Genomic DNA, 71,914 nt, shown 5'->3' on the forward strand with positions numbered 1-71,914 from the left:
CCGCCGGCCAGTGTTTGCCCTGCCCAGTGGCGGCTGTTTTTTTCAGAAGGGGGGGGGGGGAGGGGGGGGGGGGAGGGGGGAACAAGACACATGTCTTGTCCCCCACTCTGAAAACTGGGGGTACAAGCGCCCCCCTGCATGGCACACGTTGGAGACCCCAGGCTAGCGGTTGTACTGCACTGGCTAAATTGATCATCTGCAGCGAGTGACTCGTCGCAACATTGAAATGGCTACCAACTACACGCTGTACAAATATCCTCATAACCCCAATTATTATAAAACGATGCAAAACTTCACGCTTGCATTGCTTAATGTCACAGACCAGACTGCGTTTTTTGGTCAAAACATATATGTTTCGGCATCGTCATTCGCCGAGCTGCCTCCGTACGTTGTGGTGGTCGGCTCTCCGAGTGTTTTGCAGAAAAATAAACGCGCAAGCTTTTTTTTTTGTGTGTGTGTGTTATAGTACAGGGTGTCACAAACAAAATTTGCAGGGTTGTTTTTTTACCGCAAAAATAAACTAGGCATCGCCGAACGCTTATTCTCCGCCCAAAGGTAGCGCTCGAGGTCACAACCAGATGCCAAAGTTTCAGCCCGATCCGATAACTTAATCAAAAGTTATAAGTGATTTTCTGAAAATTTCAGTGGGAAAATGGCGGCCGACGTAGTTTTCGAATACATGGAGCTCTATGGTACCAGAAACCGAAAACGGAAAAAAATGGGCTCCATTTTCCCATTGAAATTTTCAGAAAACCACTTATAACTTTTGAATAAGGTATCTGATCGGGCTGAAACTTTGGCATCTGGTTGTGACCTCGAGCGCTATCTTTGGACGGATAATGAGCGTTCGGCGATGCCTAGTTTATTTTTGCGGTAAAAAAAAAACAAAAAACACTGTATTTTTTTTTAGACACCTTGCATATAGGTGTCTCAAAAATTACATCTTTCCCGGTTGCCTCTGTTTCATATATGTTCTTTAACACTGCCTCAATAGTACTCACGGAAAGTTTTTTCCGGCTTCATTAATTCAACCGTACTAACAACAGCTAGATTAACGTAGGTGGAACCCACGAACGATGTTGAGCCATAGCCGGCAAAAAGGTCGACTCCTCGCAAAAAAAGACAGGATGTTATAAAATCGAAGATACGAAAACATCCCGTATTTAATTGAAAGGAAGTTTTTTTGTCGTTTTTTTCCGGTTTCGTCTGGAAACCGTCCTTCGGTGAAATCGTTAAATTTTAACCTACGCATTTGAGCGACATGGAAAAGTGCACTGACGGAAATTCTACTTCCTAGAAGCGGATGAGGCATTTTTGGGGGGCATCGACTTTCATGAAGTGAATATAAAGCACGCGCCTCGATCTCATATAAACCCCGTATTATTTAGAAAATCCTGGATTGAATATAAACGGTCGGGCGACGTCAGGCCACCAGGAAGGTAGTTCGAGATAAAGTCAGAGCCAGTCAAATCGAAATGTTCTCTTTCATTGCCGCCATACTGTTCAGCATCGCCACAACGGGCACGGGCAGCGCCTTGACGGAGACGCCAAATATTACCTCTTGTTCATGCAAGTATTGAGCCGAACAATCCCCTTTCCTCCTTTTCGTCACTGTATGCGGAACACAAGTTCGTCTGCTTCTTCCACAGGGGTTGTAATGATGTTAGAACGCCGAGCTCTTAATGGCCGTTTGAAAATATAGTGGCTAGACTTCAAGGCATCTAGCATTGAGGCCTACTCACTATCCTTCCACTTAAAGTGAATCAGAGCTCGGCGTCCTTCTGACGTCACGGCAACTCCTGCGCGATAAGCAGACGACTTGCTCTCCGCATAGAAGCGTGTAGAGCCCAAAGATTTTTGCGCGATACTATACACCGACGTAGTGTTTCCAGACAATAGCCCACTTTGTGCGCGTGCGCAGAAACCAGATTCGCGTGAGGTGAAGCGTATGCGCATGCGCAGTACCGACAGCAGCGCCACCGCAGTGGCCTGACTTCAGTTGGCTGAACCAATCACGGATACAGAATAAGGCGCAAGGATCGTGGGGCATTCGGTGTATGTGATTGGTTTAACCGGGATCATAAACACTCAAAGACGGCGATCACCGTGACATTGCACTTTTGTCGCTGCATGCTCGGTCGACCTCATCGTCGGCTGCGCAAGGTCTCGATGTGAAGCATAGCGCGATGATGCCTTGGTGACTTCTAAATGGTATTTAGAAGTCACCGAGGCATCATCGGACTCATTTCACCCCAAAGTCGTGCATGCCCGTACCTGTCACGAATGCACCCCATACTTTGAAAGCACTACTGTGCTTGAAACACACAGAGATAAGTGTGGGCGAGAAATCATTGAGGCGTTTAAGATCAAATACGCCACGAACAATATTTCTGAGCCTTCTCTGGTGTTATCGTCAAAAGAGTTGGAGTTCCTCGCGCCAGAGTTATCGAAAAGCAAGTTTTGATCATTTATTAACCTTTCTTTTCGTTTCTTCTTACCTTTCCTCGTTTTCAGGGGCTAATTTCCTTTCTTTTCTTCTTCCTTTCCCCATCCATTCAGGGGTCAATTTCCGTTTTGTTCTTCCTTTTCTCCTTTATTCAGGGGTTAATTTCCATTAATTTCCTATCGTTTTAATTTGGTATTTAAAAAAGAAAAAAATTTTCGAGCAATTTAGTTTTATTTTTTATTATTTTAAATTTCAGCATTTACGTTTAATTTTTGCTCTCTTTCTTTCAATTTTTTGATGGTCGTAGTATCATGGGCATTTCATAAATGTTCGTTGCTCATTGAAAGAACTGTGTGCGTCTGTGTTCGTCCTTCATGTGTTTTGTTCTTTCTGTATATTCCCAAGCGCCTTATACTTGGTTATGTTGCAGCTACACATGTTGTGGTCATCGATGACGTCACCATCACAAACGCCAAGGTCGGTACAACGATGACCTTCAGCTACAAGGGTCAACTAACGCAAAGCCTCAACGATTCCCCGTCACTTAAGATGACCATGACGGAGATAAACGGGGGTGGCCAAATCCCCTGCATTAACGACCTGGGATCATGGTGAGATACATCCAGCACATTAGGCAATCCATCGTTGCTGCCTTCCGAACAGTTATTCATTGATTCATTTCTTCGTTCATTTGTTTATTGTGTTTGCTCATGAAGATCTAATGCCTCGGCAATGATGCACAACAGACATTACAAATGCGCGAGCCTTGGTCGGTGTGAGACAGTAGCGTCCTTCGGTACCGACATTCCAGATTAAGAATTGCGCTTGTGTCCAAGCGGGCTCTGTTCTTGTTTAGGCTCAGCCGAACGGGTAATAGGATTTGTAAAGCCAGTTAGAAAGGATTAAACACGTATGGTAAAAGGCAGTCTGTTATAATGAGTAGAATCGCAAGAATCAGGACAAGGTGTACATCTGTGGCACAGTTCACGGTCCGGGTAGAACAACGCCCAAGAACGATTTAAAGAAACGTGAACATAATTAGCTCTGCGTTTCTGAAACTGTCGGTGACTACAGCTATCATGCAAATAATATCATGCAACTCGAGTTAATTAAACTCACAACAAACCGATCGCAATCATATGTCCACCCCGGAACCTGCGCCGAAAACTGCTGAGAGAGAGAGAGAGAGAAGGAAGTGACGTTTCGATCGCCGCTTTCGATCGGAATGTCTTATCCGTTTCCCAGCAGGCATTAAAAGTTCCGGTTTTGGTGGTTGTCCATGGTTTTCTTCTTTTTTCGCTTAACAGCTCTAATAAATATTAGGCGGAATCTTATACAAGCAAATTATTACAATTTTTGAGCGCTTCTCACTCTGGCAGAAAATGCTGAATCACTGGACTGTGGGCGCATGCGTGACGTCTGATATTTTGCAAAAATATAGTTAGTGCGCATGCTCAGAACGCTCTCCACGGCCCAGTGGCAGCGCTTAGAAGGTGAGTGTTGGAATAGTCTACAGCTCTTTGCTCTTTGAAAGGACCGCGTAAATGGGTTACTGAACGTATCAAGCAAACTTCTGCACAGAGGGGGCCGATGAACGTGCATCGAGGTTATAGACATTTCACTGAACAAACTTACCTACGTAAGATATTAAGAATTAGAAAAAGAAATAAAAGGCGTTTACAATTCCCTGTAATGCTGAATTAGAGTGGAGCTCTTGAGGGGGGAGCGGGAAATTTACCGAAAATTTATCGCTAAATGGCAGGGGAACAAGAGGGAAGGGTACGGAGAGAAGGTTATGCCCCTCCTCCTCCTTGGTACCCTCTCCTCCTTCCCTCCTCCTCCTCCTCCTCTCTTAAGGTATATCGATTTTGCGATATACCGTGCTAAACAATCTGAGAAAGATATATATAGCATATATATTGTGGTATTCTCGCTCACCGCTTTTCCGGAGAAAGGAAATATAGTTCTCCATCTGGAAGCTCCACTCTAAGTTCTGCCCGTGGAAGGAAACAGGACAGCAGGATGATGATGATGATGTAAACTTTTATTCAAAAATCGGAATATCCGAGTGGCACCGTTGTCCAGGGCTCCAGTGCTGGCCTCTGCTGCCTTGGCCCGCTCAACTAGACGCCGTTGGTCGTCCTGGTGTGAGCTGAGCAACGCACCTTCCCAAGTCTCCGGGGAAGGGATGGGGGGAAGAAGGACAGCAGGAACGAGGCGGGAGAACGAGACAGCGCCATAGTCAACACTTTGACGAAGCCCGTGATTCTCTCGATGTCATCCTACTTGCTCTCGGCACTGTCGAAGACTGCTCGGCGCTTTTGATATCCTCAGCATTTGTCTTGAGCGTGCTCCCTCGAGATCGCACAGCAGAACAGCGAGTGCACGTCCCTCGGGGCCAATGGGATGTTTTCTAGAGGACTGCTATAAAGTTCTTCTTTGTATTGCACGAAATATTCGGTGAGTGCTGTAGGCGAGAGATAAGGAGTTACCACGAGCAAGCCGTTGTCGACATTGGCGGCACACAATTTACCAACTTCGTCTGACTTACCACAGAGATTGATAGGTACAGCACAGACCCGTATACCCATGTAGATTGGCACTTGGCTAATGAGTACACCACGTTTGCATACGTGCCTCCCTGTGATTTATGAATGATGATAGCACTTGCCTCCACAACGGGTAGCTGGCATCTTTCCTTCTCCTCCTCCTGATCCCTCCCTCATCCTTCGCTCCTCTTACTCCCCTCCTCCTCCCTTCCTCCTCCTTATCACCTCCTTCCCGCACTCTTCTCTCTCCTTCTCATCATCAATCGTGGCGTCACTCGTGACCCTCGTGACGTCACAAGAGACGTCACGTGTGACGTCATTATGGGAACTTCCCATAATGCAACGCCCGGTTACGCCGATGGCGACGGCGACGGCGTCGCCGCTGAAGCTGGAAACTGGCGCCTAAGATCTGCGCTTTAAAACTTAAAAAACCCTACCTACGGCGGCCGTGCTAACAAACGGCGTCTAATTGACGAGAGAACCGTGATAAATGTCGGCATTGCTTCCGTAGAAAGGTGGAGGTCGGCGTAAAGGCATTGAGTACCTCATTTTTAGGCGTTGGCTTTGGTGACGACAGCACTGTTGTCGGTGGGTTGTTTTGTTGGTTTTCCTCCTCGTTGAGGCGCGCCTTGCCCAGCGTAGAATTGCAGGAAAGCCCGGAGGTCGCCGCCGAAACTCCGCCCGGCCTCTTTGGTCCTCTGGCATTTCCTGTACCAGAGGACAACCTCCACTCGCTCGTTGGGCGCTAAGCAAACCATGAGGATGACCTACAATCCAAAACAGCATGGGTGAAAGTTGCAAACAAGAAGAGAGAGGCGGTAACAATCAGAGAGAGCAAAGCAGACGACGACATTTTGACGGAAATAATTCTGGAAGAAAAGAAAAAAACGAGACAACATATTCGGGGCACTATTCTATGCGGCAAGATCTAGAGACCTGGCCATCGCCGCTAGATGCTATTGTCCAGCGGCACGGCGCTGACCCATCTCAGCAGGTGGCACTGTCCGGTCTCTTCGTCCCGCCATGTAGATTACAGAGCCTCTGTTTTTGCTGTTCTTGTTTTATATTAATTCATTTTGTGTTTTGTTGGTAGAATATAAAAACCATGCAGTGACAATTCGTGCAGTAAAAGCGCATCGCTTCTGGCTCAGAAACGTTGAGGGAAGCGTCCGTCGTGGTAGCCTGCGATAAAGTGCCTTCGTACAAACACGCGCTTTTGCTTGAGACATCTCAGCCATCTTGCGGCTCAATCGTATTTTCGATATCTATTGAAGTGCGCGCAATCTGGTGTGAATCAGCTCGAGCGCGTAACCGTGGATAATGCTTAGACGCCATTTTACCGCACAAGTTACCCAAGCAACACAGATTTGGCCATTCATTGGCCAATGGGTGGAAATGGTCCTTTGGCCAGTGGCCAGACAGTGGCCAGCCATTGGCTGATTATTAGCCTTCCTCTGGCCATTTGCCAATGGCCGCTGGCCATCAGCCACCGGCCAAGCATTGGCCGATGAATGGCCAGTGTCTGGTCACTGGCCAAATGATCGTTTCCAGCCATTGGCTAATGATTGGCTAAATCTGTGCTACTGAGTTCGCCACCTCGTCAAGCGATGGCCCACTCGGTGCAACAGATGACATCTTCACCTTGAGACACACATACATGTAGGCACCCTAGGATGGATGGATGGATGGATGGATGAATACGGCTGAGCCCTTTGGATCGGGCGGTAGCTTACGCCACCTAGCCATTTTGTTTTACCATTTAGGCTTAGAATATTTAAATGTGAAATCTATATTCACTCCGCAGTGCAAAGAAAGTGAGGCTATGAAACCCCCTTGCCATCAGTGAATAAGAAAATACCTAGTTTTCTTTCGATTTCTGCCACCATTCACTTAATCTTTGCTTGGTAATCTCTACAGTCTTGAAATCCACTCTCCCTTCGCTGTCTCTAAAACCCAATGACTTTATTAAATCTATGTTGTCTTCGGTAGGCATAGGGTGAAGCCCTTTACAGTAGAGTATCAAGTGCTCAGCCGTCTCGTCCTCCTCTCCACAAGCAGTGCACACTGTATCAATTTCCTGGTACTTCACTCTGTATGTTCTGGTTCGCAGAACACCCGTCCTCGCCTCAAACAGCATTGAGCTTCCCCTAGAATTGTCATAAGTGCTTTCTTTGGCAATAACTCTTTTGTTTAATCTATAGCTTTCCAGAGCCGTCTTTGTCTGCATTCCCTCTAGCCACCGATCTCTTTCTGTGGCCTTAACTTTCTTCTTAACTGAGACTTGCTCTTCCGTATCTTCGCTGTAGCCCAAAAACTTTCCTCTTAATTTCCTAGTGCGTTGTCTCCACTTTGTGTCTACAGTCCTCATGTATAAATAGCTGAAAACCTTTCGTGCCCATTGCTCCCCATCCATTTGCCTCAACCTATCCTCAAATTCTATCTTGCTCACCGCTTCCCTGCTCTCAAATGACGCCCATCCCATGTCTCCTTGTACTCCCTGGTTTGGCGTTTTGCCTGCGATTACGTGACGCCATCTGTCGGCTGCGGCGCCAATCAGGTGCCTTTCGTTAGCCAATGGCCGCCGTATTTAGGTTTTACCTCTACTGGCTCCCCCCTTTCTCTTCACCCCAATATGAGCAACAACCGTAGGTAGGGATTTCAAGTTCTTCACTTGTACTGAAATTTTACATGCTTAACGCACGTTCTTCGGCCACCTTGTACAAAATCTTAGCTCAGTACATTCATGAACCGATTTGTGCGGTACCTTCAAACAGCTATCGATCCCATTGCTTCGCGCTGTGCAAACCTATTTAGTGATCGGCGTCTGCAGGCTGCCATCTTTTGTTGACCGGGCTGTAGAACAGTTTCTGAGCATGCGCAGTAGCTCTTTCCCGCGAAATAGCGTACACTGCGCATGCGTCCGCAACCCAGTGAATCAGCATTTGTTCTGCCTGGTTGAGAAGCGTTGGAACGCGGAGCGCAAGTTCGTCTGCTTCTTTTGCAGGGGTTGTGGTGACGTCAGAACTACGCCGAGCTCTGACTGGCTCTGATTGAAGGAGAGTAGGTAGACCACAAGGCAGCTTGCTTTGAGATCTACCCACTGGTTGAGAAGCGTTGGAATCGCCTGTACACCAACACGCGGCTCCAACGTCAAGCCAGTGCGGACGCTTTACTTCACTCGAATGTGGTTTCTGTTGTGTTCAACATTTGCCCACACCATGAGTGGTCAAATGCCGGCTTGTTTGTAAACAGCTTGTTGGTCTATATAGACAGCCAGTATTTGTACCATTGCCTCGCTCGTCCAACTAAACTTGTTGGGCCGCCTTCATGCAGCGAGTACCAGCTCTGCGGCGGCACGTCTGATGTGGAAAAGGAGATAAGCAAACCCTGGAATGGCACGTGTCCAATCCCAGCAGGGAGCTACGACAGCAGCGCTTCCATCCACATACCTTACGGGGCTATTCTCATTATAGGGGTAAGTTCCTAATCGTGCGAAAAAGAAAAATACTTTGTATCCCGCGGTTGCACACAAGGAGGCTCGAAACACGCGAAAGTTGCGTTCAGTGCACTTGACTGCCTCGTAATTCTCAAATCTTCGCAATGTTGAAGGTTCACCCGTTGCAATACAAGTAGGTTTCCGTGTTGTTTTTTTTTTGTGCTTTCCGATCAACCCCGGAAACTCGCCCTCGAGTTGGCTTTATCGAACTCGGGGAAGCCGGAAAATCCTGAACTGGAGCCATCGTTAAATAAGCAAAGACCCGAGATTCCTGAAAATAAATATTTTTCTGTACTCCGTTTCACACCAAGTCCGTCCGCCGCCAGCGCAACGACTCACCGGCTAAATCTATCGTGTACAGCGAGGTCATCCTGCCTTATGGTCCCGTCCCCTGCATGCACCCTGGAGCTTAAAAAAGATCTTGTCTTCATCTACATAGCTCATTGTTTTGCCATACACCAACAATTGTCACCAAAAATACCAAATTTGTAGGAAAAGATAAGCCCCGAATTCGACGTAAATAATCCCAGAAAACACGGAATCCCCACTCCGAGATTACTTCCCTATTGAAAATTTCCTCAAGCTACGTAATTTGGGACACTGACTGCCAGTCAGCAGCCTTGGTGGAACGTGATGGACCATCAGACGTCACCTGATGGTCCATCAGATGACGTCTGACTGCCACTGCCAAGGGAATTTCATCAACAAGGGCAGCATTTATATAAGAGTAAAGCTATACGCACTCATAAATATCGCCAAATGCCTCGACAAAACAAAATGTTCGAGAAAAAAAAAAAAATGTAGCACCACCGTGGATCGAACCCGCGACCGCTTGCGTACAAATCGGACACCTTAACCGCTACAAAAACTCGATTTAACTATTCGTTTTATACGAGATGCTTCGGCTGCAAATGCAGTTAAGTCGTCAGCATGTTATGCAAAGCACTCGTACATCACTCGCCGTACTTCAGTTCCACTCACCTGCCATGTAGAGTACTTTCGCGTCGTAGAACGATCCTTTTGTTCGCGCGTCATCGGCCCAGTAGACCTGGTACACATTGTCGTCTTCAACTACACCGCTAAAGTCCCTTACATCGTCGGAACTCACAACAGGCTGGGTCTTGTCAAGTAGAAATTCTACTAAAACATAAGATATTGTAGAGCCCGGGCAGGATCGACAGGTTGGAGCAAGCGGGCAAACAAAACGAGTCGAGAGCGATCGTTCATGAAAGCTCGGCGAAGCCTCTATGGGGGAAGCGAAGTGCGAAGTGTCCTGTTCGGCGCTTCGGCGGGCTTCTGATCAAGGTTGTCGGTCGGTTGCGTGTCATATCTCTAATGTCAGCGGTTTTATGGGCTCACGTCCCGAGATCGTTTTCTCGTGCATAGATTACTTTTCGTATTCATAGATTTGACGAAATAGTGGTATCCGAACGAATTTTACGTCCTTTGACCGTACGTCTGTCTGCACGTCAAAGCTTTCTGACGTACAGTCAGAGACAATCAATGTACAGTCAGAATCACCACCAGGACATCCTGATGGCATTTCGCGGCGGCCGACTGCCACCAGGAAACCATCAGAAAGCCGACAAGCGGGGTCTGACCGGAGTTTGACTGTCGGTCAGAGTAACTTGTTGGCCAATCAGACATGCTTGACGTACTGTCAGGCACAGTCAGCGGTCCACTAGAAAACATTGACTGCCAAACAGCGTTACATTGATGGATTTTTCCTTCGGGTTCGTGCGTGAACCCCCTCCCCCTCACACCCCCCTCCCTTTTCCTCGCCCAATTCTTAAAGACAAAATGACGTCGCCACACAAACAATACGAACATTATGGGACGTCACAGACCTATCCACCAAGTTCCAACTCAATTCCCCGCTAAATTTAGCGAAGAAACTGGATTGGTGTGTAGGTCTGTGACGTCCCACAATATAGCGCTGCGCATTTAGTTTCCACGCTAAATTTAGCGGTAAAACTGACGTCACATGACCTCAACAGCAATTCGGTTTCCACAATAAATTTGGCGGGAATCGAGTTTCATTTCATTTCATTTATTGAACCTTAAGGGCCCGTGAGGGCATTACATAAGGGGGGGATCATTCATATTATACATTGGAAAAACAGACAAAAAATAATACATTCAGGAAAAGGTTGGTAAACAGTTAACAACATAAAAAGTGCGATTGAAGACTTGATTTAAAGGCGTTTGGTTCTACGATGGTGACGATGGAGGATGGGAGGCTGTTCCAGTCTTTGATAGCTTGTGGGAGAAAAGATCGGTTGAAAGCGTTTGTTGAGCCAGAGATCCTTTTGATGGTACAGTCATTGTTGAGGCGAGATGATGTTCGATCGGGAGGTGATAATAATGCTGTTTTAAGTTCAAGACAGTCATAATAAATTTTGTGCAGGAGGCAGAGCTGAGAGATGTTCCTACGAAGCTGCAAAGAAGAAAGGTTGAGTTGACTTTTTAGGGAAGAGACACTGATGGAGTTATCGTACGTGGAGAGGATGAAACGAGTAGCCCTGTTTTGAATTGCTTCCAGATGATTGATAAGGTAGCCTTGATGGGGGTTCCAGATGGAGGCAGCATATTCTAATTTAGGTCGGATAAGTGTGTCGTAGGCCAGTTTGCGGACAGTTGGTGGAGCAGGTCGAAGGTTACGTCGGAGTACTCCCAGGGTCCTGGAGGTGTCTGCGGAGATGACTTCAATGTGATTATTCCATGAAAGGTCTGATGTTAATTTTACACCAAGATATTTGTACGAAGGAACGGTCTCAATTAAATCGGAGCCCAAGTAATATTGGTAGGACAAAACAGTTTTTTTTTCTAGTGAAACAGATTAGTTTACATTTAGATTTGTTTAATGGCATCAGCCACTCTTCGCACCATTTATTAATTTTTACTAAATCATCTTGAAGTTGAATGTTGTCATGCAAACTTGTTACTTTGTTATATACGACACAGTCATCTGCAAACAGGCGAATATTAGATAAAATGGTGGCCGGAAGGTCATTTATGAATATTAAAAAAAAAAGTAGGGGACCCAGTACGGACCCTTGAGGAACACCAGATGAAACGTGTTGAGTTCACGTGGCCTCAGTTTTTCCGCTAAATCTAGCGCAGAAATTGAATTTGGTTGTAGGTGACGTGATACGAAGTCATGTGACGTCATTTCCCCGCTAAATTTAGCGGGGAAACTGAATTTGTGTAGAGGTCACATGGCCTCAATTTTTCAGTTAAATTTAGCGGGGAAACTGTGAGAGGAGGGGAGAGCATGAAGGAGGAGGAGGAGGGGAGGGTATGCAGAAGGAGGACGGTAGGGTACGGAAAAGGATGAGGTGGAGGAGAGAAAAAAGAGAGGAGAGGAGTAGGGGAGGAGGAAGAGGAGGTGAGAGAAAGGAGGCGAAGAGGAGCAGGGGATGAGGAGAGGAGGGGAGGAAGGAAGGAGGAGGAGAAGGGGAGGAGGAGAGGAGGAGGGAAGGGTACGGAGGAGAGGGAAGGACATACTCTTCCCTCCGCACCCTCCCCTCCTCCTTCTCAAGAGCTGCGCTCTTTCGTTCTAAAGAGATTTTTAAACGTTTTAGAGCGCAGCTCTTAGGGGCCCGTTTCCAGCCTGAGCGGCGTCGGCGTAACCGGGGGGGGGGTCACGTGACCCCCCCGAGATCACGTGCCCCCCCCCCCCCCCGAGATCACGTGACCCCCCCCCCCCCCCCCCCCCGAGGTCACGTGACTACCCGCAGGTGACGTGACCCCCCTCAGTACCCTTCCCTACTCCTCCTCAAGAGCTGCGCTCCAATTCGGCGTTACAGGGATTTGTAAGCGGCTTTCATTTTTCTTTTCGTTTTTTCTAAGGAGAAGTCTCCTTTGCGGTTCTTATGTTTAAGAGTAGCAAACTATGACTCCTTCATCTTAAGGATTCTTTCTACTCTAGATTTTGGCAGATGGTATCATAGCCACATCTTGTATTGGATTCCAACCCAATTCAAGACCTGAATATAAGATGATCTTACAGTCTACTTTTGGATATGATTACAATTCAATCCAATTCAAGACTTGACTATGAGTCTCGCAACGTTCTTAGAACTATCTTTTGGCAAGCTCCACACAAGAGCGGCGTTCGAAAACGATTATTTTTGGTTACCTGCACGCGAGCCGCTACGCGCGGACAGAGCCGTATATGCAGAAAGTTTGGTCAATGGGAGGCGCTGTCAGAGCCAGGGCGTACACCAGACGCAGAAAGAGGATTTGACACGCTCTCTCGGTCAACCAGAAGCCGAAAACAATCCCCTAGCGGTGGTAGCAAGAAACAGTTTTAATCGTTTTAATAAGCGCGTAACGGTTAAATGTAGTAACTCTTCATGGTTGAAAATAGGGTGCACGTGATGTTTCGATCATGATCATGCAAAAAGATGTAAGAAACGAATGTGGCTCTCAACTCTGTTTTGCTCGGACAGATTGTGACCGCTCGGGCGACAGATTAACGGCCCTCAGCGCCTGGCGTACGGATTATGTCGATCGTTCCGCTAGTCGCACTCTTCCACCGTGATTTTGGATGACCGTGATTGAAACATCACGTGCGCCATATTTTTCATTCACCGAGAGTTACTCCGACGCACTTAATTAGTCAGTTTCTCGCGACCACCGCCAGGGTAATATTTCTGGCCTCTGGTTGGCCACATTCGAATTTATAGAGACACCCTGGAACACGCTCAGCCCGCTCTCGGCCAATGGCGCCTCCTCATTTGTCTTCTATACTTCCCAATGAATGGGCAACCTCTCTACATATACGGCTCTGCGGACGGATAGTGTTCTTAGCGCCACTGGCGACAACGCCTTCCCCGGCAACGGAGTAAGAGAGTTTTCGAATGGCGATCTTATTGCGCAGGCTTTTGCGCAAACCCTATTATTAGTATAAAAACCACAATAGAAAGTTTTCGTAGATCGTTTCCGTTGTTCCGCAAAGCTCTCCGCAACCAGCTACGCTAGCCGGAACTCTACAGTCAAGGCCATCGGCGCGCCGGCGCTGTAGCGGCTGTTTCGTTGCGGAGGGCTGAGCGGTGGTGGAAACGCGGTCTACGAAAACTCCCCAATAAAATCACTTTTCACCGCAGACAATATGCGTCTACCGTTCCGCCGGTTCCGCCGTTTCTGTCCATAGGGCGGACGGGCGCACTGATAGCGTTAGGAAAACCACCGAACGGATGCCACACGAAAATGCGCCAGATATTCTAGGAAGCTTGTCGGCTGACTTTGATCTAGTAACGTTAAAGGTCCGTTTACACGCTTACCAACTTCTTAGGACCGGAGAGGCTAAAGGCCGGTTTTTAAGCCTTTCGTGACGGCTTATGGGCGGCTCTGCAGCAGCGCAGCCGGTCCTAAGCACTCACAAAAAGCTTTTGAAACCAGTCTTCTCTCAGTCGGTCGTAGTCAAACACAAGTGTGTGAACGGACCTGTGGTTACAAGGCTTGTGTCTCCCCTTCTTCATCCTCAAAAAAACGTTTTTCCTCAGGGTTCGCCAGAATAGGGAGTTTTCGTAGATCGTTTTCCCCACTCCGCTACGCTCTCCGCAACGAAAGCGCTGCCGGCGAGCCGGCGCGCCGCTGGCCTTGACTGCAGAGTTCCGGATATCGGAGCGGGTTGCGGAGAGCATGGCGGGACGGAAGAAACGATCTGCGAAAACTCCCTAATAGCCTTTGAAGCGCGGGTGCTTGGAAACGAGTGTATATACGCAGAAGGTACAGTCTAGTTTTTTTTCTCTTTTTCTCGTTTCTCTTCGTTTGTCTCTCTCTCCCTTCGTTCTATCTTTAGGGAGTTTTCGTAGATCGTTTCCGCTGTCCCGCAATGCTTTCCGCAACCAGCTATGCTAGCCGGAACTCTACAGTCAAGGCCATCGGCGCGCCGGCGCAGTAGCGGCTGCTTCGTTGAGGAGAGCTTAGCGGAGGGGGAAACGCGATCTGCGAAAACTCCCTTTTGTCTTCATTTACCCGTAGTTGAGACTCATAGTTTAGTTGGCAGTGGTCTTTAAGCTGTTTCTTTAGAACTCGTGACAGCTTCACGGCGCTGATCGATGTCATGTCGGAAACCACAAAGATTGAACTGTAAATAATAACCTAAATACCAAAAGTAATTCCTCGGCATTTATTTTTGGTTTCGAGTAATTGCAATAGGTATTTCTACTTTGATATTATCAAAATGACATCTGAACCGGGAAAGGGTTTTATTTTGTTGCGTTACCTCTGTTCCGCCAGCGAGGATAGCGGAAAACATAATCGGCTAAAGATTCATGAATAAGTGATTGGTTATTCAAGTTATATCATCAAAGCAATATGGAAATAAAGCAGATGTTCCGGGAGGAGTGCAGGCATCAGAAAATAACGCACGAAAGTGTTTGCCTAATTGTTTTTGTTCGTTTGTTTGTTTTTCTTTATATTTTTCTTGTTCTTGTTCATTTGTGTGTTTTCTATGGAAATACGCTTTTGTGTGAAATTTATATCTGACTGTTCTTTTTTTGTTTTCTTCAGGATGGCCTTCTCCACATCAAACTGGAGATAATCAATGGCGGGATTTCTGTAGAGTGCAATGAGTTTGACATCAAAGTGTATGAGGTGTGAACGCCACTTAAGACTGCTGGTCGGCGACAGTCCGATCTGTCGAAGTGTTCTCGCTACGACGTCTGGCGAATAAGAGACAAAATAAATAAATAAATGAACTTTCATGCACTTTTTTCACTCCATGAATAAAAAAAAAAGATCAATCAACAAATTCACAAATTAGTCAGATTTGTTATATCTTCTAAGAATCGACTTCAATACTCTTCTTGAGATGACACGGGGCGTTAAAACGCACAAAACAAAGAGGACAAACATTCTATGGCTCTAGTTCGTTTTTCTAACGAGAACCGATCATGAGTAGATTCGATACTCACACATCTTGTCCAAATGTTGTTTTTTGTTTTGTTTTTGCAGAAGAAGCGGACGCGCTAGTGAGTAATGCGTCTTTTCTTTCGCGTTCATACGATTATTCTTTCCTAAAGATGTACTAAAAAAATTCCTGCCCTCTACGTTTTAGGGTACCTGCAGCTAACCTGCGTGCTTCAGAAATTAAAAAGGACACAGATTATCACGTGTTTCCTGTTTCCTTATTACAAACGTTGACGAATTCGTATGCATTCATTTGTTTGTGACAATGTCGTGTTTTCCCCGTCGAGCTGAAAAGTGTTTCGACTATAGAAGGCCTGCCTTTAGTCATATCACTATAATGACATGACTGCTTCGGAAACCGAGGGGTTGGGTTATTTGCTTCGTACGCTTTGCGATTTGTTCTTTGGCCTTTTGACCGATTGATGCCGCAATTTTATTGGCTGAGGAACGATAAAAAGATGACTGGGAATCGCCACGCATTTCTTTTAAGCTGTGAATGACTGTAATAGGACGCGTGGTTCGACGAACGTCCTCAGCGTAAGCTCATGCTTAAAAACTCTGGCTTCTTGCCTCATCGCCAGATTCAGACTTACACAAAGTCTTACTTATGCGACGTGTACCTTAAATCCGAGTCCATTCAAACCTCTTAAAGTCCCTTTCGACGAGATAGCACACTGGCGCCATCTATCGAGTAGCCGTGGAACACTTAGAATTTCCGCATAATTTTTTGTGCGTCTTTTTTTTAAAAAAAGCTTTCGCAATTTTATGAACAACCATTTCGTATAGGCAGTACGTGCATTTCATCTCGCGAATATCACCAAACCTTTGCTCTAGTGAAATGCAGTTCCAAAGTCGCCTCATAGATGGAGCCAGCGTGCCAGTGTCTCCTCTCGTCTTGAGAAATCATAAGAACTTGGTCGTAAGCAGTCGCAGTCATGTTGGCCTCTTTCAAGTTTCTTCTGAACGCCTCCGTGGCATCGAGCTTCCGTCAATAGAGAAAAATAAAAGCCGAGGCTCGGTTTCAGCCTTCTTTGAAAAAATTACGGGTTCGAGATTAAGACGCTCCTTCTCAACATCGCCCCGGCCTTAGTTTAGGCTCGGCATGCGCAGTATTTTTGGAGCTTCAGTTGAAGCCGATTGAATTGAAAATGACTGAAACTGTCAATTCGATGTATGTCAATCGTATATGATTTCAACGAGAGTCTAGCCCAAAAGGAGCAAATTTGTTTTACAGTGCAAGAGGAAATAACAGGGACAAACAGCGTCTCTAACTCAGCTATTAATTTTATTTTACCAACCTCCTTATATACTGAACTACAACCACCCAAAGCGGTTTCCGGTCAACATGTCCAACGAGACGAAACGTCCATCAAAATGTCCAATAGACCACGTGACACCTGTGTCAAAACGTCCACCGAGACGAATTGCCCTGTTGAATCAAAATGTCCGGGTAACGGAACAAATGGTCCCGGAATAAATGGTTCCGGGACAAATGGTCCCAGAACTAATTGTCCCAAGTACAAACTAGGGAAAAAAATCCTCCCAAATAAATATTGCCAATATAGGTTCTGCCTTTACGGATAAATCCGATAAAATCCATAACATTCACCGGTAAAAATATTACGGATTCTAATTTTTACAAAAAACTCCGAATTTCGAGACTGCAGGTCGCAGGAACTCGTCCGGTTTTTAAAGTTTTCTGGAAAGCTCGGAAATGTTTTCCCCTGATATTCTTTTTAATTTCAACTTTTTTGCTGCAAGCGTCATAAAATAATATATTTTGAACCCATATAAAAGACAACGTTAGGTAGCCTCTCTACGACAATAATCGAACGGGGCTCGCTCATATAAATATGGTGCTCACAAAAAAAAAAAAAAAAATGTTACACTCTAAAAAAAGCCCGTGCGTCTGCTTTCCCACACAACACTCGGAGAGCCAATCAGCGCAACTTACGGAGGCAGCTCAGCTAATGACGATGCCGAAACATTTGTTTAGACCAGAAAACGTAGTCTGAGCTGTGACATTAAGCAATGCAAGCGTGACGTTTTGCATTGCTTAATGTCACAACTCAGACTACGTTTTCTGGTCTAAACAAATGTTTCGGCATCGTCATTAGCTGAGCTGCCTCCGTAGGTTGCGCTGATTGGCTCTCCGAGTGTTGTGCGGGAAAGTAGAGGCACGGGCTTTTTTTAGAGTGTATATAAAAATACTGATCAGAAACAACTGCGAGGCATGTAACCGGATAATCAGCAGCATAGTCGGGCATAGCCATCCAACAGTTTGGATGGCGATCGACGCTCTACGAGCGGAAGCTTCATCTGTTTCCGGAAAAATGGCACACGAGTCTGTCGGAGCACCTCTGAACAAGAACAGCTCTGGGGGGGGGGGGGGGGGGGGGGTCCAGATGCAGTACGAGTAGGGAGCAAAGACGATGGAAGAATTCCTTCGAGGTGTCAGTCGCGCACTGTTCGGTTTTGAACAGCAGGTGTAAGATGTAGCGCACGTCCAATATGTCTTATCAATAAATCGTATAATTTCTAAACATCTTGTCGTGAAATATATTTTAACCTAAGTAGTGCAGTTGCTGATCTGGTTAGAGAGACATGGAGGAAAACCAAATGTGCGTGGAATCCTAATGTACCTATGAAGGCATCGAGCTCCGCTCGTTATGTGTGCTACCACCATGCGTCATGACGAGATGGAAGTAATTCGAGTTTCATGACTTCAACAGTATGACTAGGGGTGTTGAAAAATAGAGGACGAGGAAGAGCGCGCGGACAATTGGGGAGCACGCGGGGCTTAGGCACCCGCAATGTTAATGTTCCATAAACGGCCATCCAAACAGGACACGTCTAGGGTCCCTTCCTCCACAAGGGGTACTCATTTTTCGTTTCAAAAGAGCCTACAGATATCATAAATATTCTAAAGCCCTTTCTATGAAAATAGTAATAACTGCTATAATATCGTATAAGGTCACTAAATTAGCAGTATTAACTGTTGGACAGTATTCATTTCAAAAATATTCTGACGATTTTGAATAAAGTTAAATTTAATACCCGAGCACTTTCTTCCAAGTAACCGGCCTCAAAATATAGACGAGATCCTTCATTCCACCATCAAATCACTGACTGCATAAGGGATGAAATATATTACATGTTAGATCTTAGTTTCCAAACAATCTTCTTACGGGACCATTTTTTTCTACCTTGGACTTGGGACCATTATTTCGGGGGCCATTTGTTCCGGAACCATTAGTGTGGGACCGTTAGTTTCGAGACCATTTGTTCCTACACCCAAGATGTCCATCGAGTCAAAACATCCATCGATATAAAATGCCCATCGAGTCAAAATGTCCATCAAGACAAAATGTCCAGTACGGTCAAAATGTCCAAAGAGACGAAATGTCCATCCACGTCAAAATGGCCATTTCATGGTGATTAATCCTGGTTTAATGACTGCCCACTCACGGCTGTGGTGCCTTCGGGGTTCGGTTTAACACAAAAGGCGCTAAATTCTTTCGTTTTCTCTTTCGTCGGCCAAGGTCAGTAGATGCAGCATTTTGCTCCAAGAATTTGGCCCTACTGTTGGGGGCAGTGGGTCCGATCGGCCGGTGACCCTCTTTAACACAAAAGGTGTTTTTCCGTACCAGAAGATTCAACCTGGTTTGCGCACGGCCTGCTTTATTCAAAACTGCTACATAAAAACGGCTTAGAACAAGTCTCTCGCTACCCCAAGGAACAAGTTGCAACAACCTGCTCAAGAACATCTGGGGCAATTCGGCAAACGAGGTATCAGGACATGTTGCAACAACCTGCTCAAGAACATCTGGGGCAATTCGACAAACGGGGTATCTTTGTGCAGCGTCGAGGGCTGCACAAAGACTGCACCAGGAAATGAACGCCTTCGCAACATTCATCCCACGTTTCTTGATGTTCGTTATTACATCAACAAAGGTGCCAGCAATGGTGCGCTCTCACTCTCACATTGAGCTGACTAACGGCGTTTGAAAAGGCGACACTATTTTTGCATGCGTGGAATAAACATACTTGTATGGAACCACGAGTCATTTTTAATCCGGTCCATGGTTTATACATGCAGTATGGTGTGATGCTTACGTTAAGAATACTTACTATGAAAGTTCTTGCAACCCTGTCTAATGTTGCTTATATCAAGTATGATCGAGTCGGATATGAATGGCAACCCGCGAAAAACTGCTATACTTCGTTTCAGCTTAGGTCCGAGCGCGGCCGATGTTATGAGCCGAAGGGCCAATCAAACAGCGTAAAAAGCGCAACGTCATGGCGTGCTCTCTGCGGTTGATAGGACCAGCCGGTACTTGCCGTCTCTCTGTGCGTGCTCCTCCGCCGGCTAGTCCTATCAAGCGTAGAGAGCACGCCATGACGTTGCGCTTTTTACGCTGTTTGATTGGCCCTTCGGCTCATAACATCGGCCGCGCTTGGACCTAAGCTGAAACGAAGTATAGAGGCACGGAATTCACCGACCTTTGACCCAGGCCTAGGCTAGCAGTGACTTTAACTCTGACAAGGGCAATGTCATCTGTCCCCTTTATTGAAGGAGGGAAGCTAGGATGAAAGCGAACAAAGTAGGCGATGCCGAATCTGAAGCATGATGGGTTTCTTCGTACACACTGCATGTACTTGCCCTGTTCGGGAAAAAGATTCGGGTGGACGACTAAAGCAAGGTGATGACGAATGCACGTGCAATGAGTAGAACACGGCCGTTTTTTGCTGTTGTTGTCGTTTTTCGTTCGTGTCTTTTTGCGCTTTTCATTTCTTAGTTTAGGTTATGAACCCACTAGCGCATCCAAATTTTTAATTAGCGCTATTTTATGTTTGTTTCCATCATCGTCCTAATCTTCATTCTAATTACAAAATGTATTATCGCGTTTACTGACGCTATTCGTAACTTTTAATTATGTTGCCTTGGGTGTCACCTAATTTGCAAGGACTTAAAGAAGGAAACCCTGTTTTAGGCATCGTAAAAATAAGCTTCATATCGTGGTGAGCCCCAACTCCGCCAGAATAAAACTCCAGCAGCTGGAGCAAGTAACCGAAGTTTTCAGAACATAGCGTAGTTTGATTCATTTTAGGCAATGCTCTGAAATTTTCAGTGCTGAAATGGTCGCCAACTAGCTGTGCCCGCGAATACATGAAGATGAATAGCGTCCGTTACCGGGAACGCGCCCCATTTGTTTATTGAAATTTTTAAAAATTCACCCACAACCTTTTAAATAGAGTCCTAATCTGGAATTTGGCATTTTCTTTCAACCACTACGGTTAAATATTAGCACACTTTCAACGTCCGCAACGTATATTAGATTGTTTGGTGTGAATATAAAATATCCTGTTCTCTCCAAAACAAAAGTTAGTCAGATTTCCTCAAGTGGTCACATTACTACCGTTTTAACGAAAACCCGGGGCGCGTGTAAGTATTCGGAATATCTAAAGACATCCCCTAGCACCTTGCAGCGTCAGAATCTGGGCCAACAATTCAAGATTTTCAACGGGTCAAAATGTCCATCGGGTCAAAACGTCCACCCAGTCGAAATTTCGAGTCGGGTCACACTGTCCCACGAGTCAAAATGTCCAACGAGACAAAATATCCAACCAGGTCAAAATGTCCAACGAGACGAAATGTCCATCGAGACGAAATGTTCAATAGTGGACATTTCGACCCGTTGGACATTTCGTCTCGTTGGAAATTTTGACGTGGACGGTCGCGCGCACAACCCTCACCCACATCACAAAACAAACTAAGTGAGGCCACTTTCAAGTCCCCCAAGAAGGAATCGTTCGAAAACGATTCCTCCTTCTGCCCCAGTCTCGGGTTAAAATCATCATGGTAAATTTCCACCAGCTCGCCTACGCACTGAACGTATTTTTTTTTTTTTTACGGCTTTTAGTGTACGACGATTTTTTCGGAATCCCGATACCTCAGATTGATGGAATACTATTTTGGAAACCCGTTCCTTTCTGTGGCACTCCAATAGTAAACTGGCAGAGTTAAATACCATTATTGTTTCAGTGTCTGCCACTTTAGTACAATAATAGGGATCGTACCAAATCTCTCGCGCATGTTATCACACAAAACAGTTCACCCGTCCATTTGATAATAACAAATAATACAGCCTAATAATATTTGGGTCTTGGTGACACCCTGTTACCCCTGTTCTGTTGCATATATTTGATTCCCTTTTCGAAGCAAGACTGATTCCTTTACAGTATCGTATTTGCTCGAGTAATAGCCGCAATCCCCGTGCTCCGCGGAAAGGCAGACCCACAGGCCTTGTTCGTAAGAAGTGCGGCTATTACTGGAAAAAATAAGAAAAAATAATTCATTGTATACATTCTCTAACCGCAAATAATGTGTCTCGACTTGACTGCGAGCAAATTAAAGTAAATAATAAACCAGTCCTAGATCCAGGTCTATAATATTAACGCGACTCGCATTTTCTTTCATTTAGTAATGCTAGTTGACACATCGACATACGAAGGCCTTAGGTATTTTAGTGCACACATACCTTGGTCGAAACTAAGGCCTGGAAATGTGCGTTAGTCCAGACCTTTTCTCTTCCATTTAATCATATTTTCTGTTGTGTTTCCGAATGATCAAGGGATGGGCGTCTGTTCGACAGCCTTGACTTTCTTTTGCCTTCAGGGTGTAGCATTACTTTATAACTTTCTGGAAGACTGGTCACAAAACACCAATAGAAAAACTTAGATAAAACCTGCAGACCTCGCTCTGGACCTGGTGCGGCCAATAAGACACCATAATTTCCTTTCACCAAGACGCTATCTTTCTATCACTCTTGTGTGTTTAGGCTTGAGTTCTTATCTTAATTAATGGAAAATCAGAAACCGGAAGGTGGAATGTCATCAACATGGACTCAGGTAAGCACTTTTTGTTTCTCGGGTTACTAAAAAAAAAAACACCTAAGCCTATAGCAAAGCGATGAAACAAGTTTGTAACTTGTTTCCTTCGTGAAGAGAAACCTTTCTATACCCAGCGTCAAATATTTTCCGCTGCGTTGCGTAGCTTCCGCTAGTGGTCCAGCGCATGTTCATCACAGGAGAACGAGTGCAAATGAAACGCAATACAAAGCCAGACTTGTACGTAACATATTACAAGTAACGCGTTACTTCTATTCAGTTACATTTCTCGGTAACGAAGAAACGACTTCATTTCTTCTCAAGAAAAGAAACGTATAACGTATTTTATTTACTTTTTGATGAAGCAACGAGTAACGGTATTTAATTACTTCTGGAGTAGAACGTCTACAACACAAGCTACACCCTACTTGCTTGTTATCCCAGCGCGCGTCTGGCAAATAAAACCAACAAGAAAATAAAAATAAAATCCGTGGATACGTTGAAAAGGTAGGTATTATTACTAAAACAAAATATTAGAAGGTGGTTGTTGCTTCGTGAACGACTCCTCTAGAGCAACGAGAAAGTAACTCCTTACTTTTGAGTCAAAGTTCCTTTAAAATCTCAGTAACGAGTAATGTAAGTTGTTACTTTTTCAGCGGGTAACAAGCAACGGTATTTAATTACGTGGTTTGTTTGGTTGTTTGTTTTTTTGTTTTTTTTTCAGTAGCTTGCGCATGTCTGTTTCCGCAGTGGTCTAAACCATCTCCCTCGCGAGAATGTGAGTAGGGATGAGGCGCAAGGGCAAACCCACGTGTTCCCGCAGCCGCGCGGGACTGCTGCAGTGTGCACGCTGCACTTGCCTTGACACCGTGGCACAAAATTGATAACTCCGAATGTAGGTTGACTTCGACAGCGAAGCGGAACTTGTCAGGCACGTGGTCCCTTGCCGGGTGTTATTTTTCCCCGGGTGTAAATTATTGTTTCCGCACATGTTAAAATAATCTAGGCTTTTCGAGGTACCAAACGCATACGACGTATACGAGGTGCAGCTGCGACGCCTGCAAGTCGAAAACATCACAACACTGCGCAAACTCGTGTCAAGGTTAACACGTGACAGTTTTTGTTTATAGGCCTCACTTCCGCTTCAAAGGTACAAAAAGAAACCATGACTCCGGGATTCGGGCACTGAAGTATCCCCTGTCTCCAGTTTGGTTATTAATCTCGCAACTGGCACCACAATGATGTTCCTCGTCCTGATGATCGGCGCCACCATGACCGGACTGTGCGTGGCTTCTACTCAGACACCGACGCTTACGTCCTGCTCCAGTAAGAATTCCTCACTCTACTCAGGGAAAACGTAACGGGGAGTCATGAGTCTCTTTCATTATTGCTTCGCGGCCAATCAGGTGGCGACTATATTTTCGCGAGACAGCCCCATCTCGGAGTAACTTCATTGACTGCTTTGTTTCTCAAATGAACAGCATTTATTTCGGTGTACACCCATGGTAAAGGTGTCATCAGCTCGCCTTTGTCTCACTAAGTATTAGGTTTTACGTCTCTCCTCATGGCCGCCCAGCTGTCTGAGGCGAAAGCAAAAGCGAAGGCGAAAGCGAGGTCAATTATATAAGTATCTTTCTTTACATGATCATTTAGGCTGAACTGGACTCGAACCTGCACGACAGAGTACGTTTAGGGACGTTCCGAAAATAAATAGGTAAGGCTACACGGAAGATCAAAAGGAAAAACGGTGTTTCTTAGCGAACACGTAGAACCATAGATGCCCTCTGGAGAAAAAAAAAAGTAAAGGGACCTCCGTTAATTCGGTAATTTCCGGAACACTTGGTTCAGTGCCTAAAGAAGCTGCACCTTTGGCATTTTACATTTCAAGCCTCTTAGACAGACTCAAACAACGTTTTCGGACGTGTCAGGGGCTACAACAAAACGCGCATATGCTGAAGTACTAAAGTGTGTCTTGGGCACAAAGTTCTCGGTTAAGTTTCTGCAAGCGTGGCACCCACGCTCCAAAGCAATAGTACCTAGAACACAAGGCCTGCGCACGACGTCATCATTAGTGGATCCCCGACCCGCCCTAAGTGGAAAACAAGCTGAACCTCAAGAAGAGTCGACGCAAAGCGGTAGACGCGACCGTCGTTGTGTCGCCGCGTGCTAGCGTCGCGCTTGTTGTGGGACGCCCCGAGACGTGCTGGCGGCGACGCTGACGCAAGCTAGGTGGACGCTGCGTGGATCCAATCGTGGATAAAAAAACAAAAGCACTGGCTATGTGACGCAGATTGCCGCCCGATTCAAAGAATTTAGCCGCATTCATCCATTTATTCATCCAGTGATGACGTTTGGGGAATGAAGGGCGCAGGTGGTTGGGGGGGGGGGGGGGGGGGGGGTAGAGGCTCGTGTGTGAGTGTGACGCAATCTTGTTGCAATGGCATTCCCGGTGTTGGCGACAGCTATTGTTCTGAAGCGCACATTTTTCAGCGTTATATATACGGTCTTATGAGATGATCGCGGTACAGAGTTCCTTCGTCGTGGGCTGCTTTAGGAAACAGTCTCAAAAATATCACTTTTTGCATTATCCTTTATATGTACGTCGGCCAAAACCTGTGGCAAAGCTTGATTCTACGCAAAAATATAGCTGCAGTCATTACTCTAAAGACTATTTAGTGCATTTAGTTTTAGTTAAACTACCGTTCTTAGACACGGTCAAAATGTGAATTTAATATTTACAGCAAAAATCAACAAACTGATTTGAACACAATGGAGTTCTGTGAAGCTCTGAAACGAAATTTTAACGCCACAAAAATACCGAATCGACTTCACTGGAATCTGTATTTTGTCTTTGAAAGTACTTTCGAATTAATAAAAAGCATAGTTTTAAGCTTTAAATCGAGTTTATACGAAGCGAAGATAAAATAAATAACAGGTATAATGAAAAAAAAAAGTGTGACGTCAGTCGCGTGTGTAAAGGCATTCCGTAAATAGTGTGCAAAAAAAGAACAGGTGCAGTGAATATCACACACAATGTAAGTGGAAAAATACCCAACGGAAATGGAAAGTTTCAAAAGTAGTTTATCAGGATTCATGCCGCGCACTCAAGATGACGAAGCAAAAATAAGCCGAAATAAGCGTAGTAAAACTGGTGAACCAAAATGCGGGGGATTTTCTTTTATATTTCTTCAACGCAATGCACCAAAATCAACCCTCTTTTTTCCCAGCTGCCCAACAGGTTAAGCTGAGCAATGTTGCCATCACAAACGCGAGACTGGGACAGACCATGACTTTAAACTTCACGGTAAACATCATGACCACTTTGAACAACAGCCCTCAGCTCAAAGTCACCATGACCACCAACTACGGACTGCCCATACCATGCATTAATGATGTCGGTACATGGTGAGTGTGAAAATTTGAACAGTATTTTATAGATAACTTTTCTTACTTTTTGGGAGGCGGGTGTTTTATAATGACCGCTGTTTTACATTCGAGGTTAACTCCGCGACACTGCTGGCCCGAAGAAGCCCCAAAGCCAGTTTACTTTGTTTTTCTCTGAGTACTGAAGCACTCTAAGTATCGAAGACACAAACGCTACGGGAACGTCAAACCCAATCACGAACCACTTAGAAATTGTGTGGTATTTCGCTCCGATGCACGAATCGGTGCCCGTGTCTCGGATCACTTTTCACGGGATGGGAGGAAAGCAGTTTGAATCGAACAGCACTGAGTGACTCGCCAATTTTACAACGCAAAGAAAGTCGCGACATACAGGTTCTTTGCAGCGTCGAAGCCAAAGGAATGATGCGGCGCTTTTTGATTCGGAGCATTATTCGTTAACCTCTAATCAATGTTAAGCTGGTCATAGTATAGCGTGGAACGTGATTGGGAATAGCGGCCCGTGGCTTCGGCCTTGAGTCCATCGTAGGATGAGGCAAAGTTTATCATCAAAACTAATACAATTTTTGATAGTGCTGAGTTAGGGTGCCAGCATAAATTATAAATTTTGATTCCTGCCAATAGACTTTTCAAGTAAATTGAAAAAAAAAGTTGAAGTTGCGTTCGCTCTAACGGTGTCGCGCAATGCATACATACGTCGGAAGTATGCTTTCCACAACTTGCAAATGTAATGGCCACAACCAGTTAACAGCTTTGTTTGGGAATCTGAAGTGGAGATACATTTAGTAGCAAAGTCGTGCCATTCTTATTCGCTACCCGTACGTCAATATAGTACTTTAAAAAAGGTGGCTCTGATGAGGCTACCAAAAAGTTAGCTACAAATCAATCCTCGGACTATGTTTCGAGCGTAATAAAGCATGTTAAATTTCGTCCTTAAAAAAAAAGCAAATATTGGCTTTTTATATTTACAAACTCGGCATGTATCTGACAAGCCCCAGCGAATAACTAACATATAATTTCGACCACCTGAGAATCTGTTGACTTGAAACAATAATCTCGGTTGCACCTCTTGTGCACGCTCAGAACGCGTTTAATGAGGTGGCATAGGTTTTCGTGACAACATTTTGATTTCTTTTTTTTTTTAATTTAGAGTCTTAAAACGTTTCAAGAAGCCAAGGTAGAGACATACTTGACCTTCATCGGTCAGGGTCTGAGTATCTTGCCAGTAATATACACGTTGTGTATTTCTTCTTGTCCACGTCCCTTTTTAGTGTAGCACGATCATATATCTTTTTCAATTTCGTGTTCAAGCTCATTGTGCTCAGCAACGCCACCATTTTCTTGGATACTATCGGTAGTTTGGCTGTCATCCAATATCTTTGGGCCAAAAATCGACGAACAAGTGCCAGATCCAGATTTCACCACCGTCATCGGTTCATACCCAGCGTCTTTGGCTCAAGTCTGAAACTTTAGAAATTATGTGACGAGCCAGAGACATAGGAACACAAAAGAAAAGCACTCTCACTCACTAACTAACGTCTTGGAACAAAACCGCATTAGGGCCAAGTTAGGATTGGCAAGGCTCGCACCAAAATAGGCGTTCCTCTGGCGTGTTACCTGGGATTGGTTTGGTATTTCTAGTTGTACACGTCTCTTTCTAACGCCATTATCTTCGTGTTTCAGCACATATGACCTATGCGGTGGAACGTCCAATGTCGAACAAGGTCTTGGATCCCTTTGGAACAACACCTGCCCTATCACTCCTAACACCTACACTGAATCCTTGATGGCTCCACTACCCACAGATATCAAATTTCTTCTTGGGGTACGTATAGCTAGCTAGGTTCTGAATCATGAGGCTGCAGGCACTGGCATTCGCTACGAGTGCGTCATTTTATTTAAAAAGAAACATAGTGTCTACAGCCTTTGCACACTGTAGGATTTCTCTGCAAGAATGCAGCGCTAAAATCTCGGTCCACCTTGCTCATACATCATACAAAAGACAGCTTGCAAACACGAGTCATCCCAATATCCGTGGTTTGAATGCCGCGTGCCAAGTTTATCCTTGAACTCATGGCCACGCGGCATTCGAAGTACGTATCTCGTTGTGGCTCGCGTTCGAATCTGTATGCAGACTGTCTTTTGTATAATGAATAAGCAGTGTGACCCCGGCTTTAGGCGTGAGTCGTCCTTGTATAACGGTCACATTGGTCACACAGAAACGATCTGCTGACATCTTCGAAGCATGTATGGAGCAAAACATGCTTCGAACATGCTTGTGGCGTGTCCATTCTGCAATCATGCTCGCAGCGAACATCGTGTCTTTTGTATAATGTACGACGTGATTGAGGCTTGAGGCTCGTGCTTTTATTCAATTAATATAGTTTTGGAGTGTTTATGGTTAGCCTGGATGTGATTAACCCACGCACATAGCAATACAGGATGCTTAAACTTCGCCTTTAAGAGTGCAACGCAATACGTAAGCACATAAACCGCCGCTCGTCTCCAAGTCGTGCAAACATCTCCGCGTAATCCTCTAAAAAAAGATTCAATCTAGTGTTTCTGTGGTTTAGTTTAATGTCACTGGATCATGGGAAGGTAGCGCCATTTCCTTCCCAGTCCGCTAGCCGAGCACAAACAAATACTAACATTAAGACGACCAAAACCTCGCAGTGCGATAAACTAATCGGTCTCTGTTGCTATGGCAATCGCCATTTCGGTTCCCTCCAATCTTCACAGCTCCGAGAGGGTCGTTCTCATCCAGTGGCACCAAGATCACCATAAAGCATCATCGTACTGCGTTCGTCGCCAATATAAGCGTCTTTGGCACTGTGTATGCAATCAACTTATCAATCATGCCTATCTCCACGGATCTCTTACAATTATATTGTTCCTCTAGCGCATTTTGAAACAGACGAATTATTTTTCAATGCATCTAAGCACCGGCACAGCATGTGGTGGTGGCACGAAGATGTACGCTTGTTTCGCCGGTGTGCGAATAGCGAAATCTCGGTATACAAGAAACGTATCGATAAAGCTATCTGTCACCGGAGAATTTAGATCGGCTCCCCAAGAATGGAGAGGTCAAGGAGGAATTGTTCATTTCAAGGGCGAAAATGGCGACCATACGAGGAGCTTGGCGCTACTTTCCCACGATCCAGTTACTTTCGTTTAGTTGGTAGCGTGTCGGGCTCGCAACCGAAGGGTCGTGGGTGCGAATCCTGTCTCTGCCTGAGATTCTTCAGTTTTTTTTTTATTTTTCGTTAAGGCAAATTAATTACTTTATGAAGTGAAATCATTTGAGACGTGCGGTGATCTTTATTTCGCATGGCATGTCACGTTTTATTCACTTTCATTCTACGCGTGACGTCACGTTTCACGTGAGCATTATGGGTTGTTTGAAATTCCCGCGCGAGGTCATGTGCTGTGACGTCATGACCCTATTGACCAATCAGGATTTTCCCGTCCCACCGACGCCAATTCCGACGCCAAAACCGACTCAGGCTTTTGCGACACGCGCTCCTAAACGCTATCGCGTTAAAGTACTGGGAGGACATGATTCGTCGCCCGAGCTTCGCCTACGTGAATTTTGTATGGGAGGAGTGCGGTTGGTGCAGATTAAATTTAGCAGTGTCCAATACTTCATGGCCGCCGTAAAAATGCCCTGGGCTTTTCCTTTTAGTCTATGAGAACCCCCTATTTCACGTGTGAATAAAAATCGAACCGGGTGAACACAACCGAAAACAATCGAGGCATGATTCAAAACCTCCTCTGGATCCACGAAACATCACCCTAAGCGGAGAACAAGTCGTCTGCTGCTTGCGCAGGAGTTGCGGTGACGTCACCCTGATGCCGAGCTCTGATTGGCTTTGATTGAAAGGATAGTGGGTAGACCTCAATGCTAGATGCCTTCAGCTCTACCCACTATTTTGTGGGTAGAGCTCAAGTTTTGTGGGTAGAGCTCAAGAGCTCATGGTTCTCACTAGTTCTCACATCCTCGAAACCCTAGTGCAAGCAGCAGACGAACTTGCGCTTCGCATAGAATAGCTAGACGCCGAGCGTCATTCGACGATTTGATTGGACACGAGGGCCAGATCAACGCTGACGCACCACTCGTGTCCAATCTGTCTGCGGTCGACCTCATTATGATGACGTCAGATTTCCTCTACGTGTTGTTAGAGTGCCTTTCTACAAACACGCGCTTTTGTTTGGGTGGTGCCGTTTTTCCGCCCAGTCGTGTTGTTTTATGTCTTGTGAAGTGAGCGGAAACCGGTGTGACTTAGGTCGAGATCGTAGTCTTGGGTAATGCTTAGACGTTAAATTACCGCACAAGTCACGCACCAACGTCACGCGCTGGCCTATATAGTGCAACAAAGGATGTCTTCACCCTGAGACAAACAAACGGACCCTAGACGTTGTTGACAAGTTCGCCAGTTGATAACCCAGATGAATACCACATATATATATATATATATATATATATATATATATATATATATATAGGTATAATTACGGACAGCCTTACAGGGCATGACGATCGTCCTCCTCTTTCTAACCGTTTTCGTGCCAAAATATACTATCCGTTCTTTTATTGAAGAGGTTTATATCGAAGCCGATAAACAAAACAAAAACAGAGGTTTCATTTACTTCGTCTCGTTGCTTTCAGAACGGCAATGTGAAGATTAAGCTCAACATCCTAAATGGAGGACAAAGTGTGGGATGCCAACAGTTTACGGTCATGATCCAACTAAACTGATAATATGCATATCCACCACCATTGGCAAGTGCCCAACGGACCCTGCACTGGACCCAACAATCGCGAATTAACTAATTAATTATATTTATTCGATCATTTATTATATGGCAATTGAATCACACAAATTTGTCTCATGTCCTCTACGTGTCGGGTTCAACCATTATGCAAACACTGTTCCGAATTCGAGAGCCAAGCTACCAGATGAATCTGTGGAAGAACGTCCGTGTCAAAATAAAATACGCACGTTTATATTTTGCGAATGTCTTTATTTTTTACTATGTTAACCTAACGTTCCTCCTAAGAAATGCGAGGTGTGGCTTAATGTGTACACGCGTCCTGCTTAGTCATCCATTCTTCGGTGTCGTCATTCGTCTTTTGGCCTTCTTATTGTACAAGGGAGTATCCGAGGCACGAGAAGCGTGCTTTTCTGACCCGAGTAAATCAACTCAGCATCGCAGAATGCGCAAACTCCGTGAGAATGTGACGCAGGTGGTTGGGGTAGGACGCGAAAATTCAGAAGATGACGTTACGTTGATTAGAAGGTAATTGAGGAAACGATTTTTTTTAGCTGATGTTTACCTAAGTTTAATATTGTTAAAATAAGAAATGACACTTGTGACAACATGTAGCATCTATTTCAGTGGAAAGAAAAACTCAACAAGAAAGAACTTTGTTTTCTTTATTGCCGTAACGAACTTTTTTTTTCACTGAAATCGAGACTACAGGCACTCATTCATTTCTTGTTTTAACGATATTAGGCATAGCTCATAGACACATTTTGTTTCTATGATTGATCTTCCTATCCAGCTAAACGTGATGTTTACAAACTTTTACGTTCTATCCCAACCGCTAGCGTCACATTCTCGCAAAATTTGAGCTGCCTGCGACGCTTAGTTTATTTACCCGAGCCAAAAAACGCGATCCTCGTTTATCGGGAACTCCCTGTTGATACCTCAATTAGATTTGCTGCGGAGAGATAATAACATGCTCATGTCATGAAAGGGTGTATCCTGGAGAAGCGTAACCTCGCGGAGGATCGTGAACTGAATGGCCGCCGACCATAAGGATAAAGTCCCTCGCCCGTCTGAAGTGTACAGTCGGACCATGTTTCAGCGACGCAACCAGCTGGCAGGAGAATCGATTAAGGACTACGTGGCAGCGCTGCGCAAGTTAGCCACGCACTGTAATTTTGGAACGCTGCCATCGGCGATCGCAACCACGATGCCACCTGCAACTGGAACAGCGAACGTTGGAGCAGCGACGACGCTGCAGAGAGGAACTGCAGCTAGGACTGCTAACCCGACATTGCTGACATTGGAGCTGATGTTACCGACCGGCTCGTGTGTGGTCTACGCTACGAGCACCTCCAGCAGCGACTCTTCGCGGAGAAGGCCTATGATCCAAGGCCTATGACTTTTTCCAAGGTCTATGATCTCGCGGTTTGTGCAGAGAGCGCTGTTCAGTAACAACAAAAGTTGAAATCCGACCACTCGGAAGTGAACGAGGCCACAACCAGCGCAGGATTGAGGAGTTCTCACAAGACGCAGGTTGGGCAAGGACAACGCTGTTGGCGCTGTGACGAAACACGCAGCCCCAACTCATGCAAGTTCGCGACAGCAACGTGCCACTACTGTCAGAAGCGAGGCCATATCGAGAAAGCCTGCATTTCAAAGGAAAAATAATGAAAGCCGTTTACAACTCCCTGTTATGCCGAATTAGAGCGCAGCTCTTGAGGAGGAGGAGCCAAGGCCACAAAGGTCACGTGACCTTGATGGGGTCACGTCACCCCAAGGTTACGTGACCCCCTCACAAAAATCACGTGGGGGTCACGTGACCTGGGGGTGTCACGTGACTCCCCCTTCCTGGTCACGTGACACCACCATAGAAATTTTTCCACTACATTTAGCGGGGAAAATTTTCCGCTAAATCTAGCGGGGAAATTTTCCGCTACATTTAGCGGGGAAATTTTTCCGCTAGATTTAGCAGGACAATTTTTTCGCTAGATTTAACGGGGAAATTTTTTCGCTAGATTTCGCGGCAAAGTTTTTCGCCAGATTTAGCAGGACAATTTTTCCGCTAAATCTATTTTGGAAATTTACCGCTAAATGTAGCGGGAAAATTTTTCCGCTAAATTTAGCGGGGAAATTTTTTCGCTAGATTTAGCGGGGAAATTTTTCCGCTAGATTTAGCGGGGAAAATTTTCCGCCAGATTTAGTAGGACAATTTTTCCGCTACATTTAGCGGGGAAATTTTCCACCACATTTAGCAGGGAAAATTAAAATTTTCCCCTAAATTTAGCGGGAAAATATTTCCGCTAGATTTAGCGGGGAAATTTTTTCGCTAGATTTAGCGGGGAAACTTTTCCGCCAGATTTAGCAGGACAATTTTTCCGCTAGATTTAACGGGGAAATTTTTCCGCTAGATATCGCGAGGAAAGTTTTCCGCTATTTAGCAAGGAAATTTACCCATAATGCACCGCGTGGTTACGCCGACGGTGACGGCGACGCCGCTCAAGACGGAAACGGGCGCCTAAAGGCCTGTTCACACATGTAGCGGAGCGCTACAAGGGTAGCGCTGACCTCGCGCTAAGCGCGTGCTGACGGAAGCGTTCACCAGCTTTGTAACACACCGTCAATACTGTTGTTCATGGCAGACAATAACTAGCGGACGACACGTGAGAAGCGCTACATTAGCGCTTCGCTGCATGTGTGAACCGGCCTTAAAGGGGCAATGAAACGAATTTTGGGTTGGGATGAATGATTTTAGATTAGGGCTTTACTAATCGCATATCGTTTAGTTGGCCAAAAGAAAGAGGCTAGAAAGTCAAAAGCCAGCTTTTCGGTACGAACATTCGAAAATATAGCGGACTATTTTGTACCACCTTGCCTTCGAAAGCTCTCCGCTTTTTCACTATGATACATCAGCGGTTCCAAAAGCGCGTCACCGGCGCCACACTGACGTCAGCAGAGCCCAGCTCACGCATTGGACACGAGAACTGCGTCACTCGGACGTATGCGCTCTTCGACAATCAATCCGTCGACGAATATTTGGATTCGCGTTCATGGCCAATGAGTGCCCTGACGGAACTTATCGTCACCGGGGAATGACAAGTTCTATGGTGTGCATAAAAAGCACGGTGAAAGCTAGGAGTCATAGCACCGGTGCCGAAGGAATGTCACGACCACGTGATTTCACAATTCGCATTTGAGTTGAGGATTAAAGCTAAGGAGGAAGAAGTAGGAAAATCGTTTCATGACCCCTTTAAGAGCTGCGCTCTAAAAGCTACAAAGAAAGGGCCGCAACGCAACAACTACTTGGGCAGATCAAGAGAACCTCAACCTCTTGAACAACAAGCGTCAACATTACATGATCTTCACTCATTATCTAGCGAGTCCATTACCCCGAAAATCACTGTGACACTCACTGTACAGAATCAGCCAGTGACATTTAAGGTTAACTCAGGTGCCGCTTGTATCTTGTCAGCAGTGATACTTTTCGAGCTTTATGCACTACAAAACCACCTGTTTTACAACCAGATGACATTCGTCTGCGCACCTCTGCAGGCCAGAAAATTGAAGTCCTCAGAACAGCAACAGTGGATGTCAGCCACTCAAGCAACACTTGCCAGCTTCCATTACTTGTGGTCCAAGTTGCTAGATGCAACTTGCTTGGACACAACTGGTTTGGACCACTTGGCATTCAAGTCAGTTGCATTCACCAAAACACACACGATGGCAACATTATAAAGCTTTTACAGAAATTTCAGCCAGTCTTTTCCGAGACCATTAGTGGTCATCTAAGAGCACCAGTACACCTGGAATTAAGAGATGAAGCGCGTCTCAAGTTTCTGAAAGTGCGGCCCGTCCCCTTTGCGCTCCGTTTAGCCGTCGAGACGGAGATTGACCGACTGGAACAGCAAGGCATTTTGAATCCTACACAGCATTCTGACTGGGCCACGCCGTTGGCGTTGGTGAGTAGGAACGATGGAGTGGTGACTATCGCAGCATCGTGAACGAGGCCACGAAAAAGGCGTCTTATCCTTTGCCAACAACAGAGGAGGTGTTGAGCAGTCTGCGGGAGGAACTACATTCGGCATTCTCGATAGCGAAAGCCTACCAACAGCTTCACGTGACTACAGCTACGATTGAGCAGCTCACCGTAAACACAGCAAAAGTACTGTACAAAGTGAAGACGCTTCCTTTCGGTGTGGCAGCAGCGCCAGCAATATTTGAAAGGTTCATGGAGACCACCGTTAGTGGGCTAATCGGTGTGTATGTGTACCTCGACGACATCATTGTCAGTGGTGCCACGGAACAAGAGCACAAGGAACGATTGTCAGCCGTGCTACAGCGACTGGCACAGGAGAACTTGCGTCTCAACAAGGCTAAGTGCCGCTTCAGTGTACCAGTAGTACCATTTCTGGGCCACAAGATTGATGCTAAAGGAATACACACTACAGACGAAAAGGTAGAAGTGATAGTGGAAGCACCCGCTCCGACTAGCAAGCAGACTCTGCAGTCATTTTTGGGGATGTTGTCCCTCTATGACCGTTTTTTTAGAACAGAGAACCACAGTAGCATTCGTACTATATGAGCTGCTACAGACAGACACTCTATGGCGATTGGAAGAAAAACATCAGAGAGCTTTTGAAGAGCTCAAGAAACTGGTCCCGAAGAGGACACTCCTGGCGCACTACGATAAGACAGAGCCCCTACACACTTAAAATTTTTACACCCTTATTCGTGTAAATGGCTCGTCCTCTGGCTAACGCCTTTATTCGTGTAAGGGTGTTAGCCGCCGGAGGTGGTGAAAATCGTGTTAACTGCTAACACCCTAAAAACAATATGGCGGCCAGTATGCGACAGGCGATACGAGCCTGGCGAGCCGTACGCGGCTTCTCGCCGGAGCAAGAGCATACGGCTCGCACGCTCGTTTGGTGTCATCTGTAGGCGCAAAAAACTTTCCAAACATCTCTATGTCCAAGCGCCAACACCGCAAATAATACGAGTAAGGCCGAAACCGCTGGAGACTGAACAGCCGAGACTGTCGCCGAAGTCTCGCTCGGCCTGCTCAATGCCGGTCGCATTTTCATCGCATCAGAAGCGCTTATAAAGAAGGGATAGCTTTACAAAACACTGACAGGCTGGCTTTATTGAACAAAACGCTCACTTGCCGTGGACAAGTTGACAACGAATCGCTCCGACACCCTCTGTCGACAGCGGCTAGGAGGTATCGCACTCGCGCTCCGTGTGGCTCTCGATTAACTATTGCCTGTGCTCACCTCTGTTACGTGCGTTATCCACTCATGAACGCTTGTGCGTGAACAGCGGCATTCAGCACCTAGAACACGCGCTGGGGAAGCCGCCTAACCTCCTTTTGTTGCAATCAGGCAGCATAACACGACGACACAGCTACCAGCGGAACCGAACAACTCGGGGCGATCAACACGACGGATGGACTAATGGCATCCATCCCTCTAATAGTTATAGACCACCAACCGGCACACTTTTCAAATTGGGTGGCGACAACCCCCATCTAGCGACGAAAAAAAGAAGTGATCAACATTTGAAAAAAGAAAACAGCAGATTTCTTGCTGCCCACCGCGCGGTTACATTCACTTACGACATGGACATACACACAACACTGTACATACACAAGGGCATACAAGCACTGATCAATTGCACAATACACAACAAATAGTACATACATCCTACTTATACAATCCAACAAGTGCCCCGAGCGGTATATATGCCCTCCTATTTCGCGCATCGGTTAGCCCGGTGACCACGCTGGTCTTAATCAAGATATGAAAAGATTACGCCAATTTTATTTTTCAATAATATTTTTTCTGCATTTGTCTTAGGTAGGTATACATATCCCTTAATAACTTCTTACAGCATAATGTATTATAATGATACGCGCCTAACTTCTAGTAACTCAACGTGAGTGACGAGAAAAACAAAAATCGTGTGAATCCTGTCTGGCAACCACACTCGCGGCGTGGTTGCTATGGCGACGCTGTCGGTACGCGCGCCGGCAGCCGTCCAGCTGGTTCGGCCGTTCGGCTACGGCCGAGTGCGCGAGTCCACGGTGAACGCCGCGAACGCAATCGAGAAAACAAAGCGTCGACTACTGAAGCTGTACGTAATCTAGTTTCCTCATCTTGTAAACCCTGAGATGGGGAACGATAAAAAAAAACGGACGAACACAACAGTGTTCGTCCGTTCGCTGCCGAATTCTTCGTAGCCTTCTTCTGCCCGCTCGAAAGGGAGCAGCCTACCAGTCCGATTACCGCCGTGGCTTCAGTGGCTTCATCTTCGGAGGGAACTGTCAACTGAATTAGTTCCAAAACGCGGGTGCAACAGGCAGCGCAACGTGGCGCGGTCCACGCACAAAGTCGGTAAGTAAACAAAACACTCAATGCCGTTCCATTCTTTTTTTGTTTTCCTCTACGGGGGCGCGCGGTGTTTCTGGGTGGCTCAAGGTATGGGAAAGCAACCGGAAAAATCGGCGCCTGATCGACCATGGGGTGAAAATTTCAAGGCGTATCGTATGCGAACGACAACGTTTGCCGGTGGAAGACTCGGTCGTCCGTGGCGAACGCATTTTTAGTATTTTTAAGGATGTTCTAGCTGCAAAAGAAAGGAGCGCCTTAAAATTTCACAAGGTAAAATACACTGCTGAGGAAACGACGCCCCTTTGCGTGCAGGCGCCGATTTTTCCGGCAGAGTTTAGCGCGCTGTGAAATGCAGTGTGCATTTAGGGAGAATTTTGGCATAATATAATGTTGCTCATTGGAAATAAAAAAAAGAAATGCTGGCATCATATGTTTACAGACTCTTAGTTATTTTTGGAATCTTAAGTACCCTTTTTGTGGCAGGGATTGGACGCCAGCACATTTTACGTAGGAACGAAGAGTGGAATCCGGCCAATTCCCTTCCGCATTAACATCAAATGAGTGCTGTGAAAGCAAAGAAGAAAGTGAGGGTGAAACAGTTCCTGCAGTAGTAAGTGCCAGAAACAAGAAAAGTGCCCCGAAGTGGAAAATATACTCCCTTGAAAAGTATCCAAAAGAAATAGAAGTTATCAGGTATACCGCCGAGCGTCACAGACCTGGACACTCCATTTCAGTTTTTTAAATGCCCATGCCCTGATGAGCTGTTTACAGCAATATTTGAGGGGACCATCCTGTATTGAACTCAATGCCACCATGAACACCATTTTCGGGTTCTGGTCACACCTCCACGCAGGATGTCCTGCTTCAGATCAAGGAGGATATCCTTGACAGAATCTCCTGTACGACAACACGGGCGGTCCTGGCCCTGGATATAAAGGGCGCCTTTGACAACGTCAGTCACACGCTGGTGTTCGAGAACTTGGCCTCAACTGGGTGCGGGCCCTGGATGTATGATTATGTGCGGGACTTCCTGAGCAACTGAATGGCCACCATCGGAATTGAGTCCATCCGCACAAGCACCATCCCGATACCGAGCAAGGGCAATCGGCAAGGCTCGGTCCTGTCACCCACCTTGTTACCTGGCGATGTGCAAGCCCTCTCCTCTACTGGAACGGATTCCCCGGATGAAGCATACACTCTATGCCACTCTATGTGGACGACCTGACGATTTGGGCTACGTCGGGATCGGACAGCGGGAGGCAAGACTTCCTCGAAGAAGTCATTGAGACGGTGCAGAACTACCTCGAGGCCGGCAACCTCCAGCGCGCCCCCGATAAGTCTCAGCTGTTGCTCCTCCGCGCGGGCAAGCCAATTCCCAAAGAAGAAGAAGGCGGACATCCGCCTCACGTTAAAGGATGGTACCCCCGTGCCGGTGGTGAAGCGGGTTCGGATCCTGGGGCCTTCACCTCCAGCGGGACGGCGGACCCAAGTACACGGTCGACCGACTCGTCAAGACAACCACGCAAGTCATGCGCATGGTGAGAAGGATAACGAGTCACAGACACGGGCTCGAGGAGTCGGACCTGATCCGGCTGACCCAACCACTCGTCGTGAGCCACATCGCCTGCGCAAATCCGTATCTTAACCTGCTGTCGAGAGGTAAGGGCAAGATGGACGTGATTATTCGCAAGGGGTACTAGCTGGCACGGGGGGTGCCGCCATACGCGTCGAACGCCAAGCTCCGGCGGCTAAGTGTAAACAACACCTTCCAGGAACTCGTCCACATGCACCTAGCCAGTCAGTGGGAGCACCTGGCCCTCACACTGAGTGGGCGGCATGCCCCGAGCTCGCTCGGCGTCCCCATCCCCGCATCGCAATGCGAGGCTATCCAGCTGCTGCTGGCCCTTTGGGACAAGATCCAGGTGGCACCAATCCCATGGAAGCTGAACCCATCTTTGCATCCAGGTCGCTGGATGGCTCCCGGTCCCTTGATTCCGCTTGGTCCCGTCGTGTAGCATAGGGCCCCTGGTAGCAATTGGGCTAGCCCAGCATTTAAGCATACTCCAGCCTTTTTGTATGTAAAGCAAAACAATTACTGCAACTGAATACTTCTTACCTGACAATAATCATACTTTGCACTGCTCAATGCCCTTCTGTTTTATCTAAAATACCGCAACTAAATACTTCGAGTACTGGTCGGAGCACTGCGGTGCAGGTGAAGTTTCTACTTCACCTGTTGCCCTTCTGTTTTATCTAAAGTACCGCAACTAAGTACTCCGAGTACCGGTCGGAGCTCTGCGGTGCCAGGTGAAGTTTCTGCTTATAAAAAAGTGTCTGCCCAAAAGCTTGCTTCGGTACCACAAGCTGCAACAGGAAGCCTGATGCAGAGGCTTTAAGAGCAAGCTCCATGCTTTGAATGTTGCTAAGCATGCGCGCTTATGCAGTGCAACTGTCGTTCAGGACAACGTGCTCATTCTTGGCATTTCAGTTTCACTTGCACTGAAAGGGATGTTGAACCGAAATCTGGATTCCCTAAAACACGGCGGCAAAAGCGTGTAACAAGATGCTACAAACACCAAAACATCACTCATACAGCGATATTTCGAATGAATGACCTTATTTTTAAAAATAGGAGGCGCATTTGACAGATTTGTTTGTTTTGTTTCTCCGAGAAGGAAAGGGAACGACCTCGCGTCTCCTCCACCTCGCCGCCTTGAAAGGGCGAAGCAGAGAGAGGAGAAAACGAGATATCTCGACGTCACGCGCCTCATCGGTCTCGTTCAATCTCAACCTCTTTCTCCAAAAATACGGCCGTCCATTCGAGATATCGCCTTGTGACTACGAGTAGTGTTTTAGGGATTGTAGCGTCCCGCCTACGGCTTCTGCATCGTTTTCTGAAATCCAAATTTCGGTTCACCAGCCCTTTAAAGGGAAACGGAGTGTGGCAGCGATGGGATGATTTCTTGTGTCAGCCGGAGTTGCCTACCATTACCACTGTAGGGCAGCAAAGGCTACAGGCATGCAAGAGCGACTTTGAGAAGCGCTTTCGCAGAACAAGAGCTTGCGATAGAGCGTGTACTAGCTCGCACTTGTCGCCTTCGACCGCGCTGTCACCCTGGCAAGCCTTCGGCAACACCTTCAGAATGCCCGCATTCTTCAAGAAAGCCACAATGTTATGAATATACCACAACAATGCCTGGCTTTTATTTTTTTCTAAAAAAGAGCATTTATGAAACTTTAAAAATGCAGCAGTGCACGCTCATTACCTTCGGTACTGCTTAGTACGTGCTCACTCATGCTCACCTTATCCAGGCTGAAAAGCTTGTGCTCGGACGAGCCATATTGAACACTGGTGGTGTCTTTTGACTGAAGTAATATACAAAGTATGAACAGGAGTGATAAAGAAACAACATTTAATGCTGGTCATCTCCACTTTTAAAAAGTATCTCAACGTGAGATTAATTTGACATTTCGTAGTAAGGGTGATGAATTCCAGACAGGGTGACACAAACCGTTTTGATAAAAACGTAAAAACAAAATGTAACTACTCCATACAGGTGCCTAATACCTAGTTTGATGACTAGGAAACAACACGGAGGACTAGAGAAATGTGATGAATATAAACGAATAAAGCTGGTCATGAATTGAAGCATACTTAGGTATGTGAGCCACACAACTTGCAGCTGCCATCTCAAGAAAAACAAACGAAGCCTTTAATGATTTCGAAAATCGGAACAATCCTGGCAGGAGTTTCACAGACTTTGGCGATTGCACTATGTGATCAGCAATCAGGCTACAGGTGTTTTCTTGATTGTATTAATCACCTTGATTGCAACTGGCCGTAGCTGTGAGTAGATTAGAATGAGACAAAGCCTCTCAAGAAGGCAGCTCGTATTGTACGTTTTCTGGCCATGGGCGAAGCCGAAAAGCCAGTAGGCCGCCATGACCACAGTAAAGCCTTCGAAAAGCCAAATGGTTCCCTCCTGCATGTAAAAGCAGAATTGATTCAGTCAGAGAATAATAAAGGCCGCACTGATGAGTATGATTTTAAGCATGAAATGCTTTTAGCTCCCGGCCACCAAACTGATGACATATCTTTTTGGGAACTAATGCCAAAAATCACTTCAAAACATCCCAGGTTTCGAAGTCGACTTTTGCGTTGGTTTTCTTATTTGAAACCGGCTTTGAAACCTACTGGGTCTCGAAGTCAGTTTTGGATCAGAAAGGTGTGCACTAGCAGGGTTCATAATTTGCTGTCAAAATTTTGTTTCCTTGAGACAAGGAAACAAAAAGGAACATACACACCACCGTCTCAAAACCAGCACAGCATACAGCTGTCATTTATTTCCACAAGTCTTCTTCCTTGTCATCCCACACGCTACACATGCTATGGAACCTATTCCTATACACACTATGAAACCTATTAATTCCGAACTACAGCTTTAAAAAAATTATCCAACATTCAAATTACTTTTTTGTATGCCATCTCACTACCTAAATGTAAACATTTTCGACGGACATCCGTCTGGTTAGGAATGATTAATAAATCTTCAACTTAGAAACTCTAACCAAGCTTTATTAAAAAGCAAAAATCCCGACGTTTCGGAACCAACTCGGTCCCTTGGTCACGGGTGACTGTTTTTGTCCCGCGGAACGGCCTGCCCACGAACCCGAACACCCCCGGGTGTTTTCCGGATTATCCCTCTTAACCCCGAAACGTAGCTGCTGGGAAGGGTCCCCGTCGACCGGTTTATGTTGCCACGTGTGCATTGAATGTGCCACGACTCCAACAGGAGGCGCCTCCGCCAGTTTTTCTCCGTTCCGAGGATGGAGCTGTTGTCAAGGTCGATGGAGTGGTTCGTCTTCTCGACGTGTTCGGCCAGCGCGCTTCCCTCCACATTTTTCTTCGCGATGTCGTAGCGGTGGCGCCGCAGGCGCTCTGGATAGTTTTTCGTTTCCCCAACGTACGACGCGGGGCAGTCACCGCAGGGAATTTTATAAACCAGTCCCTGTGCCCTCTCCCTCGGGGGGCGATCCTTTGGCAGGGGAAGAAGGCCGCCGATGGTCGAGACTGGCTTGTGTGATACCGCTATGCCGTACTGTCGCAGTACTCGGGCGAGAACCTCGCTTGTGCCCTTGATGTAGGGTACACACACGCGGGTGGAGGGAGGGGGGGGGGGGGGGGGGGCGTCTTGGGTTGAAGGGCTGCGTCGAATTTTTTTGATCGTGCTTTTTACAAATCCAGCTGGGTAGCCATTCTTCCGCAGGTCTTGTTTGATCGTTTCGATCTCTTTTCGAAGGGTCTCCTCTGATGTGCAGACCGTGATCGCCCGTCTGACGAGTGCCGAAGCCACGGAAGACTTATGTGTCCTAGGGTGGCTTGAGGAAAAGTCCAGGTATCGGCCTGTGTGTGTCGGCTTCCTATACACACGGAAGTCCAGGTGGCCGGACTTTCTCACTGCACAGACGTCTAGGAAAGGGAGACAGCCATCTGATTCGTGCTCAATCGTGAATTGAATCGCTGGCTCGATGGAGTTGAGATGTGTGTGGAGACGGTCGATCTCACTGGTCTTTACAACACAAAAGCAGTCATCAACGTACCGCAGGAAACACACGGGTGCTGGGGAGAAAGTGTCCAGGGCTTTTCTCTCGATCGCCTCCATTACGAGGTTTGCCACAGTCACGGAGACCGCAGCACCCATAGCCGTACCACTGGTTTGTCTGTAGAAGCGGCCAGCAAAAGAAAAATAAGTGCTGGACAGGCAGAATTCCAGTAGACGGCAAATCTCGTCCACCTCAAGGCACGTTCTTTCGGAGAGTTTCGTGTCAGACGAGAGGGCCTCCCGCGTCACAGACACTGCGAGAGGCACAGGCACACATGTGAAAAGCGACACGACGTCGAAGGAGACAAGGCTCTCGTCGTCCCGCAGTTCGAGGCCCGATGTGAGCTCGATGAAGTGTCCAGAATTTTGGACGTACGTGTCGGTCTTCCCGGTTAAAGGCGACAGCAGTCGGTGGAGATGGTTGGACAACGCACGTAACGGAGACGTGGTGAAATCCACTATGGGTCGGAGGGGGACATCTGGCTTGTGCACCTTCGGCAGGCCATAAAAGGCCGGCGCTGAACCGTTCCGGCAAATGAGACCCAAGTAAAGGCCTCGGGACTCGGGATACCCATCAAAAATCGTAGAGAGCATTTTGTTTAGACTTGCCTGAATCTTGGCAGTCGGGTCCTTTGGCAGAATCATGTATGCGTCGGTGTTGAGAAGCTGAAGCGCCTTCTCATCGTAGTCCGCGCGGTCGAGTAGCACGGTTGCGTTCCCCTTGTCGGCAGGGAGGACGACGATGCTCTTGTCTTCTCTCAAGTTCTGAATGGCTGCTTTCTCTTCCGGCGTGTAATTTAACTGCTCCCGTTGGTGCGCCTTGGACAGCACGCCGATGGCCTTGAGGCGAGCTTCTTCACTAATGCAGGGGTCTAACTCACGCAGGCCATATTCGACAGCAGCTGCCATCGAAGCAATAGGCGGCGTTGTTGTGGTTAGGTTGAACTTCTTTCCCTTTGCCAGAACACGCGTCTCGGTCTCAGAAAGCACTCTCGAAGACAAATTCTTCACGAACCTCCTGTTGGTCTCTTGGGAGACGGCGGGACGCAATTGGAGAGATACGAGCTTCTTCTGGTGGTCCGAACTCCTTCTCTCAGCGGCCGACGTGGCAGCAGATCTGGCAAAGTCGTCGATGGCAGGAAAATGCTCCGGAGCACGGTATTCCAGCTGTCTCCGCAAAAAGAAGAGATCCAAGTCCCTCTTCCTGAGAGTTTCCCGGCATTCTTGAATCCTGGAGTCGAGCAGATGACGTTCGGCCTGTTCGACGATCCTGTGACCCTCGGTGCTGTGGACCAGGCGCTTCAGGCGGAGACTCCTCGGGATTAGCCGCAGTTCCTTGCAAGTCTTGTTGAACGTGAGGTGGGTTTTGACGGTAGAGATGGAGTTGTAGAGATGGAGTTGTAGAATGGAGTTGTAGAACGGTAGAGATGGAGTTGTAGAATTCTAAACCAAGAGCGCATCATTCGTTTAAATCGTTTGAAGCAATCGCCTGACGAGAAGCCCGTTGACGTCACGCTTTGACGGCGCACTTTAGTTCACCTTTCTGCCGCCGTCTTGGGGGGGTCTCGGGCATCGTCCCCGCGCGAATATTACCACAACTGTTTAATTGATTGGTGCGGCACACAAACTTCTGTTCGGGCTGGAACTTGGTCAACAGTGTCTCAGATGAGCCCGACGCCCATTTCAGACGTCAAATAAACTTTCGAAATTGCTTTTATAATCTCTTTAAGAGTTTGAATGCAGGCGTCTATAATTCGCAAAATTTAGTGGCCGCGATTATGTCCTCTGTGACCGATTTGCAAAAATAAATGGCTTTACAGTAATGATTCAGATTGTGATTTATTGGGAATTAACCAGTGCTGTTAATAACATGCTCTGTATTGTCCGCTCTGCTGGTGTTTTTTCTGCCGTCATTGCATCCACGCAGCTTGAAAGTGCACTGCTTTATGCGACAGGTGGCACGCACACACCGTGGCACTCACTTCATAGCGTGGCATGTGGTGGCAGCAAAAGCCTCTGCCAAAAACATGCTAAGCACAGCATTTGTGGCGGCAGAAAAGATACAAGGCTATTATCTTGTTCCCGAGAGTATAGTATGTTGCAGGTTAAGACGGTACGGTGAGGGGAAGAAGCTTTGTCTACACTCTTTCCACTTTAGCAGAAAGGATGCTATAGAGAAAAGAAGGAAACCGCCAATCGTGGCAAGCAAACCCTTTTTGGACTGGCAGAAGTGATGGGAGGCGCCAGGCAGTGTAAAAAAAGGGGAAGGGGGCGGGGGGGTGGACTGCAAACGTGTTTACCAAGAATAAAAAGGGGGAAGAGTGAAAAGAGGTATTCTTCTGTAGATTCCTTTTTCTCCCGGAGCTGTGAATGTGCCATGGCCGGGCTGGGCTCAACTCAATGCCCCAAATCATATTTTAAAAAAAAATTATTGCCGGCAGAGTTTTGCGGACTCCTAAAATGCCTTTACGGAGAGGTTCCACAAACCCTCTTTCCAGAACCGTTGGCCTAAATTGCGGGCATGGGCATCTGCAGTACGTTTTGCAGGAAAAGGAGGGGGAGGGGGGCAAACCTTGTTTTCTTTTAAAGTTATAGGTTTGAAAGCTACACCCCTTCAGAATAATCCCGCCCCCCTTTTCCGCCACTTTGCTGACGCCCATGATTGTGGGCACCTCATCACTTACAAAATGTTTCCTAGGACCCATGTGTAGAAAGTAGGAGCCACCATTCAAGCCCCTGTCATGACTACAGTGCAGACATATAACAATAGCAGGGAAGAACAATAAATAATAATGGACAGTCTGACCGGAAACAATATTGGTACAGTTTCAGACTCGCTGCTCAGCTTGCCAGCTGAGCCAGGCTAGAAAAACGAAATTGGCAAAGTGAATGAGTTGCGAGTATAAAGATGCAACAACAAAACCCTACTGGCATTCTTAAAAAATGCTGGGGCCTTCTTGTCAATGGAAAAGGCACTCAGTAATTAAATCCAATACTCTTTCGGATAGTGAGATTGATATCGTGGTAAGGTGGGTGCTTGTCCCAAGCTCTTGTTTTAGCACCAGTGGGTGTCAAGTTACACACAGCCAGAAAACAAATCAGCATAGCCAAACGAAGCACAGGACAATTGCATCCGTAAAATAGCCGATGTTCCATATTTCAATTAGTTTTTGATCTCACTCTGCGCAGCACACAATTTATAGCAGACGATTGTCCCTTTTTGGCTCTGTTCGCAGATGACTTGCCAGTCTGTTCGTCGTTTTGTTTCTGTCAGAGAATGATACCTACCTAGTAGCAAACAAACTCATTATTATTCCCTCGTGCTAGCAGGCGATGCGTCTGGTAGCGGTATTTTATAGCGAGTTCGTTTCACACGCACTGGCACCGTTCGAGTTCTCTCTTAGAATGCATCGCACTCGCAGAGTGTTGCACTGAGAACTAGACTCAAACCAATTCGCCAGATGCACCAAGTGCGGAAGACTGATGCTGCCGCCATCTATGTTGTAGAAAGAATACCGACCTCAAACCGAAACTGGCGCCTTGCTGTTCGGAGTGATGGGTGGGAATGCGAGAGTACAGTTGCTACCAACGATTATCTACAAACGTTGGTCGCTGCAGCCTTTAGTTTATAGTTGCGATTACTTCAAGCAACACGGCTGTCATAGGGATAGTTACAGACGGCGTAAATTTCCGCAACCAGCTGTCTACAAAGCAGCTGGTTGCGATCTTTCAATTCTCATAACCGTTTACACTGAAGAAAATGGATGATGCTGTCCGAGCAGAAGCTTGATCCATTTCAGCAAGGCATTATGCGTGGACCACTGAAAGGGTACGCATTAAAACTAGTCTGCTGGAATACCCAGCAAAACTTTTCGATTTCGATCGTCATTACAGGTGGATCAGATATTAGCTTTGGTGAGGGCGTCGAGAACGAGAGCTTTCTCGAACAAAATATGATGGGGCAAGTTAGCTGAAGTAGGTAAATGTTAAACATGATGATGTTGCCCAAGCCTCGGGTAAAATCACTAAATTTAGCTTTCTCTGATGCTTATTGGGCAGTCAAAGTTTCTGCTGGGGCAGTTTTGTCGACAAATGTTCAATTTTTCACCCGCACACGTTGGTGATAAACATCTCGGGGGCCGCTGATGCATTTGTTCTGAGCATTTCTTTACACACTGGTATATTTCAGCGTTTTTATGGCAACAGAGCGACTTAAAACCTCCAAATAAAGCACAGTTTGTCAACTGCTTCCTTCATGAAATAGGAGACGCTCACAGTTCAAGCTCGCGTTTGATTCCGTTGCCCACGGGACGCAATTTCTATCAGAAAATCTACTTTTTTTTCCTTTCAGTTCTGCGACACATCGTAGCAGACAAACTTTCGTCATCTGCTCCAGCACCTTGCGGGCCTAGCCGGAGCGAGGCACGACGGGATTGCATTTTGGCGCAATCTCGATTTGCTCAGTGCAGTGAGTGCATGCACGCGTGGGGTGTCAGCAATGAAACAAACTCGGAGAGTGCAACCACTTGTGGAGTGCCGGCTGAAACGAACCCGCTCCACGCTGCGAGTGGACACGCGTGGGCACGAGTGCCGTGAAACAAACTCGCTAATACTTCTTCAGTGCAAGCCGGTTGAGACCTCAATGACCAAAATCGGGCTTTCGGTGAGATGGAATGGCAAACTGAGAATGATTTCATGACCAGGGGCCAAACAAATAACAGGTGCATTGTATGGTGAGGGTATTAGCACCGAGAAGTTTGGGAGGCGACCTTTTACAGCGAGCCGGGGTGACGTCCAAGTGCAAGTCCTGCAAGTGTGGTGGAAGAAATGCCACCACACTTGCAGGAGCATTGCAATATATTTACATCCTGCACAATCAACGCTGCTGATGATTTGAATAAATTAAGAGGTTCTTTTCAACTTCGTTTCTAAACAAAAACGTCTCAGCGAAAAAGCTGCACTCTGCTCGAGCAACATGTTAAATATATTCTGGGCCATGGGGAGAAAGTTACAAGTGAGACCGCCCAAAGGCCTTTGACTTAAATGCCATTTGTATGCCCGCAAAGCGGGGTCTGATGTTCTCGTAAAGCGCGAGACAAATGGACGGCAGAATCGTCCGATCCGACAGTCCGAACGCCGCTCCGAATTGAGACACACGCACACACTTCCGATCTTGCAAGCGACACAACGATCCGTTCGGCTCCGCCCAGGAGATCCAACTTCCAAGCACTCCAGCGGAGGTCCGCGTTCATAGATCTCTGGTCCCAGATTGATGGTTCAGCTTGCACGAGCGAAGCTAGGAGCTCGTTCTTGTTAGCGCGTGCATTCTTTGCCGGGGCCATCTTTCTCGAATGGATCAGCGGGATCCACGCGTCCGGCTTCCCGTCGCCCGTCCCGTTTTCTTATTCGTCCCGACAGACCAAGTATGTCATCATGACGTTCGCGCTAGCTGTGCTGTCATTGGCTGGACGCATCCGACAATCCGTCCGCCGTGCAAAACTATCTGGCGCGTTTGACACATGTCGGATCGCCGATCTGACGCCTGAAGCGACCAAATTTTTCGGATCAGGCAGTCGTACTGTCGGATCGGACGTCGGATCGGATGGATTTTTCGTGCATGTGTCTCGTGCTTAACTCATGAATCTGCAAAGAACAGAATTTCAGTGTCTGAAACACTTACACCGCCGCTTCCACAACCCCTTGCACAACCGCCTTATATCGTGTGGAGGGGGCGGGGGGGGTTCATCGACGGGAGTTGCCTCCACCGACAGCTTTCCATACTTATAACCCAATTATAAGGGTAAACGTGACAAACACGGTTGGAAAAGCTATGAAAATTCTGTCGGCATAAGTCTCACCCAGCGCCTTTTACACTGGGTAAACGAAGCCCCGCTTCTCAACGTGCTTACAGCTCACAACGGCCGATGTTGACGGTGCCTTTCCCATCCTTAGTCTGACTGTTCATGCTCTTTTTAATCTCGAAGTTTTCGGGTGGTAGAATATGATACCAGTTTCTTTTTGGAAATTGCATTGCAGCGCTGAACAGTAGGTCAGCATGATCACAAACCTCTGGTCGTGAGGAAACGGGCGCAGGGAAGCCAGCCAGATGCCAGAACGCGAAGCGGAGTCCGTCACCAGACGTCACGGTACACCTGACCCAATCAAGATGTGGCGACCGCAGCGACACTTGTGTTTGCTCTGAAGACTAATAGTACGCCGTGCAAGCAATACCATTGATCTCCACGACAATTTGCTGGATCGCGTGTCTCCGCTTGGTCGTTGCAGCTCAGGTGCGGCCACCGGATGGCCACCTTGGGACAAAGATTATCAGTCAACCTTTTGGAGCGTTGCGGAGGCTGGGCGGCAGTAAGCTGAAGACATGTTTTCTGCTCGTTCGTTGTCATTTACCGAAGAAGTTTGCTAAAACCCTGAACGGTGAGAATTGCGTTTGAGAACACGTGGAAATTTTTACGAAAGCTCAGCACCGCAAGAAAAAGGGGCAACTCGTCTAACGCAAGTCTTACCGTTCTGGCGGCATGATCAAAGCTTCCTTGGCATGCCAAAGTGCTGCATCTTTGTCTTCGCACGCTTGAATACCGATCAAGAATTAACGCCGTGTGGATTTGTTTCGTGAGTGCAAAGAGCATGAAGATGCATGTGCCTCTGGAGCAGCATTTTACTTTACTCTTACGACTGTATTTGTAACTTGCGGAACTTGCAGTCCAGAAGCGGGCATGATCCAGTGGCGACAAAGGAGGGGTAGGAAGCTATGGCGACGACGACAGATTGCACACAACCATATGGACGGGCCACGTTTGAAAAACTTCAGATATCGCCGCTTCATACTTTTGCCTTCGAAAACCTACCTTCTTCCACAGCATTGCTCTATTTGTGCTGTCATGTGATCCATTTAAATAGATTTGGAACATAGCCATGGTTAATCCATAATAGCAACCATCGATTTCAATTCCTATTGATAGCAACTCGCTGGAACAGCTGGGTGATAGAGAAGACGCCTATGTGCGACATACCTTCAAAGCTCTGCCATGGCATCGATTCTTGATAAGTATCCAAGCGTGAAAAGGCACAGAGAAGCAGCAGTTTGGCAGGCCCAGGAAGCTTTGATCACGCCGCAAGACCGGCGAGACTCGACGTTCGACAAGTTGTGCCTTTTTCTTGCGGTGCCGCGCTGTTGCAAAAAATTTTATGCGATTTCAAAGGAATTTCTTATAGTTTACACATTGCGAGCGTTTGGCGCTCCTTTCACTAAACAGAGGGAAGCGCCGCCGGAAACTGACACTCAAGCGTGCTCTTCGTGCTCCGAGCATTTCTTGGAGCACAAGTGACTTCTTTGCGCTCCGTGATGTCACGTCCACAAACAAGATGGCTGTGCCATTGTTGAGATTGTTGAAACAAAAGGCGTAGCCGGACAGCTGCTCCTTTTCAGTCATTAGTGGTTAATCCAGCAGGTAAAAACAATTTGATTTGAAAGCCAAGACAGCAATTAGCATTCCGGAAAAGGTTTGTTCATGTGCCTTGCCTGAGAACAAAGTGATCTATCGAACGAGCGTGCTGATAGCTCGGCGACAGAAAAGTTGCCGGCCGAGAAGACAGTGGGACGGCTGCCCTTTTTAAACTGCTTAGTCCAGCTGCAGCGAATAAAGATACCTAGATTGGAAAGCCGAAGCATCAGTTAGCATTGCGGGAAAGGTCTGTTCGTGCATCTCGCCTGAAAACGAATTCATCTATTGAACGGAAGGTTACCGACAGCACAGCGACAGAAAAGTTGTTGAGATGAGAAGACAATCGGAGCGCTGCCCTTTCTAGGATGCTTTGCCCAGAGAATCAAGATACTTCGAATGGAAAGCCGAAACATCATGTTCATGTCTCGCCTGAAACGAATTGACGTGCTATCTATTGAACGACAGTTTTCCGGTATCGGCATAGCACATCAACAGCTTCCATCGCATTCCGTCTCGCTGCAATATGGAACCACGAAATATCTGGCAAGTGTGAGGGTTTCGTGTGTCGACAAACAAGTTCAAGAATGTTGTCTTTAATTCAAATATAAACAGCTTGCACGGTCAATAAATAGATCAGCCAAGGTGCCTTTCCCCGCACGTGCTCGAAGCGAGTCTCCAAACCTCTAAGAAATACTTAAACGTTCGTAGAAACTTCATAACGTCGCCGTCTCTTTTACTTTGTACCCTGCCGCTCTACACTGGCTTTAATTAATTTACCACCGAAATAATTTTGGCTTCTCCTGCCCGTATCCACGGGATGCCAGGTTCGTCATAACCGTGCGGTGGGATGGAGCTTGTGCGGCTTGTCAATAGATTCGGTGTGTCGCGCTCCTGTACGCCATGCACCGTTTAGTTGCTGTGCCTGGAGTATGAAACTCGGGGCGTCAGAGTAGGAGTAAAGGAGTGTGGACTTAAAGGGGAGCTGCAATCATACTTAAGCGTCTACCTCCTTTGCGGTTTCCACGTCTCTTTGGGTTCAGGTAAGCCAGCGGGCACGGAGAGAATAACTAAATATCAATGAGTCATATTTTAACCGGACGACGCGGAAACGTCCTCCGCGGACGAGGGCGACCCGCGTTGCCGAAAGCGCGGAATATGTGACGTCTTTGGTCCTGGGCTTACTACTGGTCAGAGCCGCTAAAAGCTTTTTTTTTAGTCGATACAAAATATAAGTGTCGCGAACCGTTTCAATTATGTATGAAAGTAGTTTTTGTTCAGTATTTTAGATCAGAAAAGAAACAAATGCAGTTTATAAATTATGGAAACAAGAAAAGACCCGTCGACAAACCCGCCACCAAGCGGTGAAAAAAACGGCGCATACAGTAAAACCTCGCTATAACAAAGTTGAAGGAGCGGTCGTAATTATTTCGTTATAACCATTAGTTTGTTATAGCCAATGTCCATTTCTTCCCACTATTAGCAAGCAAGGGGAATTATGATTGCTTTGTTATATCCCGTTTTGTTATAACGAGGTTTTACTGTACTAGAAAGGCGTAGTGGGATGAGGCTCCGACGAACAATGGGCTTAGAAAGGTCCCGGATGTACGCGGTGGCGCTGTGGTCGTATACTGGCTCGAGGATCTGACCGGTTCCGAGCGTTCCCAAGGCTTTCGGCGCGGGCTTGGCTGGCGATTTGACCGTTTGGCGGTATGGCAGCGCGAAGTGGCTCCCGTTCTGAACTGATCTTTACCCCGTGTTTACCGTCGTTTGTGGCCAATGAAGTGTTATCCCGAATTAGTCTTTAATCGCGCGGCAAATGCAATGCGAGCTGCCCTGGCCGCCCACTTCATACAGCCTAGTCAACACGTGCTTTAGTGGCACCCTCTCGAGCCGTCGACACTGAGTGCGGCAGCCGTGAGCGCTCGATGAGCTCACTACTTCACGGCCACTCAAACCAGGACCTACGACGTCATGAAGGATGTTATTTTTTGCTTGTTTTTGTAAGTCTAATTTGCCTATAACTTTTAAAATAAAGCGAAATTTGAGAAAAGTTTCTTTAAATTACTACGTTCAGTGCGCTCAGGTTCGGTCCAAATTAAAAACCAGTCCAAAAGTTATTGCAGGGCCACTTTAACGCTCCCAATGACGACAAACGAGCAAAAAACATGTCTGCAGCACGCTGCCGGCCAGCCTCTGCAACGCTCCAAAAGGTTAATTTTCCGTGTCCCAAGATGGTCGTCCGGCAGCCGCAATCACGGAGCGGGGAAGCGCAATTTAGCAATTGTTGTAGAGATCAGTAAAAAAATATGGAATGCATACCCTCCTAGCATCCATCAGGTAGGGATAAGCATTCTTTGCAGTCTATATGCCCATTAATATCAACGCATCTAGCCATTTGTAGGCAGTCGCATCCTTTCGAAGATCAATCTGGCCTTCGTCAGGCACCAGCTTTCGCTCTCAGCACACAGCCACTGTTGGTGGGCTTCGAGGCTGCTCGCATCTTCACCCTCCACAGGCGGGGCAGCCCCAGTCTGTAAATGTAAAATATGAATATGGCAGGTATTATTTGATAACACTTTATGTTTTGGCCGTGTAAAGAAAATCTGCATTCCATTTTCTAACATATCTGTTATGAAATAACAAGGTCAGGTGGAACGGCTCGAGTTCGCTGACTGAAAGACAGAGGGCTTAGCCTGAACCAATATCCTAGCAGCCTTCGATATTGGTGTGGGGGGAGAGAAGGCTGAACCTCTAAAGATGTCTTCAAATGATTCTCTAATTGCTTAACTCCAAAGTTTCAGGCTGCTGCACTTTAACGTTCTGAACTTTTTCCAACATATATTTGCGCTGTCGCTAACCATGTTCCATTTGCCAATTTTTTACACGTCCCTTCTCCTCCAATCAGAACAGCACGAGAGTCCGCCGTGAACAGACTTGGCATCATCGTGTGTCATATATGCCCGATGATTGCCTTCCCCATTAAGATGCATTAAAGCCAAGGCTCGAGCACACGCTCATAGCATCGCTAGATGGTCGCACTGCACGAACCCTCGTGCAGCCTGAGTATCTACTAGTACTGGTAAAAGCGAGCGAGTTGAAAATGAATACTTAAAATCGAAAGAATAAAGCGCGAGGGACAAGCCCAGGACAACCACGTAAAGCCTGGTTCAAACGGGTCCATATCACAAGAGCGAATGACATTTTAGCGAACGGCGACATTTGAGCGAATGGTCGTTTCAGCGAATAACGGGGGCGCGCGTTAACCCATCCGTCGCGCTGCGCTTTACGCCGCTTCGCGGCGACAGCCTACGGCAACTCATTACAAAAATGTGAACTCACTTGGCCCACCCGAAAACGCCGCTTCGCGGCGTCCGACTATTCGCTAAAGTGTCGTTCGAAGAAACGTGGGCGTTACGTCATTCGATCAAGTGAGTGCCTCCCGGTTCAAACAGTTGCGTTTGACCGCGTTGCGGCTGCGAGAAACCAGGACATCCCTGCTGCTTATAGACTTTTGCAGAAATCGCCTCGTGCGCGCTGCCATCTTTGTCTGCTGGGCTGTGGAACGCCTTCCAAGCATGCGCCGTTGATCTGCTGTGCGGTATATAGGACGCTGCGCGTGCGTCCACAGCTCAATGACTCGGCATTTTTTGCCGGCTCGCTTCGTTCGAGACTGCCGCTGGAAAGGTCTATATCGCGTGCCAAGATGATTCTTTGAATTGGAATCCACGCTTCATACGAAGCACAGATGTGCCGGTGACTCGTTTTCGGTTCTAAACGCAACGCAGACAAACACACTCAAACGCAAGTGTCGGAACCGACCTTTACGGTACAGGCTCACAGTAAAGCTGTGAGCCCGAACCGTCTCGCACGTCTAGCCCTCGCTTTAGTACATCTCAGGGTGAGACGGAATGTATCATAATAGAACCGATGTGGTCTCACCATTCTGAGCAGAAGTGCGTGAGTAACCGATGCTATTTTCGTGGTCGCTTGCACGTAAACAACCAAGGAGCTTGTACACAACGCCGGCATTCATCTGGCTTGAAAACAACTTGAGCGTTGGCTTGGCTTGGATGTCAGCTGCCCATTGTGCTTACTTGAACTTCACGAAATCCTCTAAATTGAGCAGGCTGCTTCTTGACTTCTGCTGTCGGCGCGTATGTCTGCAATTCGGCGGTTTCCGAGTTCGACGATTCGGAAATCATGGGTGTACCACCGCAACACCCTCTTAACACGATTTCGGTAGCCGTAGGGTGTAAAAAGGATGTACGAAGGGTGTAGGCCTTTCCGTACACCCTTGAATATTCAAAGATCATGTAAAAATGGTGTAGGAAGGGTGTGAGCTCGGAAAAACACCCTTTTAACACGAACATGGGTGTTGAAATTTTTAGTGTGTACTGATCTCATGTGACGCCTCACCGTATGGTGTAGGTGCGGTGCTAGCCCAGCAGGACAGCCAAGGGAGGGAAGCACCGATAGCCTTCGCGTCCCGGACATTCGGTGCTGCTGAGCGCAACAACGTTCAACTTGATCGGGAAGGCCTTGCTGTGGTATTCGCAGCCAACCAGTTCCACAAATATATTTCGGAAAGACCGGTAACCTTCGTGACCGAGCACCAGCCACTACTGGGAATTCTCGGACCGCAGAAACCGGTCCGCCAGATACTTTCACCCCGCCTGACACGCTGGTGTATAAAGCTTGCAGCCGCCTACGACTGCGACCTGAAATACCTAGCCGGCAAGTTGCATCAGAACGCAGACGCGCTAAGTAGGTTGTCGTTACCAGATTGCATCGAGAAACCTCACGCTCCTGGTGAAATCCTCATGTTCGAAGCCCTTCCAAGTCCGCCTCTTACAGCCGAGTTGGTGGTAAGATTAGCGGTGCAAGATGCTATCCTGTCCAAACTTGACACAGCGATTCAAGAGCGCACGGTACAGCAACCGAAGAGAGACGAATTTACCGCTTATTTCAGAAGAGCCACAGAGTTGCCAATTCATCGCCGATGCATCCCCTGGGGCGCAAGAATCGTCGCGCCAACAGCGGCCCGCAAGCAAGCAATGTCACTGGTCCACGCAGGCCATCGAGGTGTCGTGGCCATGAAAACCTGTGCGCGCGGTTATTTATGGTCGCCAGGTTTGGATGACGACACTGAAACAACAGTTAGAGCATGAGAACCATGCCAGCACACGCAGACGAATCCGGCAAAAGCTCCGATTCCTTCGTGGACAAAACCATCGGCACCATGGCATACGTTCCATGTAGATTTTGCTGGTCCCTTAGAGGGACGTACTTTTTTTGTAGTTTTGGATCCTTATACTAAGTGGGTAGAAGTGAGACAAGTAGCTTGTTCAAAATCGGCATCGGTCACTGATGTACTGCGCTCACTGTTTGCGACATTCGGGATACCACACAAGGTGGTGTCAGGCAACGGAACAGCGTTCGTGTCTGTCAAAATATAGAACTTTTACAAGGACAATGGAGTTCGGTACATAACGTCAGCTCCATACCATCCTGCTACCAACGAGCAGGCAGAACAATACGTTGGCGAGTTGAAGAGAGCGCTGGCCCGAGAACCGTTTCTATCGGTGGACCTGAGACGTTCACGGTTCTTGCTCCGTCTGCATAGTACGGTTCACCAAACAACAGGTATTACTCCAGCTACGGCCATGTTTGGTCAAGAACTACCAAGTCTCCTCGATCGCCTCGTACTGACAGCAGAGTCACCAATAGTAACAGAGAAGTTACCGCCAAACAGGCAACTGCAACCCGGAGAAGAAGTAATGGTTCCGCAGTTTCTGAAGGAGCCCAACTGGATTCCTGGCACCCTAGTTAGACTAATGAGTCGACGTTCGTGGCTTGTTCAGTGTACAACTGGCATCACTTGCCGACACTTGAACCAGGTTAGCAAACGTCGCCTTGAAGAAGATGCAAATAAAAGGGGATCAGCGAAGCTCACATGAGGCATGGGCCAGGACGATGAAGAAGCTGAAACTACGGCACCAGAGAAACAGCTAGACAAAACGGCTCCGCGCAGATTTAACCGGACGAGACGGCCGCCCCCCAGGTACCGCGTCTGAGAGGGAGAAGTGTTATGTCCAAGGAGCCAGCCCAATGGTAGTTGGGAGCAGAGAACAAAAGACGACGAAGTGAAGACGTTGTTCGAGCAGTGCGTTTGTCGCCACGTTGGCGTTGCGCACCGTGTTCCGATAATAAACATAATTATTAAGTAAACATTATGCAACGATTTGTCTTCAAACGCCGAAGCCCGCTGAAAGATCTCTGCAAAGCAGCTACAGGGGTTTGTGCTGTCGGGATAAGAACGATCAGCCAGGCAACCCAACACCTGAGCTAATTCAACCTACAAGACATTGCGCCTGAGGATTACCTCATCGTTAGTGAATCCCTGACTCGCTCCAAGCGGCAAACATGCACGCTGAATCTTGACAAGAGCCGCTACAAGGCGGCAGACATGTCTGTCGTGGCGTCTTGTACCGACTCCTTGCTTTTTAGTCGAAGTTTTTAGAGCGCAGCTCTTAGGCGCCCGTTCCCGGCTTGAGCGGCGTCGGCGTCGCCGTTGGCGTCGCCGTCGGCGTCGCCGTCGGCGTAACCGCGCGGTGCATTATGGGTAAATTTACCCGCTAAATCTAGCGGAAAAATTTTCCCGCTAAAATTAGCCGAAAAATTTCCCCGCTAGATCTAGCGGAAAAATTTCCCCGCTAAACTTAGCGGAAAAATTTCCCCGCTAGATCTAGCGGAAAAATTTCCCCGCTAAATCTAGTGGAAAAATTTCCCCGCTAGATCTAGCGGAAAAACTTCCCCGCTAAATCTAGCAGAAAAATTTCCCCGCTAAATTTAGCGGAAAAACTTCAAAGCTAAGTCTAGCGGAAAAATTTCCCCGCTAAATTTAGCGGAAAAATTTCCCCGCCAAATCTAGCGGAAAAATTTCCCCGCTAAGTCTAGCGGAAAAATTTCCCCGCTAAATCCAGCGGAAAAAATTCCCCCGCTAAATCTAGCGGAAAAATTTCCCCGATAAATCTAGCGGAAAAATTTCCCCGTTAAATTTAGCGGAAAAAATTTCCCGCTAAATCTAGCGGAAATTTTTTCTGGGGGTCGCGTGACCCCCTGAGGTCACGTGACACCCCCAGGTCACGTGACCCCCACGTGGCCTTGAGGAGGGGGTCATGTGACCCCACCAAGGTCACGTGACCACCACCCCCCCTCGAGGTCACTTGACCCCCCCCCCCTGAAAACGCGTGAACCTCAGTACCCTTCCCTCCTCTTCCTCAAGAGCTGCGCTCTAATTCGGCGTTACATGGAGTTGTAAACGGCTTTCACTTTTTTTTTTTAAATCTCAGTAACGAGTATCGTACTTTGTTACTTTTTGAGCGAGTAACGAGTAACGATATAGTTACGTTGTTTTTTTTTTCCAGTAGCATGCATATGTCTGTTTCCGCAGTGATCAAAACCATCTCCCTCGCGAGAAAGCGGGCGGGAAAGAGACGCAAGGCAAACCCACGTGTTCTCGCAGCCGCATGGGGAGGCAGCAGTGTGCACGCTGCGCTAGCCTTGACACCGTAGAACAAAATAACTCCGAATGTGGGTTGACTTCGAGAGCGAAGCGGAACTTGTCAGGCACGTGGTCGCTTGCGGGGTGTTATTTTTCCCCGGGTGTAAATTATTGTTTTCGCAGATGTTAAAAGATCTAGGCTTTTCGAGGTACCAAATACGTGCCACGTACGAGGTGCAGCTCCGACGAGTCGAGAACATGATAACACTGCGTAAACTCGTGTCAAGGTTAAGACGTGGTAGTTTTGTTTAAAGACCCTCACTTCCCCTTTTAAGGTACAGAAAGGAAACATGACTCCGGGGTTCAGACACTTAAGTATCCTCTGTCTCCAGCTTGGTTCTTAATCTCGGAGCTGGCAACACAATGACGCTCCTAGTCCTGATGATGATCGGCGTCACCATGACCAGATTCTGCATGGGTTCTACTCAGACACCGATCTGTTCCTGTCCTGTTACGTCCTGTTCCAGTAAGAATTCCTCACTCTACTCAGGGAAAACTTAACGGGGAGTCATGAGTCCCTCTCATTATCGCTTCGAGGCCAATCAAGTGGCGACATTAAGCTAAGACATCATACAGTCTGAACACACTGTTGTACGACGCTCCTGTTACAGTGGGCATACAAAGACTGTCTCCAGAAATGTTCAAACATGAATGTATGAAGCAAACATGCTCGGAACTATGCTTAAGGCGTGTCCGCAGGTAGTTTTCTCATCATGCCCGCAGAGAACACTGTGTATTTTGAAAGATGTAGGAGAAGTGCGACTGCGGCCGAAGTCAACATGTTAAACCACGCCCTGCGTCGTTGTTGTTGTTGTTTTTAACCTGTCATTGAGTATATTAAATATTAATGGCAGACTGCAATGTTCACGAGACAGCACCATCTCAGAGTAACTTCCTTGGCTGCTTCGTTTCTCAAATGAACAGCATTTCTTTCGGTGTACACCCATGGTAAAAGTGTCATCAGCTCGCCTTTGTCTCACTAAGTATTAGGTAGTACGTCCCTCCTGATGGCCGCCTGAGGCGAAAGCGAAAGCGAAGGCGAAAAAGAGGTTAATCATATAAGTATCTTTCTTTACCTGATCATTTAGGCTGAACTGGACTCGGACCTGCACGACAGAGTACGTTTAGGGATGTTACGAAAATAAATAGGTAAAGCTACACGGAAGATGAAAAAGAAAAACGATGTTTCTCAGCGTATACGTCGAACCATAGATACCTTCTGGAGAAAAAAAAAAAAGAGCCTAAAGGGACCTCCGTATATTAGGTAATTTCCTGAATACCAGGTACAGTGCTTTAAGGAGTTGCACCTTTGGCATTTTACGTTTCAAGCCTTAGGCAGACTCAAACAACGTTTCCAGATGTGTCAAGGACTAGAAAAAAAAAGCGTATATGTTGAAGTACTAAACTGTGTCTTGGGGACAGAGTTCTCGGTTCCTTTCTGAAAGCGTGGCACTCACGTGTCAAGGACCTAGAACTAGGGGTGTCGCGAACCTGCCGAGGTTGGAGTTCGAGTAGGTTCGACTTTTTCTACCTCTTAGGTAAAAAGTTCGACGAACCTTGTATTGAGGTTCAACTCGTGTGCTCATGCGCGACAGACTGGCCAGTTGGCTTTGGATTGGATGGTGATGGCAAAGGGATGAATCAAAGGCAGCGCTGATTGGTTATTTCAGTTAATGCAGTACAAAAAAGTTATTAACTTTGTCAGCGATTAAAATTGGTTTCTTTTAATTGCAACTGTTCATAAAATAAAATAACCCATTACAGAAAAAAATCTCCAAACCTACACATGCTTGTATCAAAGTCTGGCCACACTGTTCACAAAGCCGAACCGGTTGAAACTGGTGAAAAGGTCAAAGGTTCGTCGAACCGGTTCGACCCAGTCGAACCCCGAAAGTTCGACCTAAAAATCCTGTTCGACAAAAGTTCGCGACACCCGCACTCAGAACACAAGTCCTGCGCACGACATCATCGTTAGTGTAACCCCGACCCGCCCCAAGCGGCCAACACGCTGAACCAAGCTCGGCGAGAGTCGACGCAAAGCGGCAGACGCGACCGTTGATGCGTCGCTGCGTGCTAGCGTTGACCTTGTTGTGGGACGCCCCCGGACGCGCTGTCGGCAACCATGACGCCAGCTATGCGGCACTGCTTGAATCCAATTGTGGATTTAAAAAAAAACTGGCCAGGTGACGCAAGTTGCCGCGCGATTCATAGGGTTCAGCCGCATTAATCCGTTCATTCATCCAGTGATGACGTTTGGGAAGTGAAGGGCGCAGGTGGTAAGGGGGGGGGGGGGGGGAGGGTAGTGGCTTGTGTGTGAGTGTGACGCAATCTTGTTGCCAAAGGCCTTCCGGGCGTTTGCGATAGTTAGTGTTCTGAAATGCGACTTTTTCAGCGTTATATATACGGTGTTATGAGATGATCGCGGTACTGAGTTCTTTCCTCATGAGCTGCCTTAGGAAACAGTCTGAAAAATATAATTTTTCTATTTTCCTTTATATGTACGTACGTCGGCCAAAACTTGTGGCAAAGCTTGAGTCTACGCAAACATGTGGCTGAAGAGTCGTTACTCTGAAGCCTATTTAGTGCCTTTTATCTTAATGAAACTACCGTTCTTATTAACGGTTAAAATGTTAGTATCCCCTCTAAAATATAGAAAAAAAAATCAGCAAATTGATTTCAAGATAATCAAAGACTACGAAGCCCTGAAACGAAACTTCAATTCCATGAAAATAAGGAATCGGTTTTACTTGAATTTATATTTTGTTTCTGCAAGTGATTTCGAATTAATGAAAAGTCTATTTTTAAGCTGTAAAGTAAGTTTATACCAATCAAAGATAAAGGAAATATAAGGTGCAATAAAAACAAAAAAAGTATGACGTCAGTTGCGTATGTAAAGGCACTCCATAAATAGTGTGTAAAACAACAGGTGCAGCGAATATCACGCACAATGTCAGTGGAAGAATTCCCAACGGAAATGGAAAGTTTCAAAAGTAGCATACTAGGATTCATGCTGCGCACTCAAAAGGACGAAGCAAAAATAAGCCAAAATAAGCGTAGCAAAGTAGGTCAACCGAAAGGCGGGGGATTTTCTTTTATATTTTCCCAACGCAATGCATCAAAATCAATCCTCTTTTTTCCCAGCTGCCCAACAGGTTAAGCTGAGCAATGTTGCCATCACAAACGCGAGACTGGGACGAACCATGACTTAAAACTTCACAGTGATCATCCCGACCACGTTGAACAGCAGCCTTCAATTCAAAATTACCATGACCACCGACTTCGGACTTCCCATACCATGCATTGAAGATGTCGGTTTATGGTGCGTGTGCAAGTTACAACAGTATCTTGGAGATAACTTTTCTTACTTTTTGGGGACAGATGTTTTATAATTACCACTGTTTTACTTTCGAGGTACACCCTGCGACACTGCTGGCCCGAAGAAGCCCATAGTCAGTTTTCTTTGTTTTTCTTTAAGTATTGAACCACTATCATCAAAACTGATATAATTGTCCAAAGTGCTGAGTTAGGGTGCTAGCATAAATCATATATTTTGATTCCCGTCAATATACTTTACAGGTAAGCTGAAAAAAAACAAAAAACGTTGTACTCGGGTTTTCTCTAACGGTGTCGCGCAATGCCTACCTACGCTGGAAGTATGCGTTCCACAACATTGAATGAAAGGAAAATCCTAACCAGGTAAATGTCCACCGAAATATTTACGTTTAATTCTTTCCACTACATTCAAATATAGTGGTCACAACCAATAAACAACTTCTTTTGGAAATCTGAAGTGAAGATCAATTAGTAGCAAAGTCGTGCCCTCTTATTCGCTACCCATACGTCAATATAGTACTTTAAGAAAAGGTGGCTCTGATGAGGCTAACGAAAGGTTAGATACAAATCAATCATTAGACTATGTTTCGAGTATAATAAAGAATTTTACATTTCGTTTTTAAGAAGAAAAGTTTGGATATTTTCACGACGTGCGAATTCGGCAGGCATCTGACAAGTCCCTGTTAAGGACTAAGGAGTAATTTCGACCACCTGGGAATCTGTTGACTTCCAACCGAAATCTTGGTTGCACGTCATGTATACGTGCTCAGAACGCGTTGGCATGAGGTGCAAAGAGTTTTAAAGCAAAATTTTGATTCTTTATTTTATTTTTAATTAGAGTTCTAAAAAGTTTTAAGAAGCCCAGGTACAGACAAATATAACCTTCATCGGTCAAGGTCTGAGTATCTTGCCAGCAATACACAACGTTTCGGGCGTCCGCCCGATACGTTGTGTATTCCATCGCGTCCACGTCCTTTTTTAGTGTAGCAGAATCATATATATTTTGCGATTTCGTGTTCAAGCTAATTATGCGTGGCAGCGCCCCCATTTTCTTGGATACTAACGGTCGTTTGACTGTGATCCAACATCTTTGGGCCAAAAATCGACGAACAAGTGCCAGATCCAGATTTCACCGCTGGTTCTTCGGTTCATACCCAGCGTCTTTGGCTCAAGTCTCACACTTTAGAAATTATGCGGCGAGCCAGAGACATAGGAACGCAGAAGAAGAGCACTCTCACTAACTAGCGCCTTGAAGCAAAACCGCATTAGGGTCAAGTTAGGATTGGCAAGGCTCGCACCAAAATAGGCGTTCGTCTGGCGTGTTACCTGTGGTTGGTCTAGTATTTCTAAGCGTCCACGCCTCTTTCTAACGCACTGATCTTCGCGATTCAGTACATATGACCTATGGGGTGGAACGTCGGATGACGAACAAGGTTTTGGATCCCGATGGAACAACACCTGCCCTATCACTCCCAACAGCTACACTGAATCCTTGATGGCTGCACTACCCACGGATATCAGATTTCTTCTTGGGGTACGTATAACTAGCTAGATTCTGATTCGTGAGGCAGCAGAAACTGGCATTTGCTACGAGCGCGTCATTTCATTTAAAAAGAAACATAGTGTCTACCCTTGGCACAGGACGGGATTTGTCTACAGGAATGCAGCTCTAAAACCGCGGCAATTCTGCTCATATATCACACAAAAGACAGTTTGCAAACACGAGTCTTCCCAATATCCGTGGTTCGAATGACGCGTGCCAAGTTTTCTCTTTGAACTCATTGTCATGCGGCATTCAAAGCACGGATCTCGTGGTTGCTCGCGTTCAAATCTGTATGCAGACTGTCTTTTGTATGGTGTATAACCAGAGTGAGCCCGGCTTTAGGCGTGAATCTTTCTTGTATGGCGGTCACATTGGTAACACAAAAACGATCTGCTGACATCTCCGAAGCATGGATGGAGCAAACATGCTTGGAACACGATTGTGGCGTATCTGCAGATAATTTTGCAATCCTGCCCGCAGTGAACAGCTTGTCTTTTGTATGATGTACTTTGTGACTGATGCTTTAGGTTCGTCGTTTTATTCAATTAATATAGTTGTTCGAGTGTTTATGGTTAGCCTGGATGTGGTTACCCCGCACCTATAGCGATACAAGAGGACGCGATAGCTAAACACATAAACCTCTGCTTGTCTCCAACTAATTCAAACATGTCCTCGTGACTTTTCTAATAATAATAATAATAATCATAATAGTGTTGACAGGGTTTAGTTGGTAGCGTGTGGGGCTCCCAACCGAAGGGTCGTGGCTTCGAATTCTGGCTCTGCCTAAGATTCTTCAGCTGTTGTTGTTGTCTTTTTTAAGGCAAATTAATTACTTTATGAAGTGAAATCATTTGACCCATGCGGTGACCTTTAATTCGCATGGCATGTCACGTTTTATGGACTTTCATTCAATGCGTGACGTCACGTTTCACGTGAGCATTGTGGGTTGTTTGAAATACCCGCGCGAGGCCATGTGCTGTGACGTCATGACCCTATCGACCAATCAGGATTTTCCCGTCCCACCGACGCCGACTCCGACACCGACGCAGGCTTTCCTGCGACACGAGCTTCCAAACGCTATCGCGTTAAATGTATTGGGAGGATATGATTCGTCGTCCGAGCTTCGCCTACGTGAACTATGTATGGGTTGGCGCAGATTAAATTTACCAGTGTCCAATACTTCATGGCCGCCGTAAAAATGCCCTGGGCTTTTCCTTTTAGTCTATGAGAACCCCCTATTTCACGTGTGAATAAAAATCGAACCGGGTGAACACAACCGAAAACAATCGAGGCATGATTAAAAACCTCCTCTGGATCCACGAAACATCACCCTAAGCGGAGAACAAGTCGTCTGCTGCTTGCGCAGGAGTTGCAGTGACGTCACCCTGATGCCGAGCTCTGATTGGCTTTGATTGAAAGGATAGTGGGTAGACCTCAATGCTAGATGCCTTGAGCTCCACCCACTATTTTGTTCAATCAGCCTATAAGAGCTCGGCGTTCTGACATCCTCGCAACCCCAGTGCAAGAAACAGACGAATTTCCCTCCGCATAGAATACCCAGACGCCGAGCGTCATTCGACGCGTTGATTGGACACAAGGGCCAGATCAACGCTGACGCACTACTCCTGTCCAATTTGTGTCTGCGCTCGACCTCATTATGATGACGTCAGATTTCCTCTACGTGCTGTTAGAGTGCCTTTCTACAAACACGCGCTTTTGTTTGGGTGGTGCCGTTTTTCCGCCCAGTCGTGTTGTTTTATGTCTTGTGAAGTGAGCGGAAACCGGTGTGACTTAGGTCGAGATCGTAGCCTTGGGTAATGCTTAGACGTTATATTACCGCACAAGTCACGCACCAACGTCACGCGCTGGCCTATATAGTGCAACAAAGGATGTCTTCACCCTGAGACAAACAAACGGACCCTAGACGTTGTTGACAAGTTCGCCAGTTGATAACACAGACGAATACCATATATATATATATATATATATATATATATATATATATATATATATATATATATATATATATATATACGTATAATTACGGACAGCCTTACAAGGCATGACGATCGTCCTCCTCTTTCTAACCGTTTTCGTGCCAAAATATACTATCCGTCCTTTTGTTGAAGAGGTTTATATTGAAGCCGATGAACAAAACAAAAAACAGAGGTTTCATTTACTTCGTCTTGTTGCTTTCAGAACGGCAATGTGAAGATTAAGCTCAACATCCTAAATGGAGGACAAAGTGTGGGATGCCAGCAGTTTACGGTCATGATCCAACTAAACTGATAGTATGCATATCCACCACCATTGGCAAGTGCCCAACGGACCCTGCACTGGACCCAACACTCGCGAATTCACTAATTAATTATATTTATTCGATCATTTATTCTATGGCAATTGAATCACACAAATTTGTCACATGTCCTCTACGTGTTGGGTTCAACCACTATGCAAACACTGTTCCGAATTCGAGAGCCAAGCTACCAGATGAATCCGTGGAAGAACGTTCGTGTCAAAATAAAATATGCACGTTTATATTTTGCGAATGTCTTTATTTTTTACTATGTTAACCTAATGTTCCTCCTAAGAAATGCGAGGTGTGACTTAATGTGTAAACGCGTCCTGCTTAGTCATCCATTCTTCGGTGTCGTCATTCGTCTTTTGGCCTTCTTATTGTACAAGGGAGTATCCGAGGCACGAGAAGCGTGCTTTTCTGACCCGAGTAAATCAACTCTGCATCGCAGAATGCGCAAACTCCGTGAGAATGTGACGCAGGTGGTTGGGGTAGAACGCGAAAATTTCAGAAAATGACGTTACGTTGATTAGAAGATAATTGAGGCAACAAACTTTTTTAGCTGACGTTTGCCTAAGTTTAATATTGTTAAAATAAGAAATGACACTGGTGACAACATGTAGCATCTATTTCAGTGGAAAAAAAACTCAGCAAGAAAGAACTTTGTTTTCTTTATTGCCGTAACAAACTTCTTTTCACTGAAATCGAGACTACAGGCGCCCACAGTGTCGTTTCTTGTTTTGACGATATTAGGCATAGCTCATAGACACATTTTGTTTCTATGATTGATCTTCCTTTCCAGCTAACCGTCATGTTTACAAATTTCACGTTCTATCCCAACCGCTAGCGTCACATTCTCACGAAATTTGAGCTTCCTGCGATGCTTAGTTTATTTACCCGAGCCAAAAAACACGGTTCTCGTTTATCGGGAACTCCCTGTTAATGCCTCAATTAGATTTGCTGCGGAGAGATAATAAGATGCTCATATCATGAAAGGGTGTGTCCTGGAGAAGCGTAACCTCGTGGAGGATCGTGAATTGAATGGCCGCCGACCATAAGGATAAACTCCCTCGCCCGTCTGAAGTGTACAGTCGGACCATGTTTCAGCGACGCAACCAGCTGGCAGGAGAATCGATTAAGGACTACGTGGCAGCGCTGCGCAAGTTAGCCACGCACTGTAATTTTGGAACGCTGCCATCGGCGATTGCAACCACGATGCCACCTGCAACTGGAACAGCGAACGTTGGAGCAGCGACGACGCTGCAGAGAGGAACTGCAGCTAGGACTGCTAACCCGACGTTGCTGCCATTGGAGCTGATGTTACGCGACCGGCTCGTGTGTGGTCTACGCTACGAGCACCTCCAGCAGCGACTCTTCGCGGAGAAGGCCTATGATCCAAGGCCTATGACTTTTTCCAAGGCCTATGATCTCGCGGTTTGCGCAGATAGCGCTGTTCAATAACAACAAAAGTTGAAATCCGACCACTCGAAAGTGAACGAGGCCACAACCAACGCAGGATTAAGAAGTTCTCACAAGACGCAGGTTGGGCAAGGACAACGCTGGTGGCGCTGTGACGAAACACGCAGCCCCAACTCATGCAAGTTCGCGACAGCAACGTGCCCCTACTGTCGGAAGCGAGGCCATATCGAGAAAGCCTGCATTTCAAAGGAAAAATAATGAAAGCCGTTTACAACTCCCTGTTATGCCAAATTAGAGCGCAGCTCTTGAGGAGGAGGAGCCAAGGCCACAAAGGTCACGTGACCTTGGTGGGGTCACGTCACCCCAAGGTTACGCGACCCCCTCACCAAAATCACGTGGGGGTCACGTGACCTCGGGGGGGGGGGGGGGTCACGTGACCTGGGGGTGTCACGTGACCCCCCCCCCCCGGTCACGTGACATCACCAGGGAAATTTTTCCGCTACATTTAACGGGGAAATTTTTCCGCTAAATTTAGCGGGGAAATTTTTGCGCTAGATTTAGCGGGGAAATTTTTCCGCTAGATTTAGCGGTGAAACTTTTCCGCCAGATTTAGCAGGCCAATTCTTCCGCTAGATTTAACGGGGAAATTTTTCCGCTAGATTTAGCGGGGAAATTTTCCCGCTAGATTTAGTGGGAAATTTTTTCCGCTAGATTTAGCGGGGAAATTTTTCCGCTAGATTTAGCGGGAAAATATTTCCGCTAGATTTAGCGGGGAAATTTTTCCGCTAGATTTAGCGGTGAAACTTTTCCGCCAGATTTAGCAGGACAATTCTTCCGCTAGATTTAACGGGGAAATTTTTCCCCTAGATTTAGCGGGAAAATATTTCCGCTAGATTTAGCGGGGAAATTTTTCCGCTAGATTTAGCGGTGAAACTTTTCCGCCAGATTTAGCAGGACAATTCTTCCGCTAGATTTAACGGGGAAATTTTTCCGCTAGATTTAGCGGGGAAATTTTCCCGCTAGATTTAGTGGGAAATTTTTTCCGCTAGATTTAGCGGGGAAATTTTTCCGCTAGGTTTAGCGGGGAAATGTTTCCGCTAGATTCAGCGGGGAAATTTTTCCGCCAGATTTAGCAGGACAATTTTTCCACTAGATTTAACTGGGAAATTTTTCCGCTAGATTGAGGGGGGAAATTTTTCTGCTATTTAGCAGGGAAATTTACCCATAATGCACCGCGCGGTTACGCCGACGGTGACGGCGACGCCGCTCAAGCCGGAAACGGGCGCCTAAAGGCCTGTTCACACATGTAGCGGAGCGCTACAAGCGTAGCGCTGACCTTGCGCTAAGCGCATGCTGGCGGGAGCGTTCACCAGCTTTGTATCGCACCGTCAATACTATTGTTCATGGCAGACAATAAGTAGCGGACGACACGTGAGAAGCGCTACATTAGCGCTTGGCTGCATGTGTGAACCGGCCTTAAGAGCTGCGCTCTAAAAGCTACAAAGAAAGGGCCGCAACGCAACAACTACTTGGGCTGATCAAGAGAGCCTCAACCTCTTGAACAACAAATGTCAACATTACATGATCTTCACTCATTACCTAGCGAGTCCACTACCCCCAAAATTACTGTGACACTCACTCTACAGAATCAACCAGTGATATTTGAGGTTAACTCAGGTGCCGCTTGCATCTTGTCAGCAGTGATACTTTTCGAGCTTTATGGACTACAAAACCACCTGTTTTACACCCAGATGACATTCGTCTGCGCACCTGGGCAGGCCAGAAAATTGAAGTCCTCGGAACAGCAACAGTGGATGTCAGCCACTCAACCAAGACTTGCCAGCTTCCATTACTTGTGGTCCAAGATGCTAGATGCAACTTGCTTGGACACAACTGGTTTGGACCACTTGGCATTCAAGTCAGTTGCATTCACCAAGACACACACGATGGCAACATTATAAAGCTTTTACAGAAATTTCAGTCAGTCTTTTCCGAGACCATTAGTGGTCATCTAGGAGCACCAGTACACCTGGAATTGAGAGATGAAGCGCGTCTCAAGTTTCTGAAAGTGCGGCCAGTCCCCTTTGCGCTCCGTTTAGCCGTCGAGACGGAGATCGACCGACTGGAACAGCAAGGCATTTTGAAGCCCACACAGCATTCTGACTGGGCCACGCCGTTGGCGTTGGTGAGAAGGAAGGATGGAGTGGTGACTATCGCAGCATCGTGAACGAGGCCACGAAAAAGGCGTATTATCCTTTGCCAACAACGGAGGAGGTGTTGAGCAGTCTGCGGGAGGAACTACATTCAGCACCCTCGATAGCGAAAGCCTACCAACAACTTCACGTGACTACAGCTACGATTGAGCAGCTCACCGTAAACACAACAAAAGGACTGTACAAAGTGAAGACGCTTCCTTTCGGTATGGCAGCAGCGCCATCAATATTTGAAAGGTTCATGGAGACCACTTTGAGTGGGCTAATCGGTGTCTGTGTGTACCTCGACGACATCATTGTCGGTGGTGCCACGGAACAAGAGCACAAGGAACGATTGTCAGCCGTGCTACAGCCACTGGCACAGAACTTGCGTCTCAACAAGGCTAAGTGCCGCTTCAGTGTACCAGTAGTACCATTTCTGGGCCACAAGTTTGATGCTAAGGGAATACACACTACAGACGAAAAGGTAGAAGTGATAGTGGAAGCACCCGCTCCGACTAGCAAGCAGACTCTGCAGTCATGTTTGGGGATGTTGTCCCTCTATGACCGTTTTTTTAGAACAGAGAACCACAGTAGCATTCGTACTATATGAGCTGCTACAGACAGACATTCTATGGCGATTGGAAGAAAGACATCAGAGAGCTTTTGAAGAGCTCAAGAAACTGGTCCCGAAGAGGACAGTCCTGGCGCACTTCCTTAAGACTGACCTCATGTGACGCCTCACCGTATGGTGTAGGTGCGGTGCTAGCCCAGCAGAACAGCCAAGGGAGGGAAGCACCGATAGCCTTCGCGTCCTGGACATTCGGTGCTGCTGAGCGCAACTACGCTCAACTTGATCGGGAAGGCCTTGCTGTGGTATTCGCAGCCAACCAGTTCCACAAATATATTTCGGAACGACCGGCAACCTTCGTGACCGACCACCATCCACTACTGGGAATTCTCGGACCGCAGAAACCGGTCCGCCAGATACTTTCACCCAGCCTGACACGCTGGTGTATAAAGCTTGCAGCCTACGACTGCGACCTGAAATACCTAGCCGGCAAGTTGCATCAGAACGCAGACGCGCTAAGTAGGTTGCCGTTACCAGATTGCATCGAGAAACCTCACGCTCCTGGTGACACCCTCATGTTCGAAGCCCTTCCAAGTCCGCCTCTTACGGTTGGTGACAAGATTAGCGCTGCAAGATGCCATCCTGTCCAAACTTTGCACAGTGATTCAAGAGCGCACGGTACAGCAACCGAAGGGAGACGAATTCACCGCTTATTGCAGAAGAGCCACAGAGTTGGCAATTCATCGCGGATGCATCCCCTGGGGCGCAAGAATCGTCGCGCCAACAGCTGTCCGCAAGCAAGCAATGTCACTGGTCCACGCAGGCCATCGAGGTGTCGTGGCCATGAAAACCTGTGCGCGCAGTTATTTATGGTCGCCAGGTTTGGATGACGACACTGAAACAACAGTTAGAGCATGAGAACCATGCCAGCGCACGCAGACAAATCCGGCAAAAGCTCCGATTCCTTCGTGGACTAAACCATCGGCACCATGGCATACGTTCCATGTAGATTTTGCAGGTCCCTTGGAGAGACGTACCTTTTTTGTAGTTTTGGATGCTTATACTAAGTGGGTAGAGGTGAGACAAGTAGCTCGTCCAACATCGGCATCGGTCACTGATGTACTGCGCTCACTGTTTGCGACATTTGGGATACCACACAAGGTGGTGTCAGGCAACGGAATAGCGTTCGTGTCTGTCAAAATATAGAACTTTTACCAGGACAATGGAGTTCGGTACATAACGTCAGCTCCATGCCATCCTGCTACCAACGAGCAGGCAGAACAATACGTTGGCGAGTTGAAGAGAGCGCTGGTCCGAGAACCGTTTTTATCGGTGGACCTGAGACTTTCACGGTTCTTGTTCCGTCTGCATAGTACGGTTCACCAAACAACAGGTGTTACTCCAGCTACGGCCATGTTTGGTCAAGAACTACCAACTCTCCTCGATCGCCTCGTACTGACAGCAGAGTCACCAATAGTAACAGAAAAGTTACCGCCAAACAGGCAACTGCAACCCGGAGAAGAAGTAATGGTTCGGCAGTTTCTGAAGGAGCCCAACTGGATTCCTGGCACCCTAGTTAGACTAATGGGTCGACGTTCGTGGCTTGTTCAGTGTACAACTGGCATCACTTGCCGACACTTGAACCAGGTTCGCAAACGTCGCCTTGAAGAAGATGCTAATAAAGGGGCATCAGCGAAGCTCACATGAGGCATGGGCCAGGACGATGAAGAAGCAGAAACTACGGCACCAGAGAAAGAGCTAGACAAAACGGCTCCGCGCAGATTTAACCGGACGAGACGGCCGCCCCCAGGTACCGCGTCTGAGAGGGGAGAAGTGTTATGTGCAAGGAGCCAGCCCAATGGCAGTTGGGAGCAGAGAACAAAAGACGACGAAGTGAAGACGTTGTTCGAGCAGTGCGTTTGTCGTCACGTTGGCGTTGCGCACCGTGTTCCGATAATAAACATAATTATTAAGTAAACACTATGCAACGATTTGTCTTCAAACGCCGAAGCTTGCTGAAAGATCTCTGCAAAGCAGCTACAGGGGTTTGTGCTGTCGGGATAAGAACGATCAGCCAGGCAACCCAACACCTGAGCCAATACAACCTACAAGACATTGGGCCTGTGGATTACCTCATCGTTAGTGAATCCCTGACTCGCTCCAAGCGGCAAACATGCACGCTGAATCTTGACGACAGCCGCTACAAGGCGGCAGACATGTCTGTCGTGGCGTCTTGTACCGACTCCTTGCTTTTCAGTCGAAGTTTTTTTTTTTTTTAAATCTCAGTAACGAGTATCGTACTTTGTTACTTTTTCAGCGAGTAACGAGTAACGGTATTTAGTTACGTTCTTTGTTTGTTTTTTTTTTTTTTTTTATTTTTTTTCCAGTAGCATGCACATGTCTGTTTCCGCAGTGGTCAAAACCATCTCCCTCGCGAGAAAGCGGGCGGGAATGAGACGCAAGGCAAACCCACGTGTTCTCGCAGCCGCACGGGGAGGCAGCAGTGTGCACGCTGCGCTAGCCTTGACACCGTAGCACAAAATTAATAGGGAGTTTTAGTAGACCGTGTTTCCCGCTCCGCTAGCCCTCCGCTACGAAGAAACCGCCACTGCGCCTGCACGCCGATGGCCTTGGCTGTAGAGTTCAGGGTAGCGGAGGGGCTCAGCGGAGCGGGAAACACGGTCTACTAAAACTCCCTATTAACTCCGAATGTACGTTGACTTCGAGCGAAGCGGAACTTGTCAGGCACGTGGTCCCTTGCGGGTTGTTATTTTTTCCCGGGTGTAAATTATTGTTTTCGCAGATGTTAAAAAAAATCTAGGCTTTTCGAGGTACCAAATACGTGCAACGTACGAGGTGCAGCTCCGACGAGTCGAGAACATCATAACACTGCGTAAACTCGTGTCAAGGTTAAGACGTGGTAGTTTTGTTTAAAGACCCTCACTTCCCCTTCTAAGGTACAGAAAGGAAACATGACTCCGGGGTTCAGACACTAAAGTATCCTCTGTCTCCAGCTTGGTTCTTAATCTCGCAGCTGGCAACACAATGACGCTCCTCGTCCTGATGATGATC

The 71,914-nt window shown here is 46.9% G+C and overlaps 2 protein-coding genes and 1 pseudogene across 2 annotated transcripts; all 3 read left to right on the forward strand.

Moving 5' to 3' along the window:
• Positions 1 to 1,475: 1,475 nt before the first annotated feature.
• On the forward strand, positions 1,476 to 15,103 carry LOC120841855. The gene is made up of 4 exons (XM_040212853.1): positions 1,476 to 1,569; positions 2,877 to 3,057; positions 8,329 to 8,470; positions 15,014 to 15,103. The coding sequence occupies exons 1-4, from the start codon at positions 1,476 to 1,478 to the stop codon at positions 15,101 to 15,103; spliced, it is 507 nt and encodes a 168-aa protein (XP_040068787.1).
• An 8,438-nt stretch (positions 15,104 to 23,541) lies between these two features.
• Positions 23,542 to 30,461, forward strand: LOC120841866. Its single transcript, XM_040212861.3, has 4 exons — positions 23,542 to 23,629; positions 25,531 to 25,708; positions 27,389 to 27,530; positions 30,372 to 30,461. The coding sequence occupies exons 1-4, from the start codon at positions 23,542 to 23,544 to the stop codon at positions 30,459 to 30,461; spliced, it is 498 nt and encodes a 165-aa protein (XP_040068795.1).
• Positions 30,462 to 57,869: 27,408 nt separating this feature from the next.
• LOC120841867 lies at positions 57,870 to 64,653 on the forward strand (annotated as a pseudogene).
• Positions 64,654 to 71,914: the final 7,261 nt, after the last annotated feature.

The sequence above is a fragment of the Ixodes scapularis genome, unplaced genomic scaffold (genome assembly GCF_016920785.2).
Source record: "Ixodes scapularis isolate PalLabHiFi unplaced genomic scaffold, ASM1692078v2 PGA_scaffold4__175_contigs__length_147842914, whole genome shotgun sequence".
Lineage (NCBI taxonomy): Eukaryota > Metazoa > Arthropoda > Arachnida > Ixodida > Ixodidae > Ixodes > Ixodes scapularis.

What these genes read in the sequence shown, in the direction of transcription:
- LOC120841855 (XM_040212853.1), top strand. Translation starts at nt 1,476, where the DNA reads ATGTTCTCTTTCATTGCCGCCATACTGTTCAGCATCGCCACAACGGGC. An exon ending in ATTAACGACCTGGGATCATG is followed by an intron (nt 3,058 to 8,328) that starts GTGAGATACATC and finishes GCCTTCATGCAG; the next exon opens with CGAGTACCAGCTCTGCGGCG. An exon ending in GGGCTATTCTCATTATAGGG is followed by an intron (nt 8,471 to 15,013) that starts GTAAGTTCCTAA and finishes TGTTTTCTTCAG; the next exon opens with GATGGCCTTCTCCACATCAA.
- LOC120841866 (XM_040212861.3), top strand. Translation starts at nt 23,542, where the DNA reads ATGATGTTCCTCGTCCTGATGATCGGCGCCACCATGACCGGACTGTGC. An exon ending in GACGCTTACGTCCTGCTCCA is followed by an intron (nt 23,630 to 25,530) that starts GTAAGAATTCCT and finishes CTTTTTTCCCAG; the next exon opens with CTGCCCAACAGGTTAAGCTG. An exon ending in ATATCAAATTTCTTCTTGGG is followed by an intron (nt 27,531 to 30,371) that starts GTACGTATAGCT and finishes CGTTGCTTTCAG; the next exon opens with AACGGCAATGTGAAGATTAA.